This window comes from Cavia porcellus, unplaced genomic scaffold (genome assembly GCF_034190915.1).
Source record: "Cavia porcellus strain 051 isolate PalLab524CR breed Dunkin Hartley unplaced genomic scaffold, mCavPor4.1 scaffold_27, whole genome shotgun sequence".
Taxonomy (NCBI): domain Eukaryota; kingdom Metazoa; phylum Chordata; class Mammalia; order Rodentia; family Caviidae; genus Cavia; species Cavia porcellus.
In genome coordinates, this window is record NW_026947510.1 from 6,789,216 (window position 1) to 6,861,304 (window position 72,089).

Below are 72,089 nucleotides of genomic sequence, written 5' to 3' on the forward strand. Positions count from 1 at the left end.
CCATGAATTCAGAGGGAAAATTCTACCCAAACTGCAGATCATTGTTGTTTGTTTTTAAATTTCAACTCTGATTTTCCTTTTCACTTGAGTTGTTAATAAATGTTTTCTCAAATTTCCAATTGTATAAATTTGGGAGGATCAGGAAGATGGGAAACTTTCCACCTCTTTCTTAGAAAACTAGGCAAGGAAAAAAGAAAGAAAGAAAGAAAGAAAGAAAGAAAGAAAGAGAAAGAAAGAAGAAACCAATATCTCACATTAAGAATTTTCCAAATGCTTAACTATTAATCACATCCACATATAATGCAAAGATTAATAGGTCTTGACAGAATACATTGTAATCCGGGAGTTGAAGGATAGTTCAACATTATAAATGCAACTTTATCCACTGAATTAACATATTAATAAAGAAAACTCACCCCATCATTTACATGGATGCCCCAAAGAAGCAGGTGATAAAATTGGACGTTGATTTCTGACTTATAAAACTAATAATAAGCCCGATGTTGAAGCAGACTTCCTGAAGTCCATAAAGAACAGCTGTTAGAAACTTGTGGCAAACCTGATGCTTAACAGTGGCACTTCAGAAGTGCTCTGACCAGGAACAAAACAAGAATGTCCACTACACCCCTCGTGCCCCGCTACCTGGGCTCCCAGTTACGCACCACTGTCAGCTGTGGTCTGAAAATATTAAATAAAAAAAAACAGAAACAACACATAAACTCATAGCGCATTCCTTAGGAGTATTAGGATGCCCCACACTCCCTGGCTCCAGCAAACATTTCTCTCTGCCCAGGGCACCCCTGCCAGATATGCTGCCCATCCTCCCTGGTCATTTGTGACTGTTTCAGGACTGCCTCACCTGTGATCCAGTCACCTTCGTCTTACTCAACAGTGGCCCAGTGTATAAGAGCAGTGATGCTGGCAGTTTTATTACAATATATTTTTTAATTGTTCTACTTTATTAGAAGTTGTTAAACACTTAATGTGCCTAATTTCTGGGTTAAACTGTATCGTAGATGTGTGTGTCTGGAGAAAACAGCAGATACAGAGCTCAGTCCTGTCCAGGCTGCCGCTACCCACCCACCAGGACTCTCAGAATGTGTCCCCTGCAGATAAGGGGCAACTACTGAGCCAACAGGGAAGGTCTGGTCCCTCCCTGTGGCTCCAGCAGCCTCGGTCCCCTGGCTCCCTGGTCCCTGATCCTCTGTTTTGCAGCCCCAGGTGATACTCACTGTGGGCTTGGCCTGGTCTGGCAGAACCCTGAGAGGCCCCACACCAAGAACAAGAAGGAAGCCTTGGGGTAAACTGTGATGAGCTGTCAATGCCCGTGAATGGTAGAGTCCAAGTGGGAGCCCATCTATGACCAGCCACAGCCCAACACATAGCAAGCCCACAGCAGTCACCATGAGTGGTTAGAAAATATTTTGGAGGAAACATATCCTATTCCTCAGTGACAAACTCCAGAAAATAATTAGCAATTCAGAGAATGAGACCTATATGAGAAGACAGAACTTTGCATAAACCAAATGCTAAAGTGGAGAGGAGCCTGGTCCTCCCTGAAGGTGTCTGTGTCCAGGCAGACTCCAGGCACCCAGAGACTGAGTTCCTGCCCAAAGCCCCCACTGGGGACCAAGAAGAGAGTTGAGAGCCTGAACCCCTGCTCCAAACTCTGCAATAGTGGAGGTAGGGTTCTGGTGAATGCAAGCATGAGTGTGCACATGTACGAGTGTTTGTCCATGACTGTGTGTCTCTGTGTGTGTCTGTGCACATGGGACTCTATATGACTGCTCCTGTGTATATCTCCGCATGTGCTGCTCTGTGTGTGTCTCTATGGGGGTATCTCTGTATGTCTGTGTATGTAAGTGTGGCCATGAATGTGTGATTGTATCTGTGGCTATGCCTATGCATGTGTGACTGTGCGTGCCTGTGTGTGCAAGGGAGGAAGGTAGTGACTTGGTGGCAGTGCCCATGGCACACACCATGCTGGGGCACTGATCCTATGAGGCACTGTCCCCTTCCTTCTGAGGGGCTCCCATCAGTCTGCCACCTGAAAGGTAGGAATGAGGCTGTAGAGCCACCCCCAGCACAGCCTGGTGCAAATCCTCCCCCTGGTAGAGTGGGCAAAATCATGGAGGGCTGGGCCCTGAGGGTCCCCTGCCTCTCACCCTCCAAGTCTAAACAACTGACTCTGTACATTGTCCAGAGCTGTGTTGTAAACCATCCTAAAACACAGTGCCTTAGAAATAATGAGTTCGGAGCCAGGTGTCGTGGCTCATGCCTGTAATCCCAGCACTCGGAAGGCTGAGGAAGGAGAATTGTTGTGAGTTCGAGACCAGCCTGGGCTCCAAAGTGAGCTCAAGTCTACACTGAACTGCATAGTGAGATGCTGTCTCAGAAAAACAGAGAGAGAGAGAGTTCCTGAGGCTGGGCATGTGGCTCTTATGTCATACCCACAAGGCCCTGGGTTCCATCTCTATCACTGAAAAACCCAAAATTAAATAACTAATTAAGTTCAATTTTAAAATAATGTACTGCAGAGGCTGGGGATTTAGCTCAGCGGCATAAGCGCCTGCCTTGCAAGCAGGCAGTCGTGAGTTCGATCCCCGGTACCAATAAAAAAGGAAAAAGGCAAAAAAAAAAAAAAAAAAAAGTACTGTGAGCTCTCACTGCTGTGTGGGCATCCTAGGCTCAGTGGGGTTCTTCTCACCTAGTCCTTCACACTTGATTGATGGCTGGAACCATAGGTGCCCAGCCTGACACACAAAGTGACAGTGACCCCTTCTGCACCGGCTATGTACTGGTCACAGTGCATATGCATGGCCTTGCATCACGACTGCCTTCTCCCTACAGGACAGGCCAGCCTAGCATCCCAAAAGTCCTGGGATGTGTGGTCTGGCCCATGATGTCACCTCTCCTGATTGAGACAAACAGCTGAAGCCAGCCCCATGCAATCAGCTATTGTCATGGCCTCTAGCTGTCACCCTCAGAGCTCACAGTCCTTGATCCTGTGCACTGGACAGAGTTCTGATGAGCAAACATCTGACCATGTGAGGTACAGTGAACAGCTCCATTTCCCACAGACAAGTGACTTCTCTGCTCTGGCTTGGCCCTTAGCTGAGCCTTGCAACAGTATGAGATGAGACCTAGAAAAAGTGGCACCCAGACTCTGGCTCCCTGTCTCAAGAGGTGACCTTGTACCCCCACATTCTCCTACCATGCCAGCATCCACAAGAGGGCTCTACGCAGAGAGGCCAAACCATGGCAGCGTCTTATTTTATACTTCATGAAGTTGACCTGCCCCAAATGTTTCCAAGATAGTGATGAAAAATAAGCCTACCACGCCATTGAAACAGGAAAAAATAAAATACAAAATGAAAGGTGAGGGATATGGGTCAGTGGTAGAGCAAACACAAGGACCTGGGCTCAATCCCCAGTGAGGAAGGGAGAGAGAGAAGAAGGAGGAAACAAGGAAGGCAGGAAGAAAGAGAAAAGAAAGAAAAAGGTTTGCAGAAAATAGACTCTACAATAACATGGGTTAAATTAAGGATAAATGGGGAAATGACATCAAGGTGTCATTTTTTAAAAAAGAATCCAGTAATATGGATTTGATGAGAAATAAAGATGAAAATTTAAATGTGAAAAAACAGGCAAAGAAGGAACAAAAGAAAGCCTGGAAAATAATATTGAAGAGAAAAATAAGATCCAAGACAAGAACATCATAAGTAACATTTTAGTTGTTAAAAGAACAGCGGGCTGGAGCCAGCCTGTGACTCTGAGTTGGAGCACCTACCCCAGCACACACGAGACCCAGGGTTCAAACCTCAGCACCACAGCACAAAATAAAAAGAACAACGGGTTGAGGACGTATATTGGCAATAATGTGCATGTGTTTATCTAAAACACAGCTTCAAAATATAAAAACTAACGACTGAAAGAACTATGGGGAGAAACAGATAGATCATCAAACACCATGGTTGAAGATTTTAGTGCATCTCTTATGAGAAATAATAGATCAGCCAGGCAACAAACTTAAGCAAACACATGGGAAATATATAATATGTACAAAACTTGCCACTCAACCAAGAGACAGCGTGTGAGTTCTGTCACACATGTAATATCCACAAAATCAACCATGGCTCGCATGAGGCCTCTGAGTTATAACAGAAATCAATATTACACAAGCCCTGTCTCTAACCATAATGTAATCACATCAAGACAGTAACAAGAGGATAGCTGCTGTAAGAATTCCCACATATCTGAAAAAGGTAGAAAATTGCACATAAGCAAAATACAGAACAACAGAAAAGGAGAATAAGTATGGATGGAAAAATAAATGGAATGAATGAATTAATGAGTGAACAAATTCAACGTAAATGAATATTATGAGCAACTCTAAGTCTTCAAATGTGAAAACCTGGAGAAAATAAATACATTTCTGGCAAAGCAAATGAATATTATGAACAACTCTGTCTTCAAATGTGAAAACCTGGAGAAAATAAATACATTTCTGGCAAAGCATAAAATGCCAAAATTGGAGCAAGAAATAGAAGCTTGGTAGATCAATAAGCATTAAAGAAGTTAAAATAGTAATCAAATACCCATTTCTCCAGACACCACAGCCAAAGCCATTTAACAAGTGAGCTCAACCAGACTTCCAGGGCAAAGAGGATCCCAGCACAGGGAAGGTGTTCAAAGAAACTAAGAAAAGGGAGAACGTGGCCTTAGTTATTTCAAGAAAGCAGAATAATATTGATCCCCAAATTAGAGAAAGACAGAGCAAGGAAAGAAAATTATCGAGCCACATCACTTGTGAATAAAGACTCCAGATCTAACCTTGATAATTCAGCAGCGTGTTAGAAAAGAAAGTGCACCTCATGCTCCATCTGCACAAAAGCTCCCAGCAAGCCCAGGCTCCTCAGTGGTGCTGAATTCTGGAAGAGGCTCCCCTTGGGGTTTCCAGGCCAGTGGACATGACTGCTGCTGGACCAGTATGCCCCTCTCGGGCACATTCGCATCCCATTTCATCTCCGCCGTATGCAAGTTCCACTCCAGTGAACAATAATTCCCCCTAAGAAAAAAAAAGGAGCATACCTAATAGGATTTATGAGAAATGAAAGCAAGATTTAATATTAGAAAATCTATCAATAAAATCTTCCAATGAATAACCTAAGGGGAAAGCTGCATGATTATCTCAATTGACAGAGAAATGGCATTCCTTAATGTCCAATACGTGCTATGCAGGAGGCAAACTCCAAGGAAAGTGGTGATGTGCAAAAGAACTTCCTTAAACTTACAAAGCTGTATTCCAGGCCCACAGTCCATCATCCTTTACCTACACACATGTTCCATGCATTCTTTTTTTACATCAATTAATCTTGATTGACAACTGGATTGGCTTGAGAGCTGCCTAGGAAATTAGTAAAGTACACTTCTAGGTGTGTCTGGGTGCGTTCTGGGGCGTGGCCTTGGGACTGTATCTGGTCCCCAGTCCTTTGCTCTCTACATTCTACCATTCACAATCCTCCTTGTATCATGCCCTTCAACCATGGTGTTCCTGCCTTGGAGCCAGCCAGTCATGGACTGAAACCTCGGAAACCAAGAGCCACATTAACTGCTCTTCCTTTAGGTTTCCAGTGTCAAGTATTTTGTCTTTGCAAAAGGAAAGTGACTAATATGTCTAAGTGCTTTGTTCAATGTAATTCTAGCAACAGGAGGAGGAAATGTGTTTATTATATATGGCACGAATAAACTGAATCCTTACCTTTGACCCTACACTAAGAAGAACTTCATATCTGACATCTACGTTGATCATTTACTGCAATAATCCAAATGTGAAAACTAAAGCTCATTGGAAAAACAATGTAAGAAAACTTGCTTGTGACCCAAGAGTAGAGAAAGGCTCTTTAAACAAACTACAAAAGCACACAATGTAGAACATAGAAGGTTTTGATCGTATCAGAATGAAGCAATTTCGCTCAATAAACAGTGTGATAGCTAAGTGAAAAAACTGGAAAAGATGGCTGCAGTATCTACCGAAACACCCAAGAACATTTAAGGAACTTCCTCAAAATAGCAACCAAATAATCACCTGCAGCCAAAGGATAGGAGGAAGATGAGGCTATGATAGAGAGCCAAGTTATGGGAGAAATGTGACAGGCAGTCAGGCAGGGTAGGGTGAGGCCCTCAAGGGGCTCAGTGCAGAAGTTGACGATACATCATAACTGTGGCTGGAGGCACATCTGAAGAAAATTAAAGTCACAACGGTACAATAGTACTTCCCTAAGGGATAGAGGGAAGCTTGGGATTATTATTACCACCTTTTAGGATTTCCTGTATAACTAAGCCATTATCCTGTTAGAGGTGGGCCATCCTTTCCTACCAAGACTAAGACTAAAACTAAGACTAAATTGACTAAGATTAAGACTAAGACTAAAACTAAAGACAAGACTAAGACTATAGATTATCAGCCACGGTTAATGATGTTATCCACAAGCCTTTGCTACTATTGTAGCTATACTTGTAATCTTATTGGCTAATGAATGTTTTGACCCCCATTGTACCCACCTCATGATCTTGTGCTATAAAACCTTCTCAGAGCAGTGGGCTCATGAGCAACCAACCCATTCTGGACCCCTCCCATCTCTCCAGACTTCTCACTATTCCCCAATAAGTTTGCCTACTTTTAATTTCCACCTTACCTTAGAATTCATTCCTCCACTTTGGTTACTTGGCACACCTGACACCTCCCAGGTTTGTTGTTGGGCAGCTTTTTCTAAAAAGTGTCTTCCCAACTAAACATTACCAGGTTTGGGTTGCTCACCTCTCCTTCTGGAGCTGGATTCCAGGTTCTCCTTTGTTTCAAAACAAAGAATCGGACAAAACAAGCAAAAAAAAAAAAAAAAACAGTGGCAAAGTTTATTCAAGAAAGCACAAGTGAAGAGGGGAGTAACTGGGTCTGCGGAGAGAGCTTGAGCGGAATAAAGAGAGAAAGAGGGAGAGACCAAAGATACAAGTAGACGCTGCGTCTGGGAAACGCAGTGTGGGGAATGGTGAAAAGTTAAGCCAGCAACATTCCACGTGGCTGCCTTTCTATTAAGCTGTCTAAATTTCTTTTTTTTTTTTTTTTAATTTTATTTAAGGAGAAAAGAAAAAAAAAGCAGGGAAAGGGTACAAGTTATACAGATTTACAGAAAAAAAAATGAACAGTAGGAAATCACTAGTTAATGGATTACATATTGTCATCTTAGAAATAATTGTTCAAGTCACAAAATTAAAGCTTGTAAAGTGGACATTCCATCAATGATACTGCAAACAGTTCTGTTCATTGATCCAATAAAACTCTGTGATATCATTTTCTATCTTATACACTTAAATATACATGCAGTTATATAGTTTGGAGCACTTTCTTTTCCTCTCTTTTGTACCATGACTATTACACATTTTGGGTTTCATTGCTCCCACTGTTCTTATTACTTTTTTGGAAGAGAGTAAAACCAAATGTGACATAACAGAACAGAATTGGTCAAGTCAAAAGGGTGGACATAATAGATAATGTAAAAACATAATACAAGGTGATCAACAATGGTTACTATAATGCCTCCCGCTATCTCTAATAGAATTGCCTATATCGTTAGTTATAATACAATTGAACAAAACAGTAAAGAATAAAACCGACAAAACCAAAACATTGGAGACATTGTAGGTCTTCAAAAGTAGATAAAAGTCAACAAGAATGGGCGTCATAATGAATCTCATTATCTTCACAGCTGATGCCTAAACTTTCGAACCTGATACTATCCAGCAAAACAGAATAGGGGAACATCAGTTAAAAACCAGATGGTGAGAGTAATACAGGGCTTTAAATCAAGGTAATGAAAAGTCAAAGTGGGTTACTATAATATATCCTGCTATTTTTTTCCTTTAATTAAAAGGATAAAGATAAAAAAGTAAATAATGGAGTGGAGATTGAGATAAAAGAGGGCATAACAACGAAACAGTGCAGATCAAAACATAACCATTTAAGCAGAATAGTGTTTCACCATCAGATAATCTTAACCTAAAAGTAGTTACCATATTTTCTCTTTCTTTGAAATCCTTGAGTACAACTTCATATACTGTAGCATTAAGTATATCAAAACAATGTAAAACCATTCAAGAGAATGACAGCATTACAGAGTATTTAGAATCGACTAACAGAAAATGAATAATGGTTTCTGTATAATCTCCTTGTCTTTACAAGGTTTTTGCTTATACTATCGTACATAATAAAATCCAGTAAGATACAACCTATTTAGACCATTAGAGACAGAAGGACAAAAGCTAGATGAGACTTCAAAACAAGATGATACTAAATCAGTATTACCTATTAAGATGTCATTTTCTCCAAAATAGCTGTTCCTATCATCCAATCTTCTCTGCCTCATTTCTGTTGAGCTCTTTTTCTGTCAGTAGCTGTCAGTTTGTCTTCTTCATTTTGTTCTCTGCTCCATTCGTTGTGGCCTCTCTGCCATTATTTCTGGATTCTTTGTATTTTTCTTTTTTTAGAATATCCTGCAATACTCTCTGTAGAGTTGAATTGGTGGTTGCAAATTCCCCCAGTTCCTCTTTATCCTGGAAGCACCTTGTTTTTCCATCAATTTCCAGGGACAGTTGTGCAGGATATCTCAATCTTGGCTGGAGATTATTATCTTTCAAAGCTTGAATTATTTCCCCCCACGCTCTTCGTGATTTGATGGTTTGTGCCGAGAAATCTGCTGTAATTCTGATGGGTGTTCCCTTGTAAGTGGTCTGTTTCTTGTCTCTTACAGCTTTTAATATTCTGTTCTTGTATTGAATTTCTGGAATTTTTATTATTATATGCCTGGGTGTTGCTCTGTTTGGGTTGTAGGTAGCTGGGGTCCTGTATGCCTCATACATCTGAGTATCTTTACCTTTTGCTAAATTAGGAAAATTCTCCTGGATTATTTCTGTGAGTAGCTTTTGTAGTTCACTCGTTTGTGTCCCTACTTCTTCTTTTATGTTCTTAATCCTTAAGTTATGGATCCTCTTATCATCTTCTTGTCTTTGTATTATTGCTGTTTGTTTTTTTGTTATTTTTAAGAAGTTTTTCATTTCATTCTCCCATATTACAAGTCTGCCCTCCAGTTCAGATAGTCTGTCCTTAGTTTCTTTCAAGCTGTTATGCCAGTTTTCGATAGACTTCTTAGTTTCTTGATAGTCCCTTTGAACCTGCTTCACGTATTCTATGCTTTCTCTGTTTTCTCCATCAAACAATTCTCCCCTTTTTTTCTGTTCTTCCATTCCACCGCCTGTTTTTTCTTGGGTGGTGCTTAGCATTTCTCTAACTATTCTGCATACTTCTAGCTTCAGGTCGTTGATAACTTCATTCCTGAATTGGTCTATGAGGCTCTCTATATGGTGCCTTATGTATATTGGTGCGGTGTCTGCTATTGCCTGTTTCTCAGAATTGGGGGCCGAGGAGCCTTTCTTGTTGCTGCCTCTTCCCATGCTGCCTCTTCTTCTCTGTTCCTTATATATGCAAGCTTATATAAGAGGCCCAGCTTCTCTCCCAGTCAGCCACAGCCTGATCGAATTGCGCCAGTTAGGTGTTCCCGCTCACCGCTGTGCACCAGGGAGTTACGGACCAGGCAGCCTACGCGTCTCCCCTCCCGGCCACCGTCAGGCTCTGGGATCTGGGTTGGGACAGCCTACCAGGTCCGCCGGCAGCGTCACGCAGGCCAGGCACTTTTCACCAATCCCGCCCGAGAGGGGGATGTGTGGCTGGAGTCGCCACCGCGCCCCGCTCCCGCAGGACTGCTCGGACCCAGAAAGTCCTCCGCTGGAGTCAAACTGTGGTAGAGTGTCAGCTTCTCTCACTCACCTCACCACAAGTCAGTGCACGCCTCCCTGCCATTCGCAGATTTCTGTTCTCAGAGCTTCTGCACGTCTCTCTCCTTGCCGAGCCACTGTAGAGGCAGCCAGCCGCCGTGCGGTGGGAAACCCAAATCGCGGCTTACAATGGCGCGGGGTCCAGCCTCCACACCGAGGCTTTTCTGTTCCTGTTTTAGCACCAGGACTGCATTCCAAGTTGGTTTCTCTCAGCCCAGTTCGTTCCTGAGTCAGCGGAGCATATCTCCACCTGCTTATGTCTCCTTAGTCCGCACCATTCCTGGCTTCTGAGCCGAGTCTTTCAGAGAGCCTCCGGTAGTTGCTGTTATCTGTCCGCCATGTTTTCCCGGAAGTCCCTAAGCTGTCTAAATTTCAAGAAAATGCATAAGAACTTCTACACCCAGGTCCTGCAAGGCGGTGCTGAGACCCACCTAGGCTGACGTCAGATCTTGGCCATCCTTTCAAACACCTGCTCTTGAGAAGACCACATTCAGGTTTTCTGGAACCATTGTGTGTGTGCGTCAGGGACCTTGTAATTAACAGGTTATACCCACTTCCCCGGCCAGTTTTTGCCAGGCACTGATCTATCTCAGGTTGGGAGCTACATTTTTCCCCCCATATCAAGACAACTCAGAGGAAAGGAAACCCAAATGATCTTCAGTACACAGAAAGACGCTTCACTTCATGCAGAATCAAGAGACACACATAAAAATAAATACTCATCACAGCGGCAGAATCAAGAAGCCAGAAAAAAATCACAGCTCAGCCTCAGCAAAGCTGCAGGAATCAGGAAGCCCTGTGCGTTGAGGGGGAGGAGAAATGGGCACAGCCTTCTTGAAGAGCGATCAGTCAGCATTTTGTGGAAATCAGGCACTGGGTGAGGCCGGTTCTGCTTGTGGGCTCTCAAGAAATGTGAGCTGAAGCCTGCAGAGATGCAGCTCAGAGACGCTCTTCCATCTGAGGAGCACTGTTTAAAGAGTCCAGGGGGGCTGAAGGCAAACTTGGTGCCCACTGCCAGGGGACTGGTTAAGAAAACAGATGTGTGCTGCCTAGGAATACTCTGCGGTTGCCAGAGGCAACCGAGTTCTATCCATGCAGCTCTCGGAATGGAGTCTAGAACAGGGCGATGATTGGGGCTAAAAAATCTATAGCACTTGACAAAACAATACTAAATATTTTATAAAGATGAATACCTGCTCAGAGACACTTTGCTGTGTGGAAATGAGGGTTGAGAGAAAAGGAAAATAATATAAAATAAGAAAAAGACATTGGATGAATGATAATAGGCCACACAATGAGGAATAATTATTATTTCCTTCAGTCAGAGTTCGCTTCTCTTGTCCAATAAATAAATAACTCTGTGTGGGCCCCCGGTACCAATAAATAAACACAATCATGAATAAGTTCATTCAGGATGCAACAGCAATCCACAACCCAAAGGAGTTTTTTTTTTTTTTTTAAAGAACTTTGCAAGATGATCCCTTAAATTCATGTGGAAGCTGTAAGAATTCTCCAGATTTCAAAATAACAATAAAACGACAACAAAGTGGCACAAAAAATTTAGAAGCAGTCTGCTGAATCAATGCAAATTGTGGACACAATGAAATTGTCATGCACAACTGTACTTTTCATATAAAGGAGTTCATGCCCACTCAGGGACCCCTTCCCCACAAAAAAGTCAGATTAAAAGTCTGAGCAAAGGGGTTGGGGATTTAGCTCAGCGGCATAAGTGCCTGCCTTGCAAGCAGGCAGTCGTGAGTTCGATCTCCGGTACCCATAAAAAGGAAAATGACCAAAAAAAAAAAGTCTGAGCAAAAAGATTTCATTAGTGCACAAGTGTAACATGGTGTGTAAACTATTAGACTCTGGAATGGGGAAGGCCTCTCTAAACAAAACTCAAGACTGAGATGCCATAAAGAAAATACTTCTGACTGCATAAAATTGAAGTTCTATATAGGAAAAATCCCAATCAACAATTTTCAAGCCAGGCCTGATGGCACGCACCTGAAATCCCAACACTTCCAGTAGGCCAAGGCAGGAGGCAGGAGGAGTCCCACAAGTTGGAGGTTACCCTGGGTACACAGTGAGTTCAAAGCCAACCTGGACTACTTAGCAAGACCCTGTCTCAAAAAACAAAGAAATCAAACAGCTTTCAAACATCAGTGACAGACTGCGAGAAAATGCTGTACAATATCTATTACAGGAAAAAGATTAATATCCCAAAGAGATAAAGAGTGCCTAGCAGTAATAAGCAAAAGACAAACAACCCAGCAGAAACAAAGGCGAGGCATATAAACAAGAATCCAGGAAAACAAGCAGCCCATAAACATATGAAAGGAAGCTCAGTCTTCCTAATTATGAAACCACAAATTAAAACAGAAACAGAAAATCTAATTCCAGGTTCTGCTGTCAGAGTGGCAAAAATTCTCAGATGGGGATCCCACCCTGGAACGGAGAGGCTTTGGGATGAGCCCCCTGCCACCCTCCCTGAGTGAGAACACTGATTGCACTTGCTGTGAAATTTTCTATATGTCTTTGTGACTTCTCTGATTATGACTGCCCCATCCCGAAGGCTACCAGAGTGTGTAAGAGTGATAAATACAGTCTCTGCTGGATGTGATGACTCACTCCTGTAATCCCAGTACTTTGGGAAACTGAGACAGAAAGACCTCAAATTCAAGACCAGCCTGGGCAATTTAGGAAGTTGATAAGACCCACAAAATAACTTCTTTAAAGGGGTAGGGATGAAGGCCCCAGGTTTGGTCTTTTATTCTCGCCCTGAGAATCTCAGGAACACTGGCCCCTCATCATCACTGGAAGCTGCCTGTACTTGGCCCTAGGTTCGTCTTCTATCAGCTGCAAGGTGAGGTCACCTTCATGTCATGGGAGAGAGGACCAGGCCTGCATTCGCTGAAGGAACCCAGATTCCAGGGCACAGCCAGCACCACAGCACTGCCACGAGTGAGAACCCAGCAGTGCGAAGGAGGGCCGGGTTACCTTCAGGGGACAGGAAGTTGGGGTCAGCTGACCGGAAGCTTCCTCCATCACTGTGTCCTTCCTCAGGAGCTCCAGCTAGTGGCACTTAGGGCTGGAAAACGATTCCACCAAAAACGTTTTAAGCAACTCAAGGAAAAGGAGAAGGAAGAAGAAAGAAGGACAAACAAAGGGGAAGAGAGGAGGAGGAGGAAGAAAATAAAAGAGCAGAAGAGTAAAAAGACCAAGAGGAAGAAGCTACCTACAGGAGAATATGGTTATTTTACTGATTTACATACTGCGGAAGGCCCAAGAGCAGACTTCCTGGGGGCGATGGAGCCCAGGCTTCCTGAAGGCACCCTATAGGTTTCATTCGCTCCCTCCCTCCCTGGCCTGCCTCTTCCTCTGCTCACTGATTCTGTCTTCCTTACCATCCAACTGTTTCTTTTCTGTACTGGGGACTCAGGGCCTTTGCACTGAACTACAGTCCCAGGTTTGTGTGTTTGTGTGGGTTTTTTTTTTTTTTTTTTGCTTTCTTTTTAGTTTAAGAAAGGATCCCACTAAGTCGATAAATTGCCCAGGATGAGCTTACATTTGCAGTTCTCCCGCCTCAGCCTTCCAAGGTGCTAGGATTATACATGAGTACTACTAACAATTCTAGCCAAACTCCTGAAGTTAAATCTAGGCACCAGGCCTGAGGAACTTGTTGTTCTCTAATCACCAGTATCAAAGTGTCAATGGATGGGGACCCCAACTCACCACAACCTAGGTCAGGTTGTAGGACACAAGAACAAATTGTAGGATGTCCCAAGGAGAGATTTAAAAAGCTTTATGAGGCAGAATTTTTAAAGTCCACACTCAAAGAAAGCAGAATGCCCTGGAGAGAGAGATGTTTTATACTTTGGTCTTGGGGAACTCTCAAAATGGTGCCAGAAGTGCTAGCTGTGGTGGCACACATCTGTGATCCCAGCACGAGCAGACTGAAGAGGAGGAGTGCCATGAGTTCAAGGCCAGCCTGAACTATACAGTGAGACTCCATCTAGCTGCTGTTCTGGGTTTTGAAGTTAAACAAGGAGTGGGAAGTCCCAGGTACAGGCTGGGCACACAGTAGGCCTTGGTGGCCGTGACACATCTGGCTCCCCTCCCCATATTCTGGCCCCCATTGCCATGGAAGCAGGGGCTGAGTCCTGGGGGGGAGTGGCTCTTCCCGGAGGCCTTGTCTCAGGGGAATGTAGGCTGTGTGATCGAGAGATGTGTTCAGAAAATGGAAATATTTGGCCAAGCCTTCGGAGATTTAATGAAAATTAATATTACGCCTTATCGAAGCCGAAAGCTCAAGGCTGCACGTGTAGAAGAATCTACTTAACCAATTAGCCATGTCTGTACGACTGTTCAGGCTTCAGCGAGGCCTCCTCTCTGCTCATGGCCAGTGCCGCTGCTGATGCTGTGTGTGTTAGACAAGAGGCCCGACTCGATGCCAATCGGTAATGATAAAAGAGGAGTTTCTGGTGAGACTTGCAGGGAGGGTAGGGATGCCGCCTACCGTGAACCACATCTGGGCTCGGTGTAGAGACTGAGCAAACATGCACAGAAGGACAGAGACCTGGGAAGCAAGTCAAGGAGGGCTCCAGGGTCCTTCTGCTGTGTGACCTCCGCCAGGAGACTTGGCCTCTCTGAGATGGAAGGTATACTTCACACAGCCACACTAGAGACCGGAACAACAGGGGTACGGAGGCTGCGCGGAGCTGGCTTGCAATGGGCTGCTTACTTGCATTTTCCACTGGAAGTTTTCTACTCATATTTTCCATCAAAATAGGAAAAGTTCCAAAGTCTGCTGCAGGGACACAGTCATCCTCATACTCTTACTGGTGGGAGCACAAATTCATTTGGCCTCAGTGAGGAGAAGTCTGGTAGGGTCACCACATCACAATTGTGACCTTTGTTCTAATAATTCCACATTGAGGCGCTGATCCTATAGAAAACTTTGCCTATAAACAGATGGATGCAATGACGTTTACTCCTTGTTACACTATTATAATAGTGAAAGACTGGAAGCCATCAGATCTCTATCCACAGGGGATGGGTTTCAGGTTCCCCGATAAATGTAAGATGCTCATCTGAACTGCAGATGAACCATGAATATATTTTTAGCATGATGCCAACAGTCTCTCTCAGCATATCCTGTATCCTCACAGCTAAATACGACAACCCTCATGGGGTTTAGTATGAATTCTGCATCTTCACTGCTGTTGATATTTTGGAAGGGATGATTTTTTTTTCTTTTTTTGCTGTGAATGGCAGTCCTGTTCATGGTAGGAGGTTTAACAGCCCTCAGCCTCTACGAAGTAACAGAAGCACACACACATCCAGTTGTCCACTGGTGGGAGAAAATAGCTAACATGCACAGTGTACAGAAGAAACAGTGCATTTGGGCTCACAATTTCACAGGGTTCAGTCCATGGATATCATTTCCAAGGTGGAAATATCATAGTTGAAGGGTAGGGTAGAGCCAAAAAGGAGTGAGGGGAAGGGAGTAGCCGGGGACAAGACACATTCTTTCAGAGCACAGCTCCTGGAACTTTCCTTCAGCCAGGCCCTACCTCCTAGCAGTGCACTCGGCTATGAACAATAGGTCTATTCACGGATAACGATGTTCGTGTCCCACGGTCTGGCTTCTTTCCCAAAGCCTCACCTCTAAACACATGAAGAATTTCAGGAACATTTTTTTGATCAAAGCTATAACAGGGACAATCACAAGTGTCTCTTGACAATGCTACTGAAAAATCGCTGCTAGATGAGAGCCGGCAGGTTAAGTCAGTGGAGGCCTCTCGTGCAGAGAAGGCGTGTGTGGAGGATGGAGAGAGGTTCTGCATGTAATGAGGACAGAGGTCCAGCAAAGCAAGTAAACAAGGAACAGTGGCAGGCACAGCTCTTCTGTAATCAAGAACACAAGGGTGGTGAAAGGGGCACATGGGACAACGGACAATCTAGCCCGCAAGTGAGAAGCAGACTTGGTTGTGGCTATGGCAGGAAGGTGCTGGAAGTTTAACCCCCAAATTCATGTGGAAAAGGTGTTCAGAGATTGGGCCTCTGGAAGTGATTAGGACAGAGGAAGTCACGAGGTGGGGCCCGGGAAGGCATTAGCAGCTTTATAAGAAGGAGGAGGGATCTGAGCCCACTCCTGTGCCCCTCCTCCATGTGATGTCCTCCACTATGTTAGGACACAACCCAAACAGTTCTTTATAAACTACCTGGTCTGTGATATTTGGTGACAGCAGTACAAGAGGACTAGGACCATTTTCAGCCTTGGAAAAATGGGGAATATCACATTAAAAGCTCAGACTCCCAAGTTGTTCTGGAAAGCCCCAGGGCACATTCTTGCACCTGGATCCCAAGAGTATGGGTTTCTTGGTCCTGCTCTGGTCCCCAAGGTGGCAGGCCCACTCCACAGGGACCTCTGTGCACTAGGACACCTGGACAAAAAACCAGAGATTCAAGCAGAAGGATGTCAGGATCCAAGGCTAGATCCTGGTCCCCACAGTCTATTCCTAAGGGGACATCTGTCCCACTGTGGGCCTCAAGCCTGAGGGGTCCCTTGCATGAAGCTTCACCTCAGAGTCAGTGTTCTGGACTGAGTGCCCCACCTCCTGGAGATCTCTGCTCTGACCCCAACTGCTCCTGCTACAGTACCATGATGGCAGGGGCTTTTAGGTGGCATCTTCTCTTTCTTGAGTGCAGAGAAGGGGACAGTTGGGGGTCCATAGTCAAAAAGATATATTAGCCTTAAAAATGTCCCAGAGATAGACATTCATCAGGTTGTTGTTTATAAGAACAGAGGGAGAGAAAGAGAGAGCACAAAATAAATGATGGAGTAAATTTAGAAGATGAATTACTATGCAACCATAAAAATCATGCTCTTGTGAAATATTAAGATAGGAAAATGTTCATGGAAAGCTACTCTGAAGATCAGCGTGATACTACTTTGGTCAAATACACCTATTGTAAGCCCAGTCACACATCCACTTGTGTTACAATTTCCTCTTTATCACGTACCAGCTTTATGGCCCTGGGAGAGTTTCTTAAACCCTCTATGTCTCTGTTCCTTTATCTGTAAAATGAGGAATATCCCAAAAGCAACTCCTTAATGAAGACTTATAAGACAAAGAAGTTAAACCCTGAGACTCCACGACAGCCAGCCCCTGTTTGCTAGAAGTTGTGGTTTGAGCTGGATGCCTGCCAAAGGCCCATACATAAAAGCCCAGATCCCCAGCTGATGGCAAGTTGGGAGCTGGTAGACGCTTCAAGAGGTGTAGCCTAGAAGGGAATACAGGGACCAGGTCTCTTTCTTTTTGCTTCTTACCACCATGAGATTAGCAGCTTTGCTCTATCCCACCCACCCATCATGAGACACTGGACCAGCACATGCCCCAAAGCAACTAACTATGATATGAAACATCTCAAACCATAAGTTAAAATAATCACAGAGTCACTCACCTGCCTTGTGTGCCCTCTCCATCCCTGTCCTCCAGCTCCACTACCCAATGTGTCTGGAGCAAGACCCCCAATCCCTGAATGCTGAGAGTGTGCCATTTAGCACAGCAAAGGGGGATCTGCAGATGTGAGCAAGTTTAGATCCCTGAGACAGGGAGATGCTCATGGACTGTCCAGTGTCCCACTGTAACAGAAGGCTCCTTCTGACAGGGAGGCAGGAGGGGAGAGGCAGAGAGGAGATTCAATGTCAGAGGCCAAGCTGCAGCGATGAGCTTTGAAGATGAGAGAGGGCACCACGAGCAAAGAAATGCCCGTGACCCCTGAACCCTGCGAAAGGTAAGGAAGTGGGGTCCAGTTTTCACAAAGGAAGGGCACTTGGTAGACACTGCGATTTTTATCTAGTGAGACTCATGTCAGCCTTCTGACCTCTAGAAATATATTAAGTTCATGTTGCTTTAAATCACTGAGTTTGTGGCAACCTGTTATAGCCATGGAAACTAAGAGACCTTGCCTGAAGTCCCAGCTCACCAGACAATTCCCTCATGCTGCCACTGCAGCAGGACAGTCACTTGGGGGCCACTGCATCGGAGGTCTCACAAAAACCCAGGCTGATCTTATGAGCACTGTGTGAGAGCAGGGATTCCTATTCCTGTCCAGCCCTCACTGTGGCATCTAGAGCTTGTCACTTGGTGCCTTCCATCCATTTCACCCACTGTTTGTCACTTCTCTTGCATTAAGGATAATTCTGACTGTTGGGCACATGCCTGTAATTCTAGCACTTGGGAGGCTGGAGCAGAAGGATTGCTGTGAGTTCAAGGCTGGTCTGAGCTACATGGTGGGACTCTATCTCCCAAAAAAAAGGTCAATTCCTGCAGTTGTAAAAGATGTGATCCTGGCTCTCATCAGTGTAAATAAAATGAAGACAAATCTATTGGCTCATGTGCAAAGAAAGCTTGGGACTTCAGGCACAACTGGATCCAGCGACATTTACAGGAATCCCTCTTTTGCTACTTTTGGCTACACTTCCCTCTGTGTTGGCTTCTTCAGACAGGCACTGTCCTTGTGTTGCAAACAGCCCCATCTCACAGCAGTCAGGTTTCCCTGTTCCAGCTTCATTACTTTCTGTGAGGGAAAAGTCTCAGGCATTACAAGCAATGATTGGCTCTGCTGGAGTCATGTGCCCAACTCCCAACCAATCACTACAGCTCTGAGAGGTACAAGTCTCTCATTGGCTAAAACTGAGTTATGTGCCCATCCATAGTTCCCAAGGGCAGGCTGACAGCCTCCAGGGCCTGGGGCTTATCAGACCCCCTAGGCACCTGTGGAAGAGGAATGGTAAGGAATAAAGAAGACCAAAAGACAGTACTCTAGGGTCAAGGGGAAGAAAGGACATGCCTCTAGTGGACAGGGACATCAGTCTCTGTGGTTAGCCCACTTTTTTTTTTTTTCTTTTTCCTTTTTATCGGTACCAGGGATTGAACTCACGACTGCCTGCAAGGCAGGCACTTATGCCGCTGAGCTAAATCCCCAGCCCTGGTTAGCCCACTTTTATCAGCAAGTGAAGAGCACAGGAGAAGGGGTGGTGCACTTTTCCTGGAAGGTGCCCGCACTCTTTCCACTGCCCTCAGCAGATGTTATCTTGCCGTAGAAGTGCTGGGTGAGGAGTTTGCTCTGCACAGCCATGAAGTACCGTAGCCTTCCACATACTTCTCTGTTCCTAAGGCAAGGTCTCACTGACCTCGAGACCACAGGACTCCAGTACTCCCTAGCATAGTGATATATATTTCATATCCCTGACCCCCAACACTCCAGAACCACAAAAAGAAAGGGAGAAGGGCTGGTTCCCGAAGGAAACCTCAAAAGGAATAGATGCTATATGGTCAGGCGTGACAAATGTCTCCACACATTGAGTCTCAGAGCCACACCCCGCACTCCTCCCTTCCTCCCTGTTGATCTCTCCTCCTCAGATTTCCTTGTCCTTGTCTGTCCCTGTCTGGGCTCAGCACAGAGCACCAGGCCTGGGGATCGCTACCTTCTTTGGACTCCTGCAGCTCAGCTCTTCTCATCACTCAGTAGGTGCTGTTTAAGTGGCAGCCACAAATATTGAGGCCTGGCCACGTACCCAAGTTACCCCCTCCACCATCTCCTCGCATTCCATCCACTTGTCACCCTGGAGAGGCACATGCTCCGTTCAGAGCTGGGGAAATCAAGGAACAGACAAGATGAGTGAGAGTCCAGGCCACCCAGATGCAGATCTGTGCTCTCCACCTGGATCCAGTAGATCTTTCAGGAAATGCTGGAGAAGCAGGAAGGCCTTGTGTGAGCTCAGAATGCCACTGTCTTGTTGCAGAACTCTTAAAGCCATGGCTTCAGGGCTCAAGCCAACCTAGCTTATTTCTGGCAGCTCAGATTCATGTTATGCTCCCTGGGTTCAATTTCTCCATCTGTAAAATGGGATAATAGCAGTGCCCACCTCTTAGAATTGCAGCAAAGATGAAAGAAGATAGCACGCAGTGCCCAGCACAGGGCCTGGCATGGAGTTGGAGCCTGTGGCATTAGCGATGAGGATCTGAAGACAGCAGGATCAATGGTGTCTCCCTCCCACATTCAAGGAAATGAGGATTCCTCACCCCTCTCCCCATGAGCCACACAGCCAGAGATCTTGGTGGTCCTGAAGACTTGACCTGTCCAGTTCTCTTGAAAACCCTCACCACATCCTCAGGGAGCTAAGCTTTGGCTACCTGGTTCCTCTCAAAACACTGTGCCCCCAAGAGCAGGAGAAACTGGTCCAGCTCTGGGGTTGCCATGGAAACCATTGAATGTAAATTTCATTATCTGCCTTGCCCAGCTAGGCTATCGATTCAGCAAAGCAGGAGGGAGAGAAGTTGGGGGCCGTTTCCTTCCCAAAATGAAGCAGAAAGTGCAGACCCAAAGCTAAAACAGAAGGGAGGGTGATCAGAGGATCAAAACCTAGATGGAGAAAGATGGAAGAGGGGTGGGCTGTGGGCAGGGTGGGGGCCTAGGGATCTGCTCTCCACCCATGACATGCTGGGACAGGTGAGCAGCACTTGAGCCTGCACAACCCAGCTCCCCTGGGAGCTCTCCTTCACCCTTGGACCCACCCACACTATCCGCTGTGACCTGGGGTAAGTGGCCACAGCCCTCTAGCCTACTTTCTCAAGTGTGGAAAGGGAATATGAGAGCAGGGGTTTAGTAAGCACCACAAGTGCCTGCTTGGTAAGTACGAGATTGTGTGTTTGATCCCTAGTACCAAAAAAAGTGAATTACACCCTCGTAAGTTTGACCATCACCCAGCAACTCACAGCCCCTCTGGCACATTCTTTTCTTCCTCTCCAGCCTGAAATTCCCTCCATCGCAGCCACCAATGACATCATCACCCAGAGAGGAAAAAGTTGTTCCAGGAAGCTGCAGTGAGAGAGTTTGAAATCACCTGTAAAAGAAGGTACCTGGAAAAACGACATGGTGGCACACACCTGTAATCCCAGAACTTTGGAGGCTGAGACGGGAAAATCATCATGAATTTGAGGCCAGTCTGGACTACTTAGTGAGACCCTATTTCAAAAAAGAAAAAAGACGAAAGAAAGAAAGAGAGAAAAAAAGAAAGAAAGAAAGAAAGAAAGAAAGAAAGAAAGAAAGAAAGAAAGAAAGAAAGGAAGGAAGGAAGGAAGGAAGGAAGGAAGAAAGAATAAGAGGAAGACTGTGAGCAGGAGAGGCACAGGACAGGTAAGTTATGGGGAGTCCCTGGAGTAGAATTCCAGGGATGCTGCAGGGATATGGATCACGCATGGGTCAGATGGAGGCACAGTCCAGGTCTGGATGCATTTCTGGGGTGCAGGGAGCAGCAGAGTCTTCTGCCCCCATGGGCACCAGTGCTCACAGGCTCTCTGTCTTTCGGGTTGCTGGCCACACCTCCGGGTCACTGCTGGGCTAGAAGGGGCAGAGCAAGCCTCCGCCTGATGCTGGGATGCCAGCTCCCCCAGAGATCCAGGCCTGACCAGATTCTACCACATGCCAAGGGTACCCTGTCACACACAGCCCTGGCAGCTGCACCCACAGAAACACTAATTGGGAAGTGCGATGAGCGAAGTGCCTTTAATGAGCTACCTTGTTGTAACTCTAACTCATAGCGTTATTTATAGAGATTCTGCTAATGAGGTACCTATCAGAAGGGGGAGCCCCGTGGGGGTGGGGAGGAGGCCAGGGAGCCACCCCCACAGAGGAAGCTCAGCCCACCAAGGCTCTGCACCCGCTACTCAGCCCATCAGTCTAGAGGCCCAGGAGGCCGCTGCTAAGCATGGAATTAAGGATCTGCCTGTTAGTGGGCAAACGGGGGCCCCAGATTGGCCAGGGACCTGCCTTGGATGTGTTAGTGGACAAAAAAGGTCTTGGGCAGCTGAGTCCAAGTTTTTGGGAACCCCAGCAAAGAGCTGAGCAGGACACTCAGAAAGAGTAGCAGGTAAGAAGCACCCAGCACCCACCCAGGGACACTGCAGGCTGAGTGGGTAGACGTGGTCAAACCTGCAGTGCAGAGGAGCTGGGCTTGGCCAGGGCCAGGTACTCTCAATTTCATACATGCCGGAGAGTCTTAGGGGCAGGGTGATCTTTCTCTGCTGATTTCCTGATATTTTCAGACCACCTTGCTCTCTGGTTTCTCCTTCTTGTCCCAAACTTCCTGCTGATTACTTGTCTTCTGTCTACCTCTCAGAGCCACAGCAGGCTGTCCACAGGAAGGAGCACCTGCAAGGACAGAAGTGCCCACCAACGGGCATCCCCCAGCTCTGTAAGCCATCTCTCAGCCAGCCGACTCCCTGGGCTGCAGGTCAAGGCACACCCCACCCCGAAGGACCCTCCCTACATGGCACCAACACACTCAGAGCCCATCCATCTCGTGTCCAGTGGGATAGGCATGATTATGGTTTAACCAGAGAGCTCAGCCTGGGCTGCAGCTGAAGCTCAGCCTGTTCCAGAAAAGGAGCTCAGGCTGGGTTTGTTATGAATTAAAAACTGGTGGTCAACTTAACACCAGCTGAATTAAATCAGCATGGTGCTGAATGGAGAGAGTCCACGTGAGGAAAGTGCCAGCATAAATAGAGACGTGTCGAGGAAGAGTGAGGTGTTGTGAGTTCTCCTAAGTGTTGCTGTTTAGCCATTGTTCTCCAGGAGGAGCTTGTCATGGCTGACTTCCCTGATATGAATTCGGCCATTATCATCGGAGGAGCTCAGGACCTTATTGGTGAGAGTGGCTGTGGTTCACTTTGGGGAAGCTCTGCTCCTTACATTGAGCATTGCTTCCTGGCTCCAGAGGGGAAGATGTGTGCTGTTTAATCTCCAAGACAAGCTTGTCATGCTGGCTTTCTGGCTCGACTGTTCTTATTGTCAGAGGGACTCGGGTCCTCCATGTTGCTAAAGATGGCTGTGCTACTTTTTAAGGCAGTCCTGGTCCTTATTTTGAGCATGACTTCTCAGCTCCAGTGTAGAACCCTCAACCTACTGGCCCAGATCCTTCCTCCCACTGAAATAGACTTTCTGGCTTCCACCACTGACCTTTGGGCCTTCCCAGCAGATCTGTAAAACAGAATGGCATGAGTCCTTGTCATGGACTCTAGACCCCCAACTGGACTCATGAGAGGGATTATGGGCTCTAGGTCTTCATCTGGACTCATGCAGTGGGATCCAGGCCCTTAGCTGAATATTCTGGGTCTTTTATGCTGTGGACAGATTTCCTGCACTTTTTTGTGTTTAACTCTGGGTGACCATCATAAAGTAATAAATTCTGTGTTCTAACTGTAATTATTCTTCTCACAGTCCCTGACTACAACAGGGTTGGAGGAGAGTAACAGTTTATCATACTCAGTATCACTTTATAGCACTCAGAATCACTTTGTAGCACTCAGTATCACTTGTAGTACTCAGTATCACTTTGTAGCACTCAGGATCAATAAGGGCACTGATTGGTCTTGTTTTGCTTTGTTCCACTTGTGAAACAGGATAAATAACACCTGCCCTTCCTAGAATGCTGCATGACCCTGAGAAACATCGTGGGGTGCCTAGCACACAAATTCATACCTGCCTTAGTGCCACTGTGAGCAGCATTTGCTGGGTGAGGTGGCTGAAGCCAGCTCCTCCACGATGATGGGACACTCCATGGCTAATTCCGTCCTACTGGGCTAGCCACCCCTACTCTCCCTTCTATCCTCATCGCCACATTTCCTCACCTCTCTTCCTACCTGCCAGGACTGGCATCTCTTTAATTATAACGTCTGTGTTGCTTTAGGAGCTGTGTAATTCCTCCTGACAGCCCCCTATTTAAAATGAAAGTCAAACACTCAGAACTTGGTTTAAGAGTTGAGTCTTGGGGAAAATGCATTAATTGCCAAATGTTGCTAATTTCACTCTGATCTGGTAGCAAAATGAACATATATAGCTGTTTTTCCTCCAAGACTCTTATGAAACCAGCCTGAGTGCAAGGCTGGCATGGGCTGTCCAAGCCCAAAGCTGGTCTCAAAGGTCGTCAGCCAGACCCTGCCTCTTTTCCCAAGAGAAGAAACTGGGACCCGGAGAGGTGTGCATCTGCATTGCAGCTCACGGAAGCTGTGTGGATGCCCGTGGGCTCCAGGTGGCCTTCATGAAGCATCTGGCCCATTGGGAACAACAGAGGCACATTCCTTCTGCAGAGCACCTCTGGGGCCATCTGGGCGGCTGCCCGCCCAGCAGGGCTACTGTGTTTGCAAGTGCTGCCTGCTGGAGCGGCCTTGTCTGGGACAAGGGGTCTGGGGATTCCCTCCTCAGAGGCAAGGATCTGTCCCTTAGGAACCAGCACGTGGGTACAGCCTCACTGAACAGCCATCTGCTGCCGCTCATCTGTAAGGTATAGGACAAGGGCCTTGCCGGCAGCTAGGGCTATTGTCCTAGATCCCGTGGTGACAAATGTGCCCCTGCTGACCTTTAGTACCAAAGAAGGTTGACTTGGAGGACAGGTGACTTGTTTGGGTGCCATTGTGTAGTGGGAAGTTCTCTGTTTCTGAATTCAGCTGAATTCAGTTCCGGCCCTACCTGGCCCCCTTTCTTGCTGGGCAGCCCTAGGGAGCTGGGATTCTGCTTCCAATCAAGGAATTCAGTGGTATGGGCCACTCAGAGTTGGTGAATGTGAGCCACATGCCAGCCTGGGCCTGACCTCTTCATGCTGCTCTCACCTTCTGCCCCCAAAAGGAAGCAAGGGTTGGACCAGCAAAGGCAAAGTTGGGACCCAAAGGCCTCATCCAGAAGGTCTGTCTTTTTGTAGGTCTGCCTGTGTTGTTACAAAATCGAGCTTGAGGTTGGGACGGGGCTCAATGTTAGAAAGCTTGCTAAACATGTATGAGGCCCCAGGCTTGGTCCTCAGTACTGCCTCAAGCACAGTTCGAAGATCTCTGGACAGGACCTGGGCTCCCAGCACCCCTTGGGCATTTGCAGGTCCCTGTGGATTCCCAACAGGTCACTCCATAATGCAACCCTTAGAGAGACCCCTTCTGTGTAGCTCCAGAAGATAGATGTGGGTGCTCACCCCACCTTCCTCTCCCAGCCCAGCCCCACACCTTGCTGTGTCCCAGCTCTGACTGTACCATGCTCAGCAGCTGGCCTTGATCAGCTGTCCTGAACTAGACACACCCAATGGCAGGGCGAGCCCTCCATGAGGGAAGGCAGACTCTGCATAAATACATCCAGTTGGCCAACAAAGAGGGGCTGCCATCGGGCTCTGGGAACGCAGCTGTGAACAGTTCTGACCAGGCCTGAGGCTTTGTGGAGCTGAAGGGCAATTAACATTTCCACCAATAGGCACCACAAGATGGACAAGGGCGATGATCTGGACCAGAGAATGAATGAATGAATAAATGAATGAATGTTAAATCAGCATACAGTTTTCACCTCGACCACAACATAAGTTTTATAACTGCTAACACAAAGAAAGGTAAACAAGGCCCAGTGGTGGGAACCATTATTGGCCCCATGTTGCAATTAGGGAAAGAGCAGTGCCAGGCCAAACCTGGGTCCCACCAGTCCTAGGGAATAAAGAAAGTCATCTGAAAACAGCCACCTTTGTTAAGCATTTACTGTTGGCTGCAGCCAGACACTGCCATGAGACTGCAGTCCTCAGGGCAGCTGCCAGTCATCGGCATCGCCAGGGCCACCCCACCCCTACGGACTTGACCAACATGGCCTGAGTAGGTGTGGCAGGTCTGGCTAGCTCCAAAAGCTGTGTGTTTGCAGGAATAGCAGACGCCCTGGCCACAGAGTCAACCCACCCCCTCTCAGCCTTCCGGAGAGTGCCTACCTTGGGGACCATGGTGTCCTCCATCCTCCAGCACTGTGACTTCAGGCTCACACAGCTGTCATGGACAGTTGGCCAGGGATTCTGGCTGCACCATCAGGACTTCTGGGCAGTGTGCTGCAGGCTGGGGCTTTCCCCCTGTCAAAGTCTCAGCCTTGTGCTGGAGTCTGGAGGGCCCCCCTCCTCCCCCGCCAACCCCCCCTCTTCATTTGCACCACATGCCCGCAATGACTCTCTCGGACCCCTGACTGTCACACAGGCACCTGCCCTTTAGTGACCATGACAGATGCACTGGTGGACACCGAGACTGCAAAGAAGAGTTCTTGGGCATGGACTTCCGCAGGGCACGGCAGATAAAGGGGGCTCCTCACTCAGTGAGAGTTGCATTCAGCACCAGCTGCGTCCATTCAAGCCCTGTAGCCCAGTGTGTGCTCCGGGAGAGCTGGGAGCCAGCATGCAGGTCCCAGCCGGTTTCCCAGACCCAGGCAATTAATTTCTGGGGCTTGGCAGGGTATGAGGGAACCTAACAAGGATTCTGGGCAGTCAGAGGGTCGCCCGGCCTTTGACGAAAGTGACTTGTCCTGTTTCAGAGCAGCGCAGACGGGAGAATAGCGAGCCGGCCGCGGGCCATGAGACGCGCCAGTGCCCAGGGAGTCTGGGACAAGAGGTAGGCGATGACAGGGAGACAGAAGACAGAAGGGTGCCACACGGACGGGGAGGGCGCTGCCCAGGCCCGGCTGAAGGGGCGCGAGCGCTGAGCCCCGGGAAAAGGACCGGGAGTGGCAGGGGCGGTTGGGGGTCGCTGGGCTGGAGCTGCAGAGTCCCAGGCCCCTGGGTCTCCGCCGCACCCCGCCTTTGTCCTGCTCAGAGCCGCTCTCGTGGGCCGCGCGCGCCCCCTGCCGTCCACGGGAGCAGAAGTGGGGCGGGAGAAAGACGGGAGAGAGGACTCAGCCAACCCGGTCAGCGCCACCACCGAGAGCTAGCCGCCCCCAAAGGTAGAGCGGCCGCGTGAGTGCCGGGGGCCCCGCCTGGCCCCAACCCTTGGAAGACGCCCCTTCTCATCCTGACCCGGAGAAGCCTGGTCTGTGAAAAGATGGGGAGGGGTTGCTGGGGCCAGTGCACAGCAGGGGGTGCCGCTGCCGGGTACAAACCCCCTTGCTGAAGCCCCTCCCAACCCTGTTCAGCTTTGCTGAGTGTTTACATTTTTCTGAAGGAGGCAGGAAATACAGATTTTATGGGAATGTCCCAGAATGCCATACCCTTTCAAAGTAGTATGAGAAGAGGGAGGGAGGGAGGTCCTCACACTTCCAGCCAGGAGTGTGCAACACACATGCCCTAGGGTCCAGCTGTCTGCCCAACCCTCACCGGGCTCACGGGCCCTTCCTTCCTCTGGGTGTCTCCCCACGGGACACCTCCACCCACAGAGAAACCCCAGGTGCCCTAGTCCTTAGACATTGTGCCCTGAGTCCTGGGCCATTGAAGCCAGAATAAAGAGGACCACTGAGACAAGGGTTAGGGCTGGGTGTGGCTAGAGCATTTGCCCAGCATGCAGGAGGCCCTGGGTTCTGCCCCAACACTGCAATAATAATAACATATAATAATGAGAAGAAGCCCTCTTCTGCCTCATATGACCAGATTTGGGGGCACCCTCTTCCATGGCTGGGGGCTTCCATGGGCTGCTGATGACCCATTACCTTTGATCTCATGGCATAGAGCTGATGAGGCCAAAACAGGCCTTTCAAGTAGAGCCGTAGGAGTGACCTCGGGGAGTCTGGGAACCAGAAAGACCACCTTATCTGTGCCACTGTCCACCTTGCTGTGCTGCCTGGGAGTGGAAGTGTTGCATGCAAATGGGGAAAGAGATATCCCCAGCCCCACGGAAGAAATCAAAGCTCCAAGAGCACCAGAGATCCACTGAAGAAAAGCAGGCAAACTCAGAACTGTAACTTAGATCAAAGGTGACTGGAGCCTCCCCAGGGGGCCTTGAGCAGTAGCCAGTACTTTTGTTTCTCCCTAGTGCTTCTAGTAGGATCCTTTGGGACCTAAAGACTTGGGGAGCGGCAGGAAGAAGGAACCAGCAGAGGAGATGGAGCCATGCTGACCTGGATAGGTGAGATCAGCCTGAGCTCCAGCAATGAGTAGGAGCCATGAGGGGCAAGCAGATCAAGACTGGGGGGTGTTGTGAGGACAGGCTTTCCACCTCCCACACAGTCTCCATGAGGTCCAGGTCCCCAGCAGCTACAGTAGAGCTTAACACAAGACTTTCTGGGCTCCACACCTTCCAGGGCCCCTCCTCTAGAGTGAAGACCAAGACCCCTCTGCATGAGCTCTCTACCTGGCTCCACCAAAGCCTGAGAGTAGGAGTGGAAATCAGACCCTGCACAGGGATGCACCTACCCCACACACTGGCCAGGAGGGGCAAGGCAGTCTGCAGTGCTCCAGCTCCAGGGAGGCCAGAGAGACTAGTGTGATGGGAGGGTGAACCCAGCGGGGCAGGGTGGGAAAGTCAGATGGTGATGTAGTCATGCAGCAGAGCATTATGCTACCTGTAGAAGATGTAATTAACTTTCCACCAATGGACTTCTGGTATTCCTATACACTACTGTTGGATGAGAAAAGTAATTTGGAGATAAGTATGTAACACTCAATCCCATCTTTATGAAACAACAGACATAATACTCCACACATGTATATGTACATCTATCACTTATGCCTGTTGGTAGGGTTTTAATATCAGAGAAAGATGCAGAAGGAAATGTGTTGTTAGAGTAGGTTTTCTTTGGGGGATCCATAGCAAGGGAACCAAGAAGAAAGGATGTCTCCCCACCACCATTGCAACTCCTCTACCCCACACAGCTGTCTGAGAAGCAGTCCCTATTCACCCCAAGAGGCATGCACACCCCAGTCCCTCACACAGCGCTCTCTCCATACAGCCAGCCCTCTGAGGATTCTGAGTGGAATCTGGCACCCAACCAGGGCCCCCAAATCCTCTTCAGCAGCCTTCCATACTTAGCCACTGGCCCAGTTTCCCCAAACTGCCTCAGTCCCTGTGCCTGTCAGAGCAGCTTGAACTGTGTCCACTGTGCTCCTGTCACGGTTCAGAGCACATAACAACTCTACAAATGTGCGGTGCATTCTTAGATGTGGGACATTTTGTAGCTGGGACCCAGAAATATAGAAGGGGGTGTCATTTGCCTAACGGGCACAGTTGGTCAGGGCCTGAACCCTGGACCCACTTCTGCTTTTAGATACACTGTTCCTTTTCTCGGAAACTCACTTTAGTTTCTCTCTTCACTTGACCAAATCATTTTTTTATCTTTATATTAACCCATGTTTGCAGTACATAGTGATCACATTCATTGTGGGAAGTCGGTGCATGGACATAACACATCTTAATTATTCATGCCCCCTTTCCTCTCCTGCTTCCATCTCTACTTGGCTAAATCTTTTTTTGTTTTGTTTTTGTTTTTGTTTTTTTAAGACAGGGTCTCAGTATGCAGCATAGACTGGTTTTGAACTCACTATGTAGCCCAGGCTGGCCTTGAACTCACAGTGATCCTGCTGCCTCAGCCTCTCAAGTGCTGAGATTACAGGGATGCATCACCATGTGTGGCTCTACTCAACTAAATTTTAATCACACTAGACATTTACAGTGACATTGCCTACTCCAGGGAGGCTTCCCAGGTCCCCACAGAAAGCTTAGGTATTTGTGGGTCACAATGCCCCTACCAGGGTATGAGCTGCTTGAAGGCAGGGGCTTTCTTTTTTATTTTTGAAGATGGGTCCCAAGTAGCTTGCACACTGAAGGCCTGAGTTAGGAGTTCAGCCTGCAGCTCCTGGTTAAAAGAATGAATATCAGAACATCAAATGAATTAGATCTGCCTGCCGCAGGCGTGAGACAAAGGGAGCCTTTGTCTGGCTCCTTTCAGGACCGCGGAGAGCGCCCCGGCCGCCTGGCCTTTGGGGTAACCGCTCCAGGTTAGGGTCTTTGTTCCCTGGGTGGCCGAGCTGGTCCCGCACCGACGCCCACCGAAGACTTGAAGCATCCGCCAGTTTGCGGGAGTCGCAAGCCACGCAGGGCAGAGAAGGAAAAGCCGACCAGGCTTGCAAAGCAGCCCCACCCAGAGTCCCACCCGCGATCGCCCCTCACCCCGCTACACTGTTAACAAACGCAAGTTTTAAAAAGTAGTTAGAGAGCCTGTTGGAACGAGCGCAGAGTCTGTGTGTTTTCTCAAATTATTGAACTAGAAAGAAATGAAAACATCAAAATACTCTCTTTGTAGCAGGCTCGCATTGAGCGGCCGCCTCATTCAGCCCGTGTCTCGGCCTCGCCACGGTGACGGAGCGGTGGAAGGGAGAGCAAGGGAGAGTGGTTGAAAAGGAGCGGGGCCCAGCAGGGAGCCTCAGATTGCCATTCGCAGACCACACCGCGGGCGAGCTCGGAACGTCCCTGCTCGGGAGGAGAGGACGAGATTGACAGGTGAGCGTGGGGGAGGGGAGGGCGGCCAGGCCGCTGCTGAGGCTGAGGCAAAGCCACGCTGTCCTCTCCACCCTGGCTGCCCACGACCCCCAGAGTCCAGCCACAGCCCGGCTCTGAAGCCCCGCCCTGCACAGTGGGACAGGAGAGGGACTGGTGAGTCAGATCGGAGGGCGTGACTGGCATGCTTATGTTTTGCAGAGCTTCCGCTGAGTGTTTTCTCTGGGTCGCACATCTTAGCAGCCTAGAATCTCACAAAAACCTTCAGAGGCCAGTATGGCTCTTTACCCCAGAGCTCAGAGGGGCAAAGCCACCTGCCTGAGGCCACGAAGCAGCAAACATAGGGCCTCACCTGAGTGAGCCAGATTCCCCACTAAAATCCATCTCTCTTAGCAATGCCACCAGGCCTTGTGCTACCATGGTGACCTGAGCCTGCCTGTGTTCTCAGTGGGGCAGTGCGAAGCATTCAGGTCTCAGCCAGGGGCTCTGCCAGAAACCAGGCAGCCGGGGATGGGGCCCTCTTGGTCTTTGAGTGACGCAGGTACCCCTTGGAGAAAGTGATACACGCTACCTTCAGCATATTTTGAGCCTAATCACTCAACTCTCACTTTTCTGGGTGCTGCCATGCGCCCCCATTCCCTGACTGATGATGGTTCAAGGCACCATGCTGAGCACATGGTGGTGGGGGACCCAGCCTATGGGACAACACAACCCTCATCTTGGAAGCAAAACACTTCTCAGCACTTAATCTGTGCCAGATGTTGGAACAAGTTCATGTTTCATGGGGGGGGGGGAGGCTTTTTATTTTGTATTGTGTTTGAGACAAGATCTCACTGTGTAGTCCAGGCTGGCTTTGAACTCATTATGTAGCCCAAGCTGGCCTCAAACTCTCAGCAATCCTCTTGCCTCAGCCTCCCAAATGCTGGGATTATAGGTATGTGCCACCATGCCTGGCTCAAGTTCATTTAATTCTGGTTGCCACCCTAGTACAGATAGGTAAACTGAGGCAGAAAACAGGGACACAGCTTTGAAGAGCTGAATCCAGGTGCTGACCCCAAAGCCCACACTCTCAACATGCTGCTGCATTTGGGCAGCATGTCAGCATGTAATCTGAGCATGCTCGGAATGAGTAGTTGTCAATAATTATATCACTCATCAGGCACTTGCAAGTTCATTGATGCATACTTGTTCTTGATTAAACAAGCATTTGCTGGCACTTGTTCTGTGCCAGGCTCTCTGCCAGGCACCAGGGGTTCAGGGATGGATCAGATGTAGCCCCTGCCCTCAAACTCTTGGAGGACATGGAGTTCAGCAAGGAAGTAGACACCTGCTGTCCCCCCACCAAGGGGCAGCCCCAGGAAGGCCCTGGGAGCCCAGAGGGGGACAGCCATCCCACTGGGGGCCAGGATGGCTCCGGGGTGTGACCCGGACACCCTCTCTTTCTTTGAGTCCACTCTTGGACAGCTGGGAAGGGAGGTTGGAGGCTTCGTCCCATGCTGGAGGATGGAGCGCTGGGCACCAGCCCTCCACTGCGACACGGCAGGCTCACACAATGAAAGCTAATTCCTTGGTTGTAATGACTGGAAGAATTGCTGGCTTTTGACTCCTCACATAATTACCATGAGACCTCCGTAGAGTAATTCACCAGATAATTACACGGTAGCGGGTGGGGGGTGGGATTCTTCTCTGGAAGGTAAAGAGGTAGCATTTAATTTCAAGGGGGATGCCTAATCCTATAATTACTCAGTAAAGTCCTGGATTCTGCCAACCTGATTCCCTGGGGTCGGCTTGACCTACAGAACCAAATCAGGCAGGGGCTTTTTCCCAAGATGGAAATGAGGGGTGGGGACGGGGTGGGGGTGGATGGGGCCACCCCAGAATGTTTTCACAGGTGAATTATCCCTGGCACCTTGAAATGCAGCCAGAGAAACAGGCAGGACAAGATGTAGAACCTTATTCCTGTGTTGGAAGTGAAACCAACACAGGAAACAGCGTACCCCAGGCAGGTGCACGGTTTTGAATGTGGCCACCAGAGTCCAGCCCAGCTGGGCCACCACAGACCACTCAGCCTGTCTGAGATTCAGCTTCCTTACCAGTCTATTAGTGCAAATCAAGCTGCCTAGCAAACTACCCCCAAGACATGGAAGATTTTAAAGGAAAAAAAAAAAAAAAACAGTTCACTATATTGTTTGTGTTTCTGCGGTCAGCCAACAGCTTGCTGGTGCTGTGACTCAGTCTATGACTATGGTGTCCAGGCCGGGGTCTCTGTCCCCCAGAGCCATTCCCCGAATCAGCCAGAAAGGCACAAGAGCAAAACTGGAAGTGGACAGGGTCTTTGGAGGTTGAGGCTCGGGACCAGCATGATGTTGCTTGGGCACGCTCCACTGGCCAAAGCAGGTGACCAGCCAGCTCAGAGCCAGGGGGTGGAGGCGTGCGAGGCTTTGGCCCAAAGGGTGAAGGTGCGAGGGTGTGGGGAAGGAAGAAGAATTGATTGGATCTATTTCTGCAATCAATCTACCATGACCCGGCTCGGGGGTTATTGCAAGATTAATGAGATGCAGCTCATGAAGTATTTCGCACACTGTAAGTGTTCAGCAAAGTGGAGCTCTGCTTGTTACGAAGAATAAAAATGATCAAAGGAAGTTCTCGGCAGGGAAGGTGTGGAGTCCTGGTGCCTGGCTGCGGCAGGGCCCGGGCAGGTGGGGATGGGGCCTGGTGCTCACGGCTGTGAGGCCCGGCCAGCTCAGCCCTCTCCACGGTCCCACCACGTCTTCCGATGGAGCCTGCGTGCTGAGTGCAGCGCTCAGCCCCGTAGGCTGAGGTTTCTGTGGTTTCACATCCAAGCCTTGCCTGTCTAGAGGATTTTCTTCAGCTGTACTTCCTGTTGCTTCTATTACAAGAAATGTATCTAATTTCCTTCTGCTTTTCCAAATATTAAATTACCCTGTAGTAATTCTGTAATACAGAAGTGCTTTTTCCCACTCGATAATTCCTTCTGGTACATTCTCTGTCGTCCCCCCCCCCAGGTCCTCCTGGGCAGGACTGACCCCTTGTGGGTTCAGATCCCCTTCATGCACACCTGGAGCATACAGCAATCATAACTGTGTCTGGTGTGTACCAGCTGCAGTCGGGGTAGGATTTGCCCCCTCCAAACGCCATGCTGAAACTTGCTTCCCAGTGTGAAGTGCCGGGAGCTGGCAGACGATTAAGAGTGACTGGGGCATTAGGAGGGATGGCACTGGTCTGGAGAGACGGGTGATCCCCTGGGCTATGAGGCTGTTCTCACGCTCCTGGGATGGGATGAGGTTACTGCAAAGTGGACTGCTGTAAACTGAGACTGTCATTGTGCCTTGTCTCTCCCACTCCACTGTGCTATGATGCAGTCCAAGACCCTCACCTGATGCCACCAACTATGCTCCTGAAACTTCTATCCTCCAGAACCATGAGCCAAATAAACCTCTGTTCTTTATAAATCATATGGTCTCCAGTGTTCTGTTACAGTAAGCAAAAATAGACAATATTAATTTGAAACATTCTTTTACACTCAAACTGAATGCTGCCCCCATTGACATGTACAGGCCTGCTTTACTCTTTTTAAAGGTACAGTATCCTGTGGTATGAGTGGGCCAGTTGCTTTATCCTTTCTCCAGATGATAGTAATGCTAATTATTACAGCACTGCTCTAAACATTGGGTCACAACACATGTCATTAAACCCTTCACTCCCGCTGTAATGGCCGTTATTTTAATTTTAATCCTCTCTGTCTCTGTCTCTGTCTCTGTCTCTGTCTCTGTCTCTGTCTCCGTGTGTGTGTGTGTGTGTGTGTGTGTGTGTGTGTGTGTCTCTCTCTCTCTCTCTCTCTCTCTCTCTCTCTCTCTCTCTCGCTCTTACTCTCGCTGTTGCTCTGAGTGTGTGTGTGTGTCTGTCTGTCTGACAGTGCCCTGGGGCCCTAACCCACGGCTTCATGATACCACTGAGCAGCTCCTGCATCTCTGCAGCTCTGAAGAAAGCAAGGCACAATGAGGTTAGGGACCTTACCCATGGCCACACAGTAAATCTGTGCAAAGCTTGGATTTGAGGCTCATTGACTGACTCCAGAGTCCCTGAACACATACTTACTATGCTGCCTCTCACGCTCATGCGGGGCTTGGTGTTGGTTGGTTGGTTTTGCTGCTGCAGAAGTGCCTGTTTTGAGTCATTTAGTGCATCTCCAAGAGGCCTTCGCCTGCCCATATGTCTGAACTTGAGGCCAGCGCCCCCCAGACCCGCTCCCTGCATCTGGCCCCATGGCACCCTTTGCCACACACCTGTAAGCCCTGGGCCAGTGCCATGGAGATGCTGTGGACAGTTGGAAAGCTCGTCCCATGGCCAGGCTCTGCACCAGGCTCACTGCCTTCCCCTGAGTCATCCCAGGTGCCCATGGGGTGCAGAGCCGAGTCTGGCATAGGAGGTGCTGTGTGGTCTCTGGGGATTGACCTGGGAAATGCTGAGTGGCCCCAAGTCCACAAGCTCCTTCCCTGGGGAGCCAAAAGCACGTGCCAAGGCAGGATGGGAGAGGCTGGGGGAGGGCAGGGGAAGGGCCTTCTAGAAATTACAAGGGACGTGGGCAGGGGGAGATGGTGATTGGTGCGGCCTAGGCCAGGGAACCCTCAGAGAGGATAGCCAGCGCAGAGCAGGAAGGGTATGTGCGGCCGATGGCATGAGCCAAGGGCCAGCAGAGACACCAGGAAGGCCGCAGGAGTCTGCAAGACCCAAAAAGCAGGAAGATAGCCAAGCCCTACAGGCAGTCTGGGCATCGTGAGGAGGTAAGAGCTTCCAGGTCCCTGTGGCCCGAGCCCCGTCCCAAGGGTTCCCCCAACTCTTCAGTGACTGCATCCACCAGAAAGGAAAATACTCCTCCGACAATTACAGCCGGTGCCTAATAACTGCTAAAGTGGTCCGGGACCACAGTGCCCTCCCACCAGGCCACACTGCTCTGAGGAGCTGCTGGGTCTACCCTAGCCACACTGGGGGAGGCAGGCATCCTGGGTAAATCAGTGCCAGCTCCACAAGGACACTGCCAGGGTCCTAGCATCTCTTAGAGACAGATCTTGAGCCAAGTCTTAAAGCCCAAAGTGCTTATTTGGGAAGCGACACAGCAAATGGGGACCAGGGCAAAAGGGAAAGGAAACCAGTGCTGTGCAACCTTAATAAGTCACCCAGCCTCTCTGATATTTGCTTCCTTTGTAAAATGGCACTACACAGGAAAGGTTTGAGTGAGGCTAAAGGTAATGCCTGACACAAGCCGTAGGTCAGAGGAGCAGGGTGCAGGCCTTGCACCCCGTACTTGCCCGGCCCTCATCCTGCCCCCAGTCCATGTCCAGCCACTCAGCCCACCCCCATCTCTGCCTCCTGCATGCATGACCTCCATGCATGTGGCCTTCCTTGGGATCCCAGGACCCCTCAAAACCATCCCTGTGCATGGGGAGGACAGGGCTTCCCTGTGGTCTCTGCTGGCTCTCACCCCCAGGTAAAGGTCAGTTCAGCCACACCCCAATGTCAGAAGCACCCCAAAGCTGATGGTGGTTCCCACCCTACTCCTGAGGGACTGAGGACACCAGCAGGGACAGTGTGAGACCACCTAGGCCCTTAGTCAACCTGACCGTGAGGCTGGTTCAGCAATTGACCTGCACCTGCAATCTTGGGTGACTCTGCAGCTCCTCTGGCCAAACCAGCCCCTGTGAGATGGGTCTGCTCCGGCCTTCCTGGGGGCCCCGTGGAGTAACCACCGGCCACAGAACAGAGTAGAAAACAATGGCTGGGGGTCCTGCGTGCAGGGCAGGGTGAGATGGGGTCACAGTGGCCAACGGCACAGTGAGAATGTCCCTAGGGTGCTATCTGAGCCCTCCTTGTGGTAGCGGGAGATTTCTCCACACCCACGACATCCAAGAAGCTGACACAAAGTCACACAGGGCACAGCCTCCAAGCAGGTGACAGGTTGGAGAAGAGGGACAGGGTCGTTCTTCATCAATATCTGTCTACGTCTGGACCCCTCCCATTCTAGTCCCTGAACGTGGATTCCCATGCTCCCTTAGTCCTCACGGCACCCTCTGAGACAGAGCTGAGGGTCCACTAATCCAATCCCTCAGATGGGGAAACTGAGGCCTGGGGAAGCCTAAGAGGCTCATCCAGGAGATGATAGAGCAGGTCTGAGCTGTGTCCCTGCTGTCACCCTGTGTGACAGTGCTTGTCCTCACACAAAGAGGTCAAAGGTCAGATGGAGCCAGAGCCACCCAGACCCATGCCACTGGGACATGTGGCCACACTGGGAACACAGGGCCACTCTCAGAAGTGGTCACCTCCCTTATCTCTGTCCAAACCACAGCAGATACCCTGTCCTCCCTGTCTCCTAAGCAGGCTCCTTCTCCTCTTGTCTTCCCCTAACTGGCAGCCACCTCAGGGTCCCTGGATTTGGGTGCCTGGGCATGGGGGGGTCCCAGAACAGGGAGAGAGGGGGATCAGAGCTCCACCACCTCTGCTGCAGCTCAGAACCCCAGCTCCAGCTTCCTACCTGGGCGCCCGCCCCGCTTGCCTGGCTGGCCCATGCTGAAGAGAGGAGGGAGCTCGGCTTCCCTCCGGGCCACGGCTCGCACATCAAACCCGTGCTCATTAAGAAGCACTGCGTGTGCCAGGGTGACATCTTTATTCGTGCGCCCGGAGACTTCAAAGCCTTCAGGAGATCTCCTCGGTGGATTAGACATGAAAAATGTCGGAGATGAGTTGGAGGGAAGGAGCCGGTGGCTGTTCTGGGCGTTAATTAGGCAGGGGATGGGGGCCGAGCAGGATAGGACAGGAAGTCAGGTCCCCTAGCCACCAGTCCTGGGGAGGGAGTTCCGGGGGGTTCTGGGCAGAGAGGTTGTGCTGGCTGCCAGCTCACTGTGCCTGTCACCCCAGGGCACTGGAGGCCAAAATCTCCCTCTTGGAGGCCCCGGGGTCAGTTCTGCCACAGAGGAAGGCCCAAGAGGGAGCCTTCAGAAAAGCCACATACTTGGGGTCCCAAGGCACGGGAGACGGATCACCAGAACTAGGGAAGAAGCTCCCCACAGAGGGAAAAACACAAGCAGAGGCGGAGGACTGGAGGAGGAAAGTAAGACCACCCTTGGTCAGTCACACTACAGGGGCTGGGTCAGGGGATGGGTCAGGGGACAATGTGGACTTTGGACAAGGAAGTCTGGGAGGCCTCCAAGGGGAGGTGACATGATGACAGTTACGTGTGTTCAGCCCAGGGGGAGTTGGATTTGGAGGCAGAGGAGGGGCAGGTGTGGGAGGGATCCAAGTCCCAGCTACCACACCAGGAACCATGGCTGCAGGCCAGATGGAAGACAAGGGTGTGCCACTCAGAGCGGGTATGAAGGGTGACAAATGCCAGGTGACCTCTGGAGAGTCACAAGTGGTGTCCAGGTCCCTGGCCTCTGTAAGTAGGCAGAAGCCAGGGCTGTCCTCGAGGCAAAGGTGTGCAGTGGAGCTGGTGGGAGGAGGGTGCTGGGCAGACCAGAGCCTGCCAGGGCCTGAGGTACCCCAGGCCACCTGGGGAGTGGTCAGAGCTTAGGGGAAGGGAGCAGCTGAGATGCCACATGGGTGCCAGGCAGGCACTGGGAAAGATGCCTCAGCCCTGGGGTGAGCAGGTGCAGAGCGAGGCCTGAGCACAGAGAAACCCAGCAGGGGGCCTGAGGGGATCACAGGCCCTAGGCTATACCGGGGCCTCCACCAGCGCCTGGGATGCCAGCTCCCCAGAAATTCCAGGGCAGAGCTGGGAAAAGGAAACCTGCCCCTTCAGAGGGCAATTGAGAAACAAGTGTGTGTGGCTGTCCTGTTCCTCTGAGATGCAGGGGAAATGGGTTCATAAGTCAATTTCCTCCCCTGGTGGGAGGGAAACACACCATGAGTCCATCCATTTAGGTGGACTTGGATTTGCTGTGTGTCGTCCAGAAGATTCACTGGAAATGCATCGGGTAGCGTGGGGTCCCCTGGCTGGTGGGGTGGAATCTGAGCTGCCACTGGGATGTGGCCCACCTGGGGACAGGCCATGGTGATAGAATCATTGGCTGTGCTCATGCCCTGCATAAAATATCCTCTCAGCTAGAGTAACATGGCAGGAGTGGGGGAGGAGAGAGAGAGAGAGAGAGAGAGAGAGAGAGAGACCCAGAAGCAATGACCCACTTTTCTTTCAGCAACCAGGAAAGACACATTTCCCTCCCACCCTGGGGGACCCAGTACTACCTGCACCTGGTCCACTCTGGCATCCACCTCCATCATCAGCACCTCAGTTCCCCCTTGGAGAGTCACCCCTTCTCTCTTCTCAGTCCCCATCCCAGAGAGGCTCCAGGACCTGAGCATTGCATCCTCCTCCCTACAGTGACCGGCTCCGTGGGTGGCTCTGTGGGACCCAGCAGAGTCCATCAGAAGGAAGGAGAATCACCCCTGAGATTTTTGTAGCACCTTTGAGAAAGGGCTTTCTTTTCTCCAGAGGATCTAAGTTAACATTGACAGTGGACTCCTCGGCGTTTATAGCAGCTGGTCCCTTGAGAAGGAGACTCTGAGACAGACATTACAAGAAAAGTGTTCATTAAAGGGGGGCCTCGTGTTCAGCCCTGGTGGAAGACAGGAGAGGAAGAGGAATGGGCAGCCAGATAAAGGACAGCCTCAGCCACCCAGCGGAGAACACTGGAGCAGGGCTTGTCCCCAAATCGGCTGAGGTAACCAAGCCTTTTACCTCACAGTCATCATCACCAAGGGGTAGGTGTGTCCTAGGACAGGGCAGTCCCCTCCAGCAGTGGTGACCCTCTGCTGGCAGACAGCCTTTCCAGATCCTGCATTGAAGAGGAGCCCTGGGTCCCCACAGCAGACATGTTTGTGCTCACTGGGGGACAGATGAGTGCAAGGAAGGACAGATGAGTGGATGGATGCATGGATGAAAAGCCCAGAGGAGGCAGAGCTAAGAAACAGAGCCATGCTAAGACTCTAAAATCGTCTTTAAGCCCCTAGGTCCCGCAGTGCCTGATCCATCTCCATAATCTTTTGCTTAAACCAGCTTGAGTTGGGCTTTTGTCCCTGACAACCCAGAGGGTGACTGATAGAGCTTCTCCTAGTGCGGACATTCATTGAAGGCTTGGCCATGTTGGTCATTTCAGGGCACAGGACAGTGGCAACAGGATTCCAGGAGCCACACAGAGCTTAGACTCAAGGGCAGCAGAGGACAGAGTTAGAGCATCAGAAATGAGGCAGAGGGTGGAGGAAGGCAGAGCACAGGGGGAACAGGTGTGCAGAGCAAGAGGAGTCTGCAGGTGCCCACCCTGCCTCCAGCCCAGGCTCCAAGTGCCCAGCAAGAGCCTGTGGCGTTGGTGTGGGCCTGTGCCAGCCCAAGACACCTCAGGCCATGGTGCTTGGTTCAGGGCTGGGCAGGTGACTCACACAGGATTTACCAGAGTCAGGGCAGGCAGACTGGAGTGTCCCATCAGAAGTGACATCTCTGGCAAGCCCCACAGCCACCTTCTGCACCCTGGCCCTGCCATGGGCCTGGCCCCCCAGCACCTCCCAGCATGCCCCGCTCCAGCTCACTGGGAAGCAGCCTCCTGCTGTTCATGATCTCAACCTTCCTGCTGGAAAAATCCCCCCTGGGACAGGCAGGCTCAGCCATCTGTGAGGCCCCAGCAGGACCACGTGGACACTGAGGTCCTGGGCGCCATTTGGCTCTGGGCGCCATTTCTCTTTTTTTTTTTTTTTTTTTCAAAATAAAAAGTTTTTCTTAAAAAATCCACCCAGGCGGTGGACAGCGACCATGGGTGTGTCCTCTGGTGGTGGCAGCTGCTCACTCTCGAATGCTGGCCGAGTAGGAGAACTGGGGAAGTGTGTCCACTGGTCCAGCTCCAGTGAGCCCAGGCTGCCATGGCAGTCCGGGGGTGTGACTGTGATGGACTGGGCGGTGATTCGTCATCCAAGTACCTCGTGTCAACCTCAGAAGTGACCTGAGGCTTCAAGGGTGGCTGCAGCTTCTTTCGCACCATATCCTGCCGACGGATGCTGAGGAAGAACCCGTGCTCCATGACCTCCTTGGCCCCCACCAAGCCTCTGTTTGGGGTCCTTCTTCAGCAGCCTGGCCAGCAGGGACTTGGCCTCAGGCCCAGCGTGCACGGGAAGCAGATCTCCATGAGGATGAGCTCAAAGAGGCGCTCGTGGTCTTGGTTTTAGAAGGGCAGGCAGCCGCACGTCATCTCGTACATGACCACACCCAGCCCCCACCAGTCCACTGCACGGCCGTAGTCGTCCTCCAGCACCTCAGGCGCCAGGTACTCCGGGGTCCCACAGAAGTTTTCATGGTGGCCCCATCACTGATGCCCTCTTTGCACAGACCGAAGTCAGTGATCTTGATGTGGCCATCTTTGTCCAGCATGAGGTTCTCCAGCTTGATGTCTCGGTACACCACGTCCCGTGAGTGCAGGTACTTGAGAGCCGAGACGATCTCTGTACCATAAAACCGCATCTGGGCGCCATTTCTGCCACACTGAGGAACAAGAGTGGTTGGGGGTGCAGGCACAGGAGAAGGAAGAGAACGGAGTCGGCGTGGATAGGTAAGTGACTTCATGTGCCAGAATTAGGTCGTCCCAGACGGAGAGATGGGGCCACAGACTCAGGACTCCCTCCCATGTGTCAGCGCCCTCCTGAGCAGGTCCCACCCCCAAACAGGCCCAGGAGTGGAGCCAGGTCTCCTGCTCCTCCCTCCAGGTTCCCAGCCCCTCTGGGCTGCAGCCAGCCTTTCCTGGGCTGGAACTGCTGCCCTTGCTTCAAGCCCATTGTCTTTTGTAATTAGAAAATAAATTACTTTTTCTCATAGACGCAGGCCTGGTTCCTAAAACACAAGCATGCAGTGTGACAGGTGGGAGCGGAGTCCTATCAAAATAGCCAGGTTCATGGAGAGAGAGGGAGACAGAGAGAGAGACAGAGACAGAGAGAGACAGACAGAGAAACAGACAGAGACAGAGAGACAGAGATAGACAGAGAGACAGAGACAGACAGAGAGACAGAGAAGCAGAAGGGGCTGGGGAGGGAAACTTATGTGTCTGTATCACCTGTCCAGTGGCAAAGAAAATAGAACCCAAAGGTCCAGGATAGAAACCCCTCAGAGTCTCACTCCAAAGAGAGAATGCATCTCAAAGCCACCCTTGTGGTCACCTATCTTATCTACACAGCCCCAGCCTCTCCCACGCTACCTCCTTGTTCATCCTGGATGCCTCTGCTCCAGCCTTTGCCTCTACCATTCTCTCCACCTGGAGACATCTGCAGCTTAGCCTCAACCCCCTCCTGAAAATCTCTACTTACACTCACAGGCCACCCACCCCACTCCAAGTTTTGTTTTAGACTTGCCTGATTTGTTTAGGTTTGGATTTTAAGAAAGTTGGGCTCCCCCCCCACACACACACACCTTCCTCACACCTTCCTCCCCTAACCAGACCACACCTGTGACCTCATGTGGAGCATTCTTGCTGATGGGTGCCACCTGGTGGAGACACCTAGTGGTTGCACCCACCACCCCCATCCCAGCACCAGGGAACAGCAGGTCTGGGACTGAGGGGACTACAAGACCCCACCTGGCCTCAAAGAAGGGCGGTGCTCCTGAGAGCTGTGCTCTGATCCAGAGGATAAAACGAGGCACCCTGGCCTGTGGTTGACAGTTCTCTCAGCCCAGGACAGATGGGATGGGGCATAGGGCTGAGTGTCCCCATGCAGGACAGGGTTGAGCTGGGAACCAGACCCACAGGGCTGGAAAATCAATCAGAGGCCTTGGGAATTTCCAGCCAGCTAGGACTTTGATGGAGTCTGAAACCTGGGTCCCAGCAAGTGAGTGGGATTCAGCACAAACGTTGCTCACTGCCGAAAGCTGCAGCTGAGGTCAAGAATTCGAGTTGCCAATGAGATGTTCCCAAGAGGTGACTGGAGGTTCAGACCCCATGGCATTGGCCCCTACATTGTCCCGAGCCCCTGATACCAGAAAGGGACCCTATCATCTGTTCTTGGGGTTATATGAGACAATGATAGCTGTACGGAGCCACCAGCTTCCCTGAATAGGCAATCATAAAAGATGGAAGGTGATAGTCTAAGAAACACCATCTTTCATATGTAAAGAGTGCCTAAAAATCACTAAGAAACAATGGAAATAGGAAGATGCAATAGGAAAACGTGGACAAAGAGGAGCGGATAGTGCATTGGAGGGGAAATAAGAAGCTCTTGACTACATTAAAAGTTCATTGTCACTTACAATACCCAATATCACCACGGCACCAAATGCCATTTCACCTGTGAGGTAGGAACTATCAGAAGGGAAGATCACTGTTTAGGGAGGTGACGTTAGTCCAGATTTCAGGGGGACGTGCCTCTGGCTGTCCACCTGCAACTGTGATCTGAGAAGTTCACCGGCAGATGCGCTGGACCTGAACACAGGGCTCAGGACAGGCTGGCAGTGCAGCTGAGGACGGAGAAACAGAGTCAGTGTCTCCCACGGCGACTGTGCCCAGCAGGCAGTGTCTGTGCAGTGCAGGCCTCCTGAGTATTATCCTTCAGTGCTGGTGCCTTAGTCACTTTCCTGGGCACCAGGATCAAAAGCCAGCTCCTGCAGGTTAAAGGAGGACAGGTTTATCTGGGCCCTCGGTTCAGAATGTCAGTCTATGTCCTGCGGGCTTAAATACAGAACCAGCATGCTGGAGGGGCCTGGCGGAGGATAGCTGTTCACAGCATGGCAGACAAGGAAGCAGAGAGAACAGAGCAGCCAGGGAGGGAGATGAGCCCCTCCAGGCCATGCACCCTCTTCCGACCAGACCCCACCTCCTGACATAAACTCTTCAGTCAATTTACCGACCTAGGAGTATAGAAACAATTTCAATCACCTCCCAGCTCCAAGGCTCTGGGGGCCTCGAGTCCCAGGCACCCTAGGCAGGCGTGTTAGGCAAGAACTCAGCACTAAGCTGGCCCCAACCCCAGTACACATTGTCCAAAGAAGTGAGAAGGTTCCATGTATAAAATAGCCCAGCACACAGACTGTTAGGACACAAAAGTGAAAGGCACAACACTCAGCAGGACAGGATACTACTTGTGGAGGAAGCGTGCAAGCATGTGTGTGCACGTGTGTGTGTGTGTGTGTGTGTGTGTGTGTGTGTGTGTGTGTGTGTGAAATATTCTGCAAAGAGTTGTTACCTCTGGAAAAGAACACTGGGCTTTTGGGACAGAATATGTGCTGGGCTTCTCTGTTTGAGTTGTCACTCTGGTTTCTAAGACCTTTCCTAGAAGTTTCAAAGTGTAAAATAGTGACAGGTGTTTGCTGAGACCTCAGGGAGGAGACAGAACTGACTCCCACTGAACAAGACAGGGCAGCCCAACACCCGACTTGGTGAAGCCACTTGCTGTGGGGACACGGACCGAGGCGTGCTGGACTGGCAGTGTGTGCCCCTGGGTGTGTTCCCCCTGAAGGGAGCCAGGCCCACAGGGAGGGGCTGCTAGGAGATCCCAGGGCTCGAACCTGCACCCCAAGGACCCAAGGCTGCATATGCACAGACTCATACACCTGCTTAAAGCACCTCCAGGGCTTCCCTCACTCTTACAAAAAAGATAAGAGTCCTTTCCTGTCCGTAGGCCCCTGGTGACCACTGCTGTGTCCCCCACAGCCCCCAACCCCCAGGGCACTTGTACAGATGGTCCGATTCCCTGGATGCTCTCCCCATGCAGCCTCTCTACCCACCACCCACTTCATCAGTTCTGGCCCATCTTTCCAGAGACACTCAGCCCTCCCTTCCCCCAGTCATGACCTCCCCACCTTGCAAGGGCCACCATGAGTGCCCTCACTGATGTGATCCATCCCCACCAGTCATCCAACCTAGATACAGGAAAACATGCCCTTTGCCTCTCGGTTATGGAAGTCTTCAAAACAGGCATAGCCACACCTAATTCCACCTCTCCTGGCCAGTGCCCAGGGATGGGCTGTGTGTGCTCGGGTTAACATAAGGAACTCTGCCGTGAAGGTAGAGGAATCGTGGAGACCACTCGAGTGTGACTTTGCTGGGCCAGGAGATGAAGGTCAGGTGAGCTCTCATGGGCAGAAGACAGCCGGCCTTTCCTGACATGGACCTTACTTGTGTCATCAGGGCCATTCCTGTGTGGCCTCAAGGGTCTCTCCGAAGGACAGCAGGTTCCACCTGTGTGCATGTCCTTGCTTCCTACGGCCCCTGCTCCATGGTAGACATGGGTAGAAAGGAAGACAAGAGGGGAGGAGCAGGAAGGGAGCGCGAGTGGGGGAAAGGGCCAGGCAATAGGAAGCCGGAGGGGATCAGGGCCTCTCACAGCCACCTGCTCCTGCCTCTGCACCCCAGCCGCTGGCAGCAAGGCAAACAGGAGGCCAACAGGCTCGGGATCTGACCCAACAGGAGTGCCGTCGCCCCGGGACAGCTCAGCAGCAGAGATCAGACGTCCAGAACAACACAGGCGCTTTGATCAGACTCTGCTAAGACGGGCAAACTTCCTGGAGCTGGCAGGAGGCAGACACCTGGGGGTCTGCACAGTGCCTGCCCACCCGGGAGAGGAGAGGAAAGAGGTAGAGATGAGAGAGGCCTGGTGGGCTCCTTCAGGAGGGGACGGGGCAGCAGGGATCAAAGGCGCTGGCTCGATCGGGAGGCCACACGGGAGACCTGCAGGAGGAGGCAGCTGCTAGAACCTGCTTCTTTGTCTACAGATCAAGTGCGTGCACAGCCACAGGGCAAGGGAGCGCACAGGACTAGGACAGGGAGGAGAGATCTGCACCGGGAAGAGAGGAAAAGGCGGGAATGAACACTGTGGGGTGTGTCTGGGTGTGCCAGCCTGGGTGTGCACAGCTGTGTGCTTTCAATTTCAGCGGGAGAGCAGAGGGTGAAGACAAGGCCGCTTTTGCAGTGCTGCCCCCAGACCTGCTCAGTCACAGTCACAGCCCAGGTAATTTCTGAGCGTTCTGTGCACATGTGTGCATCTCTTGTTCCCACACAACCCCAAGCAGAGGCTCCAAAAAGCTCCACACATAAGCAGGGCTCAGCCCTGGACCAAATGTTGACTTGAATCCAGGCCCTTGGATAATCACAGAAAAGGTCCATTGGTCTGGATGTTCCTATACTGTAGGTGCTCATCCAGCTACCCAGGAGGCTGAGGCAGGAGAATCAGTTGAGCCCAGATGTTCAAGACCAACCTGGACAACACAGTGAGGTCTCATCTCAAAAACAAGTAGCTAGCCACGGTGGTGAATGCCGGTAATCCCAGCACTCAGAGGCTGAGACAGGATTGCTATGAGTTTGAGGCCAACCTGGGCTACACAGTGAGTTCAAGGCCTGCCTAAACTATAGAGTGAGACCCTGTCTCAAAAAAAACAGTAAAGCCAGGCATAGTGGTGCATGTAACCAGCACTCTGGGAGGCTGAGGCAGTGGATGCCAAGTTCAAGATATAACATAAAGGAACAGGGGATGTAGCCCAGGACAAAGGCCTTGGGTTCAATCACCAGTGCAGGAAAGTAGATAAAATAAAATTTTAAATCCTAATGTTTCATTCCCTCACATTTCTATATGCCCAACTATATTGGAACAAGACACATTTTTAAATGTCAGAAATAAAAGGAGATGGAGATTTGATCATGGTGGAGCCTTTTAATTGATGGATACTCCTGTGGGAAATATTAAGCAAGTGTAAGCACAGAGGACAGGGCAACATAAAGGACTTACCACAGGCATTCATCATTCCACCAGTGGGAAAAAGTGCCATTTGGACGAAGGTCTGTGAGACATCTCTGAGAGCGGGTCATGTGGTCACTTGCGGTGAAAATGTCAAAAAATAAAAATTTGTTTGAAAGGATTTTTCAGAGACCACAGTCTTGACCACAATATAATAAAGTTGGAAATAAATACTTTCTAAAAATAGAAAGAATGGGAGATGTAAAAAATGACTCTCTTAAATAACATCTAGGTCAAGGAGGAAATCAAACACACAATAACAGACTACCTAGAAAACAATGAACTAAACCTGCATATCAAAACCTGCAGGAGGGTTTGCAGCCAGCCCTGGGGGCCTCTGCCATTGCTGTGCAGGCTTTTATCGCCCACCCCGCTCACTCACACAAAAAGGACAGGGACAGATGAAGCTTTCAACCTCAGAGGAGATCATAACGATAAAAGCAAATAAATAAATTAGACAAGTTGAAAGCCAGGAAAATAATAAATAAATACCAGACCTGGCTCTTTGAAAAGAAACTAATAAAATAGGGGGGGAAATCTTCCACAAATCTAATCAAGAAATGCTATAGATGTGAAGGTCTCTCCTCTTCAAATTCAGGGCCCTTGATTTTTTTTAAAAATGTAGACAGACTAGTTTAATAAGCACAAAAAGCTCTGCTGAGGTGCGGGAGGGGACGTGGAGTGACATACCAAAGCAGTGTCCCTTCTGTGGTGCCTGTGAGACTGGGGACAGCAGATCCTCCAGGCCTGCTCAAGCACCCACCTCTGTCAGTGGCATCTCTGTTATTGGGGGACAGTGGGGATGGAGGGTCCTTCCCGAGCTGCTGAGCCCCAGAATGGCCCGTCCTGTGGCCTCCTGACCCATTTCACAGATGTAATCCTGGGGTCAGACAGGCTAAGTGATGGAGAAAGGTCCCTGGTGCTGTCACCTGCGCCTCCATGCCCACTCTCTTCCCTCTCTGTGCTTCATTTTCTTTTCTGATGAATCTTATACACATGGAGGCCTGTGTGAATGTAACTGTGGTCCCCGACAAGCCATAACAAGCTCCTCAGAAGAGCTGGGGTCCGCAGAAATAAACAAGGGACCCCACCATCTAACCCCCTTGGCTAGATCTATATCTCCTGGCCACTCACAACCCTGATACCAACTCGGGGCACCTTCCTCCTTGGGCTCCTCATGAACACAGGTCGCCTCAATCATTTACTTGATCACCACCTGGCTACAGAGATAAGAGAGCTCATGACCCTTTGTTACCACAAGAATAGGGCTACTGTGGCTTGGTTAGGAAATGTCCCCCAAAGGTTCCTGTGTTGAAGGAACAGGCCACAGAAGCTGTGCCATGGAATGGTATATCTGGTCCCCAGCTGTGTTTGCCCCCACCCTGCTTCCTGGCTGACATGAGGCCAGCAGCCTTCCTCTGCCTCACCCCTCCACCACGATGCCTCTGAGGTGAGCAATGGAGTCAATCAACCATGGACTGCACCCTGAGAAACCACAAGCTAAAATAAACCTCTCCTCCTTAGGATTGCTTTACCCACGATTTTTGTCACTGTAATGACAAGCTAACACAAATGCCTAGAAACTAGGTGGAGAGTTGACTTCCTAGGACAAATTTATTTTAAGATGCTCTCAGAGATTGCTTTAGTCTCAGACTGAGAGCCTCATCCATTTAACACATTTACATGGCTGAGCACATTATACAGGTGAGCCAGATGCCAAGATAATGTCACAACTTGCAAGAAACTGAGTACACAGGACTAACGAAAACAACAACACATAAAAAAAAAAAAAAAAAAAAAAAAAAAAACAGTGACTGTCTTTCAAATCTATCTGCACATGTCACACAGACTAATTTTGTCCCCCAGGGGAAATTTAAGGAGATCTTGCCAGAGGTAGAGGTACATCTACTCCAGGACAAAATGCTTGTAATCTGCAGATCTATAAGGTTCCCTAGAAAATCAAACCCACTCTTCAAAGATGCAAGAGTTTGGGGTGTCCCCTCGAGATGTTGGATATTTATTTTCAAAGAAATCAGCAACACCGACAGAGTGGTTCACATCTGTAACCCCAGCTACATAGGAGGCTGAAGCAGAAAGATCACAAGTTCAAGGCCAGCCCAGACAACTTAGTGATACAGTGAGACACTGTCTCAAAAGGGCTGAGAATGTGACTCAGTGGCTAAGTCACTGGATTCAATCCCCAGACCAAAAAGAAAAAATAAGAAAAGTTCTGCATAAAGTGCATTAAGCAAGAAAGAGACAAAAAATACCATCCAAAAAAAACCTTCTTGAATCCACAAGAAAACCACAAGCTACTGATATCCTACAAGTACCCTTTCTAGGATAGTCGCTGGCTAAAATCGCATTCAGATCATCAGAGAATGGTGCAGCTTGTGTGCATCCATCTGAGCCCACAGGAAAAGGTTCTCCTGAAAGACCATCCTTCCCTGCCAAAGACGTCAAAGCCAAGACTCGGGACTCTCCAGGGCTGTGATTCTTCTGCCCCCAAAACTGGATGGCACAGACCCAGACCAGAGAGGACCCAGCTCCTGTGCCGCCTGGAGCTGCCCCATTGGGGCCTTGTAGATTGCTGTCCTGGTTGAGCTGCTCTCTGGGTGCCAGTGTGAGGCAGGAGCAGTCCCCAGAGAACCCTAGAGTTCCCTCCAGGCCCCTTTGACAGCCTCCCTGTAGAGCACACCGGTATGTGCTGAGCTCCTCCAGGCTCCTGGGACGGGACACAGGCAGGAGACTGTGAATGCCAGCCCAGCATGGTGTTGAAGGGACACTGGGAGCTCCCTGCACTTCCCACCCCAAGGGAGGGAGTCGGCAGAACTTTCAGGCAGGTCAAATCACTAACTCAGGGACGAACAGCAATCAAGCCAAGAGACAGACTGAAACCCACACAGACTGACCCAGAGCCCAGGGGTACAACAGAGGAAGGGAGGTAATAGGACCAGAAATAGCCATTTGGTGGCTTGATTAGCATGCAGCTGCAGTTCTGGGTGGTCAGCAGGCAAAGAGGGCAAACAGTTAATGAAAGGGACCAGGGAGCATGGCGGGGCACCCTCTCACACATGCACACACACAGCAAGCTGGATGAAATGAGACCCAGATGAGGTGAGGTCAAAAACCACGGCAAATGTCTACATGTATTTTTTATTACAACAAAAAGCACATTGCTGTAAGTTCCTCTCACTCCGAACACACTTTTCCCACGTTCTTGCCACTTTCCGCAGCAGTTCTGGAAGTCCTCTTTCATGAGCGTCTACTTGCATTGCTGTGACTGCCTCAGTGTCCAGAATCATTTCAAAGTATTTATCTCATGGTGATTTTGACCTTGGGAAAATCCAGAGGTTGCACAGACCCGGTGACTAAAGCAGATGAGGACGCAGTATCATGCTTTTAGGGGCTGGCTCGTCTTCCCATTGAATGACTCTCGGCAGGACCATTCATTGCATTTTTGTTCACACTGAAAAAACACTCAGGAAATAGGACTCCAGAACTGCTGTGCAAAGTGGAGGTGACAATGGGATACGTGTGTTTGAAGCAAAGTGTCTCAGGGGGGATCCATGCAGTTTTATTACCATAATAACTTTTAAAATTTAACCCTTTGCCATCTATTGTGATCACACTACACATGCATTTGCTCCGCCTGGTCCAGAGGCCCAGCCCACATTTAAAACCTCCCAAATAATGACTGACTTTCTTTGGGGGCCCCGTGGAAGTAAGATGTCTCCTCTTGGAGGGGGCATAATGTGGAGGCCCCGTGTTTGCTGCCCACTCCTGGCTGCTAACGGGGGAGCAGCTAGTTGTGATTCTCTCCTAAAATAAACTTTCATTTTAGTTTAGTTTAACCTTAAAACCAGCCCACAGACAAGTCCCACATACACAAGGCAGAGGGCCCATGAAGGCTGATAACAACTCAGGGCACAGCGTAGCCCAGCTCATGGGGACACAGAGCAAGCCTGGGGTCACCACAGGACTGAAGTCCAGGCAGGTCAGGGAGGCCCTAGCCAAGCTTCCCCATGATGGCAAAATATACACTAGCCTGGGTGCACGCGCATGCATGTGTACATACACACTTACACACACTCACACACTTACACAGAAAACAGCAGCAGTCAATGCAACTGCAGAGCAGTCCTGCTCACCTCCACCTGGCACCTGACATCTGCAAGCCCAGCCTAGAGATACCCCAGCCCATACACTGAGAAGTGGGCCCGGCACCAGCTCACCATGGTCACCAAAAGCTGCAGGTGCCTGTCATCTTTCAGTCACTCCAAATACGCATACCCCGCCCTCTTCTCCTGCAGTGTGTGACCTTACATCCTATAAAAGTTTCTTCTCTTTCTCTGTCTCTCTCTCTCTGTCTCTCTCTCTGTCTCTCTCTCTCTGTCTCTCTCTCTCTCTCTCTCTCTCTCTCTCTCTCTCTCTCTCTCTCTCTCTCTCTCTGTTTCCTCAGGATGGAACCCAGGGCCTCCCACATGCTAGGCAAATGGTCCAGGACTGAGCCATATCTCCAGCCTTTCTTAAATTTTTATTTTGAGAGAGGATCTAAATTGTCTCAGCTGGTTTCAAATTTACTATCCTTCTGTCTCAACCTCCAGGCTAGCTGGGATTGTGTCATCATATTCCAGACCCGTATTCCAGGCCTTGGGACATGCTGGTTTGAGCACAGTGCCCCCGGCACTGTCACATTACAGTAGGAGAGAGGAAGAAAGTACTCCTCGCTGCCCTCCTGAAAAGCTCCGTGGGCCTCGCTTCACCACTGTCCTCAGCTGGTCCCGAATCACCTGTCGGCAGAGGGCATTTCCCATCCCTTCTCCGTGTGGGGTCCAGCCGGGTGCAAACAGAAGTGAACACAAGCAGAGGGCTCGAGTGTGCACCTCAGGAAAGAACGCATCTGAGAGTGAAAGTATTGCAGCCTGCAGCCAACCTGGACAGCAAGAGAAAGCCACGAGCTGGCTGAGCCCTGTCACTGAGCTCAGGGTGATTCATTTTAAAGCATCTCAACAGGAAGGAAGAAGAAATGGAACCATCTACCAAGCATGGTAGTTTCCTAAAGGCCCCCCCCCCCCATTTTATCAAAACTTTCCCACTGCCTGGCATGCACTGGCCCCTAGACACCCACAGGGACACTGTTGGGACCCGCACTGAAAGGTCTCTGCAGAGGCCTCCCTTGATCTCTGCCTGCAGCCAGAGCTCCCCCAGGGCCCGCCCCCCCCCCACTGCTCCACCCCTCCCGGCCCTGCTCCCTCGCCCTCCCGGGACTCCTCCCAGTCACACCTGCATCATCCTCTCACCGATTTCTCTTCTTCCCTGAGGAAACTCAGTTGTACAGGAGCAGATGCATCTCGGGCTCTGACCACTGTCAACCCCAGCACCCTGACCCCATCCCTCAGAGTCCTATCCCAGCACCCTGAGCACACCCAGCCCTGTCTGCTCTGTGCACACCCACTCCCTCTAGCCTCTCTCCCTTCCTCTGCCTTCTCCACCTCCTTCTGCAACCCCGGGCTGCTCTCTACTCAAGCGAGTGGCACACTCTGCCTCGGTCTTCACTCTGGCTGCTCCTGCTGCCGGGGCTACCTGCCCCCACGACTGCCCAGGGGACACTCTGCAGGGCTCCTTGAGATCTCCCCAAACACCTTATTTGAAACTGTAGCTCTTCTCCCTGCACAACCCCTTCTTCTCAGCTCTTGTCCCCTCCTAACATACTGTACTTATTGATTCACCTATGTATTGGGGTGACAGGGTCTCACTATGTAGTTTGAAATAAGCTTGAATTTTTAGCTGGCCCCGAACTCCCAGAGATCCTCCTGCCTCAGCACTGGGATTACAGGTGTGCACCACCACAGCCACTGCTGTGTATTTATTCAGTGGTTGCCTCTCCCTAGATCCAGCCGATGAAAGCAGGGGTGTTTGCTTGTTTTACTTGAACAATGCCTTGCACAAAATAAGTGCTTAATAAAAATCCATTAAGCACTGGCCCTGAATCAAGGCCAGCAGCTTCCTGATGCTGTTGGTTTCAAGCAGGAGCCTAAAGAGATGTCTTTCTATGGTTTATTGGCCATTTCAGAACTTGGGCAGTGAAATATTCAATTCATTAGGAAAAAACAGCTTGAAGCAACCCCCACACCCACCCCCACCCCATGGCTGTGTGGCAGGCTGCTGCGGCCCAGGACATGAGCCTCTGGCGTTTACTGGGACCTGTGCCATGCTGGGACCTGGAGTGCCAGGAAAACAAGCAATCCCTCCCACCTTCCTGTTTTGTTTTGTTGAACTTCAATATACATGAAAGTATGGACAGCTATTTGGAAGAGAACGAGAGATTCTGCGACAGCCATTAGTGACTTCCCTGTTGTCTGGTTTTGAAAACTTAAAACGCCTTTCTAGTTCTGTTTGGATCACTTGTCTACTATGTTGTTTTGTATGAAATCTGTGTGTGAAGACATGGACAACTATTTGGAAGAAAACAAGAGACAATATGATAGTGAAGATCTCAGGTCATCTAGCTTTGAAATTTATATCTCTTACATTGCTTTCTTATGTCCTATTCTGTTTGTTTTGTTGTGTTTAATTTTATCCCCTTTAACATAAAAACAAAAAAATAAAAACCCATTAAACAGCATGTGTGTAGTAGCATATGTACTCAGGAGGCTGAGGCAGGAGGATTGTTGTGACTTTGAGACCAGCCTGGGTTACAAAGTGAACTCAAGACCAGCCTGAACTGCATCGTGAGACCCTGTCTCAAAAAAGCCCAATAAAACAAATTTTAAATGAAGAGGAAAGAGGAAGAAGAGAGGGAAGAATAAGGACCAAGAAATGCACAGAGGAAGAAGCCCCAGCCTTGGGAGCTGACACTGCCATTGTCCCCTGGGGACTTATTGCTCCTGTGGAAACATCCTGAGTCAATCAGGCTCCCAGGAGGGTTCAGTTCCACAGGAGCAGAAAGTGAGAAAGATCTGGGTTTTTTGCACATAGAGTAACAGAGTCATCACGACACCTGGGTGGTCAGGGGTGACTGTGCTTGTAGTTAGCAAGAAACCAAAAGAGATGGAGTTTGGTGCCATGGGTCCAGAGGCAGCTGCAGAGGAGAGTGGGTGTCAGGGACAGAGCTGTCCCACCTTATGTGGAGGTAAGCCCCATCTTCAGGTCCTTGCAGGAGGGACAGGCATCCCAAGCTGCCTTCGAAGCCTCCGTCTTCCCATCTCAGATGAGCTGGCAGGAGTGGGACTCTCGATGTCACCTGCTGCCTGATGTTGTGCTAAAGGCTCCTGTGTGCCCTTTACACAGCACTTCTGTGAGCAGCATAGCAACTGCACACTCGCAGATGAGGGAATTAAAGCACAGAGAGACTTAGTGACTCACTCAGCCCTGAACTTCCAGGCACCCGAAACCAAGCAGGTTGGTCCTCCCTGAGACTCTTGGTAAGTGAGCCAGTATCCAAGGCTTTGGCTAATTGTTTAGCAAACCCACATCCTTTCCTTCTGGGCCAGGAGTAAGGGCTTTGTCCTCCAGCCTCCTTTGCCCAGGGCTGTGGCTGTATGCCCAGATTCAGTCCAGCCAGGAGACGTCAGAGAATCCATGCCATTAACCCAGAGCAGGACCAGAGCCTCCACATGGTCCCGCACACATCTGACCACCAGATGTTCACACCCAGGGTGACTGAGAAGCTGCATGCTGAAAGGGAACTCCACCACCCTGGATCCCTAAAGGACAGCATAGCTCCCATCCCAGCCTCCATGAGCTGGCTGGCCCCTGTGGACTTTCTGATAGAGAGAAAGAAGCTTCCAGCATGTGACCCAGCAGAGGTTTGGCCTTAGCTGCTACAGCCACTAGAGCTGCCCTGGCCCACCTCAGGCCCATCTTCAGGACAGGATAATAGTTTGTAACTTCCAAGATCCTAGTAGTGTGAGTGAAACGCAATGGTATCACAGTCAAGGAGCCTCAGCAAGCCTTTGATTCTGTGTTAAGTGAGGGTGAGTGACAGTGTGGGTGTTTGGGCTGGTAGATGAGGCAGAGCCACCTAGGACTATAAATGACAGGGTGCTCAAATCACAAGGAGGTATACTGTCCACTTGGTCAGGCCCTGGAGGTCAGCAGCCCCAGGGCTCTTGCCTTAACTCAGCAGTCAGGCCACTTGCACTCTTCCACACAGCCATTCCCACTCTGATGGCTCTCCACCCTGGTGTTCCGCTCTACAGTCCCTGCAACCACAGGCACTGTGTGCCCACACTGGGCTCAAAGACAGGAAGGAGGGCCAGGGGCACAGCTCAGGAGCAGAGGCACCAGGTTCCATCCGCAGCACTGAGAAACAGAAAGAGAAAACAGAAAGCAAGAAGCAAGAGCAAACACTTTCCCTAGTTAAACTCTTTTCATCTAGCTGTCATGGTTTAGGTCTACAACATCCTCTGAAATGTCTAGGTAGTGGCTCAGGGACAGTGATGGGGCCATGGGCCACAATATTCATTGGTGGATTAATATATTGATGAGCTCTATGCTATTAGGAGTGGGCCACTAGAATGTGACCCGAAAGAGTGCTCTCATCCTCAGCTCCTCCTTTCTCTCCCTGATTCCTGATCACCATGGTATGAGCACCCACACTAGGGCCCTTCCACCATGCCCTTTCTGCCTTGGAAATGACCCACTGTGGACTGAATACTCTGAAACCTTAAGCCAAATTAAACCCCTCCTCCTTTGAATTGTTCATGTCAAGTATTTTGTCCCAGCAATGGAAAAGTGACCAAGACAGCAACTTCCCCCCAAAAGGATATATCTTTTCCTTTCCTGGTCCAGCAGGGGAACACCAGCACCTTTCCTAGAAGAGAGGGAACAGGAGACATGACAAGGTTCTTGGGGGCCTTGGAGTATCTGAAAAGGAGGATGTGAAAGAGAGGCCAGGCTCCAAAACAGAACCACAACTATGACACCTGTAAAGGACAGCAGCCAGCAAAATGCTTACTTTGGAAATGAGCCCCACAGTGAGGAAGGGGAAACCCTGAAACCAAGCCTCATCCTCAGGGAGCTGGGCTCCTCTCAGAGACCCGCTTTGGGGAAACTTCACTGCCCTCCATCAGTGACTCCCATGGTTGATCTCAGGGCCAGAAGCCATCTTATCCCTCAGCCCTCCCTCTCTTGACTTCCTGGGTCCCTGCTCTTTCTTGGCTTTCCCCCCAAGTGGTCATTGCATGGCACTACAAGAAGTCTGGGACCCAGATTGCAAGCCTCCGAGGGGCCTCCTGTAGAAGGGAGCCCAGCCCTTCCTGTGGCCAGACCCAGAGCAGGCAGCCAGGGCACTGGGGCCTCAAAGTCAGGCTCCTCCCAGGATGACACTATGGAAGGTCTTGTATCTGCTCCTGCGGAACACAGCCAGGACAGGAGTGTTTGGGGAAGGGGCACAGCTGGGTGGACAGGGTCAAGGATGTCACCCTGGACCACAGGACTAGGAAGAGAGGAAAAGCCCAGGGTTCTGAAGCCAGATGTGAGGTCACATCCAGCCCAGTCACATTCCAGCTTTCAAATGAGGAAACTAAGGCATGGAAGTTCGGTCACCACCTGCCCAACACTGTGTCTCAGTCTTACCAGAGCTGGAGCCACAGCTGTGACATGGATGGGGTGGGGCCCCTGCCAAACACCAGCACAGCAGGGAGGAGCCAGAGGACAGAAGCCCAGCTGAGCCCCTCCAGCCCTGCAGCTCTGCCCACTACCTCCCCCCTGGGGCCACTGACAATCAGAAGGAGCCTGCGGACCTGGTCCCAGAGGCAGCTGAGGGCAAAGCAGGGTGGGTGCACCCAGAAAGGCAAATGGAGAGCACCCCATTGGTTCACATCCTTCCCTCCGCTAGCCAGTTGCATGAGTTTAGCAGATTTCTTAGCCTCTCTATACCTTGATTTCTCACCCATAACATAGGAGAAGTGAAGGTCCACATCCCATTGCTCTGGGTATGAAGGGGTTGATGCACAGGACTCTTAGGAAGACACAGAACAGTCAATACCATGTTGGGGCAGCAACTGTGATTCTGGGAGGGGCAGAGCCAGCATGAGAGGCTAGGACAGCCTGGAGCCCTGGGGTCCATGACCCACCTGCTCCACAGCAGGCCAGGGTGGCCCAGCCTCTTGCACCCAAGGACATTTGCACTCACCAATCTGTGCCTGCAAAAGACAAAGCTCCAGGTTTGTCCTGTTCCTGAGCAGCCTAGAAGATTCTGTCTAGGCCTGGAGCCAGTCACTTTCAGTCCTGGAGTCCTCAGTTTCCTAGTCTGTGCCATGGAAGGAAAAAAGGAATTCTGGCAGCATGCATGCTGATGAGTGGCATTGAGATGCCACTTAGTCCTCCCCGCACCCTGGAAACGTTGCCTCCATTCTCAGTCCTAAGATGCCTGTGAACGGTCTCCATGGTGATGGGGCATGGGAACCACACCAAGAGCATGTGGGGGACCCACAGCATCTCAGGAGTAGGGGAGACCACTGATCCATGCCACTTCCCAGCCAGGCCCAGAGGCAACTAGCTGCCCCCCACCCAGACCACACTCTCCTCCCCACCTCCCATCACCAGGGTCACATCACACACCCATTTCTCCTGTGATCAGTGCCCAAACACTTGGAGCTTCAGACACAAGTCCCAGGAGAGAAACCAGGTTGCTTTGTGCAACTGAGGCACAAGCAAAGGGCTAACCAAGGTCCCTCAGCTTCCTATCGTCCTCCTGGGCCTGCTGTTCCCCAGGTCTCACAGGAACCAGGAGGATACAGAGGAGGGACAGTGGGCTGAGGCGCAAAGGATTCAGACCTGCAGTCACCTGAGGCAGGGAGGGCTGAGTGAGGGAGCTAAGCCTGAGAGGACATTGCTAATCAGCAGCTTCATTCCTGCAGAGCCCAGCTCAGCCCCACAGCCTGCCCTGGATGCACAGCATCCAGACAGACTTGGAAGGGGTCTTGGGAGAACAGGTTGGGTTCTGAGCAGGTGACACCTGGGAAGAGAGCTCAGGTGAGAGCCATGAGTGGCAGCCATGACAGCAGCATCCTAGGCTCTGGGACCCCACAGGATTTAACTCTTTAGTCTTCCACTGAAGAAAACTGTGTCTCCCTTAAAATGTCACATACTGATCCCCAGCCTCTTATGTGACTGTGTTCGGAGACAGGGCCTAAGAGGAAACAATAGGACTCAATAAGGTCATGAGGGTGGGGCCCCGATCCAACAAGGTTAGTGTCTTGGTGCACAGAGCAAAGAGCACCTGTATCTCTCCAAACTTGGGCAAATGGGAGGTGAGCATCCAGAGAGAGGTGGCTGTCTCAGGCTAGGATACAGTCCCCTCCTGCACCTGGCATGCTGCCACATGACCAGCCAGCCCCCAGAATCAAGAAGGAAGTCCGTCTAATAAATAAGTGAGGGAGTCCAAAGTTCCTCCCTTGAATGTCCCCTCCCTGAGATGCTTAGAAGCCCCTCACAAGCACCTGCCCATACCCAGCCACTCCCCTCTTCCTCCCCCAGCTGCTGCATCTCTGAGAACACCAGCCATGGTGCTCCCTGGCTCAGTGTCCATCTCTGAGGGGATAGACATCTAGGTGAGTCTCAAAGGAGCCTCCATCTCTGAGACTCCAGCCCTCCCTTAGCAAAAGAGCATTACCACGAGCAATGTATAGATGAGTAAAACATGATCTACATAAGCAATGAAATACTACTCAGTCTTCAGAAGGAAGGGACTTCTGACACATGGATGAGCCTTGAGGACATTAAACTCAGTTAAATAAGCCAGTCACGAAAAGATAAATATTATAGGATTACACTAAGGAGAGATCCCTGAGGTAGTCAGAATCACAGAAACTGGAAGGACAGGTTCCAACAGCTGGCTGGGGGAGAGAGAGTTGGTGTCTAGTGGGGACAGAATTAACGTGTAGAAAGATGAATAAGCTCTGGAGGTGAACAGAGAAGATGGCTGCACAACAATGTGAATGCAGTCAATGCCACTGAACTTGACACTTAAAAATGCTTAAGGAGGCTGGGGTATATAGCTCAGTGGTAGAACGCAGTGCAAAGTCCTAGATCTAGTCCCCAGCAACTGCCCCACACATACCCATAAAAGGTAAGACAATAAACCCAGATCTGACCTACAAAGGAAACGAGAAAGAAATTTCACTTGTGACTTTTTCTCTACATTGTGTTGCCATTAATTGACTGCTTGTTTTCAAGATGTTGTGTCTGAGGTCCTGGCAGTAACCTTGTGGCGTTCAACCTCATCTCGCAAGGTCTGAATGGAGCCCAAGTATCCCATAGGATCAGGCAGGAAGATCTGCAATGCTGATAGAGGGGGTGCTTCTACGGCAGTGCCTCTAGGCTATGGCTGGATCTACAGCCCTGTGGAGCCAGGGCCAGGTCTGTACTCAGACCAATGAAATCAGTACATCTAAGCATGGAGAGCAGGCTGCAGGATCATTTGAAAGTTCCATGTCTGAGAAGGCAGGAGGTATCCCAAAGCACCCAGAGGCATCAAGGGAGGGTGTTGGTCCTCTCCCAGTGCCCTCGCACTCAGTTCCTTCAGCATCACCTCAGGCCACTTGCCACTGTCCAGCTCCTGCCCCTTCTTACATGGTGGCAGAACCCGGCTTTATGCCATAGACACTGTGGAAGCAGATGTGATGGTTTGGATCCTGAATCTCCCCCAAGGCCATGAACTGAAAACTTGATTCCCAGCCAATGGTGCTAACGTGATGGAACACATAGGAGGTGGGGCCTGGAGGGAGGAGGTGAGGTCACTGGGGTGTGGCGTGGAAGGGGATACTGGGACTTTGGTGCCTCCACACACACACACACCCGCCCCGTTTCCAGGCCACCATGAGGAGAGCAACCTCCTCCATGCCCTCTCCCTGACATCATGATGTTCTGACTCAAACAGCCCACAGTGAGAGAGAGAACCACGGAGAGAAGTCTTTGAAATTGAGAGCCACAATAACTGTTTTCTCTTTTAAGTTTATTTTCTCATGTATTTTGTTATGGTAAAGAGAAGATGGATAATATGAAGGGTGCTGGGTGAAACAGGCTTACTAGAAGTAGGGAAAGATGAATAACAAAGGTAATTAGAGACCATGACGGGAAACCCCCTTAGAACTGATGAGCCATTAGTGTTTCTACCATGAAATGGCCCCCCTCAACCGTAGAGGGATTCTCATCAAATATTTCTTGTTTTCACCCTGCCCTGTCACTAAGGGAGAAATGTTTTCACATCCTTTTCTATAGCATCCTTGTCTCCTCGTTCAATGTCTGACACTTCTAGGGTGAAATAATACCCAGAAAACTTCCACCCTAATATTAAAAGTTTTTACTTCTCCTTTCTCACCCCATCCTTTCATTTCAACAATACCCCCCATCCAATCATACTGAGAACTATCCTTCTCTAAATCAAATTACCAATTCCTAAATTAATAACTAATGTATCTTCCTACACAAAAGAGCTTTTCGGGTCATACCATACCCACCGCCAGCAGCACCAGCACCAGCAACAACACCAGCATCCCCACAGAGCACACACAGTTCTGTGGATTGCAAGGAGATCGCCCTGGACTTTTTCCTCTGGTGGTGCTGGACAAAATCAAATGGCCTCTTCTGGTAAGGACAATCAGAAAAACTGAACAAGGTTTTTATTTAAATATTGTTAAAGGTATAAAAGATCCTAGCAAGACAGTGAAGATTGCCAGCCAGGATGGAGGAAAAGAAGGAAGCAGAGAAGAGCATCACTCCTTTGGGCTCTTCTCCCTGGTGGCATAAGCAGTCCCTTCAGAAGAGGCTGAAGGAGTGAGGTGCCAGAAGGACTTTCGACAGCTGTATGGGATCCCAGGTACACTAAGATTGAGGAGTCCTAGTAAACAGCTCTCCCTGCAGGCATAGGGTGGGTCCTGAAGAAAGCATCGTGCAATCAAGGGGAGCTGACACTGACCAGCTATCACAGGGACTGAAGCCACTTCCAAGTGATTCCGTCCTGGAGCAAAGTCTCAGAGAGTTTGGGGGCACCCAGCACCTGTTCAAACCAGCATAGCTCTTCTCTAGAGGAAGAAAATAGCGTCAAATTGTTCTACGTACTTCTTTCCTAGTGCAATGTCCCAATGTCTTCATCAGTATCATCATCATTATCATCGTCGTCATCATCATCTTCTTATTCTTCTTTACCAGATGCGTAAGGAGGCAGGGTAATGACTGCAGGAAATATTGACAGAAACAGATCTCCAGATACACAGATACTGGAGTGAGCATGCACAGACTTTGAAATACTATAGTTATTATGCTTGAGGATGACATTAAGAATGTTGGCAGGAAGCTGAAAATTGTCTCTCAACCATCGCAGATTTAAAAAAGAATCACGTAGATATCTTACAACTAAAGCACATATACAATAATTGAATGGATGGGTTTAACAAAGAAGTAGACCTGCTGTTCTCAAACCACATGCCAAGGGACTCCAAGGGACCTCACTGAGTGCTTGGAACATTTTAATTTTGAAACAAAGTGGCACCTGTTGGATGCAACACAAATTGTTATCTGGATGTAGTTAATAGTTTCAGCATTAGATAGCTACAACCTCTTGATGACATCTTGTCTTTTCAAAGTTGAGTTTTCAGAGATTGCTGAAATACAAAGCAATTACCACCTGAAAATCAATAAGAAACAGAAGTAAAGTTAGCAACATCCAAGCTGATTGTATGGATTGAGAAGCTACGCAGTGCAAAAAGGTGGTTAAATTGTTGTGATAGAAATTCCAATTAGGCTGTTGGATCAAATTGCTTAATAGGCACTTGATGCACAAAATGAGGGGAAATGATACATTCAGGATATGATACAAGCACATTTTGGGATCTTTGGTGTAGGCACACTGAAAAGATTTAGTAAATTAGAAGAAACAGTGAGGACACTAGCATGAATCCCATGATGAGAAAAGAATGGGAAGAGAGGAGATGAAATGAGAAGAGAAGACAGAGAACAGAAAGAGGAACAGGAGAAAAAAGACAAAAGAATTTGAGAGAGGAGATAAATGATGAGAATATTCCTTGTGAACCATGCATGCACAGATTCAAAGGGACTCACAGACCTTAAATACAATGGACAGAACAAATGTACACTTGGAAACATTAACATAATTGCTGGAAACAAAACCCAGAAAAAGTTTAGCCAAGTTTGGTGGCATACACCTGTAATCCCAACACTCTGGGAGGCTGAGGCAGGAAGATCACAATTCTGTGCCCAACTTGGGTAATTCAGTGCCTAAGAACTTATCTCAAAATAAAAAAGGTCTGGGGGTATAATTCAGTGAGATAATCTAGGATTCAGTCCCTAGTAACAAGTTAGGAGAAATAGAATCTTTAAAAAAATTTTTTTAATTCTTTTGAGATAGGGTGTCACTATGTAGTTCAGGCTGACATGGAGCTCATTATGTAGCCCAGGCTGGGCTCTCAGCCCTTGACAATCCCCCTGCCTCAGCCCAGCAAGCACTGGGATTATAGGCATGCACCATCACACCCTACAAGAAACAAATTATATTGCCTTTAATGTACAACAATTAGACTGATAATTAACTTTCAAGAAAAGCATATAAATACAGGCAACTGCAATGAAGATCTCAACTACTGAAAAAATTTTAGAGTAACATCCGACTTTGAAGTCTATCATTAGAGAAAAATTGTTCAGAAAAAAAAACAGAGATTAAAATATTTTTAACCAGCACTGTGCCTGCCTGGCCAGAACACAGTCCTGAGTTTGATTCCCAGTTCAACAAAAAAGAAGAAAAATCATCCTAAATACAATAAACATTAGAGAATATTCAAACTAAAGAATGTCCAGACAGAAGATAAATTTCAAATGATAGACATGTAAAAAAGTGTAGATCAATGAAACTAGTAAATGCGTGGGTAAATCTAAATGAATATTGACCATTACTGCAATAATAATAATGTCATTGTGAGGGTTTCAATAGACACAGATTTTGAACAAAGAGAACACTTCCAAATGAATTGGAAGACAAATGATCTGAAATGCCCTGAGTCCTTAAAAGGTTCAACAAGTTGGCAGTAAAGTCCTGTAAGCACTGGTCAAGAGTGCACACCCAAGAGGTGGGTAGGGCACATTGGGGGCTCTGCCAGGCCCTCTACAATAAACTAAACACAGTCTTTAAAAAATAGTCATAAGGAAGATGACGGATAGATAACGACTGGCTTCGGAGGCTCTCTGAGATAATCAACTTAGAATTCAACATAATACAGACTGGGGAGCCTCAAACAGGGAGATGAATTCTTTCATCCAAGAAGAAATTAAGGCGACTTGCCAACCATCCGAGTCCCTCCCGATGCAGTCCCACCGCAGCTTGCCAAGGTCCTGCTGCGGTTTGACAAGGTCCCACCGTGACTTGCTGAGCTGTCCAAGGTCCCGCTGCTTCGACATTGAATTCAGGGATGGCAAACCAAACAAAGGGAGAGCTCAGTTGGCAGAGTGCCTACATCGACCTGTGGTAAGTGATGGGAATGGAGCTATTCTATAAATAGGGGGGCTCTGGTGAACAACATTCTGGGATCAGCAGGACTGGTAAGTACAAGGGGCAGCAGCGACTTCAGTCAATTGCTCCCTTCCTGAACAGGATAGATGGAGAGAGCTAGGCCTGGGTCACCAGACCTGGCTGAGACCCAATAAGTTATCCAAAATCAAGTCCCTACAGTGATGGTGTACACTAACCACATTAAGCCAGTGAAATCTCAGAAGTTTGATTGACAGTACAGGCCACAGCAGCTTGACTGACCCAGAGGGGAGGTGGTGCAAAGAAATGCAGTCCATGTCACAGCAATTTGACTTATCCCTGCATTGCCGCACTCCAGCCACTGCCTGCAGTGCCTCCGGGCTGCCAGCAAGACCTGTCGTTGCAGCCAAAGTGACTGGGCACCCACCGGCTGCCCCCACCACTGACCCTGCCACAGCTGCCCACCCAGAGGGGAGGCAGTGCAACGTTCACTGCCACTGCCGCCATGCTCCAGCGGCTGCCTCCCAGAGGGTAAGTAACGCAAAGTAATACAGTGCAGGCTACAGTGCTTGACTGATCTGGAGGGGAGGGGCCAGCATACACTGTCCCTGTCTACAACTCACTAGCACACTGCAGTGGGAAAGGTCATCTACACAGTATGCTTCGGAAGAGTTGTAACCAACAAAGAAAGAAACTGGGGCCTCCTGGAAGAAGCAAAAAAGACGGGAAGAGGAAGCAACAACAAAAAGTCCCCAGGTCCCAAACCTGAGAACATTGACCCAGGACAGGTAAATACAAAGGAAAACAAGAACAGCAAACATGCAATATCAGACACAGCACCAGTGGACATAAAGAGATATCTTTGAGACCTCATAGATGAGTTCAAAAGTGAAATACTTAGCCAAATAAAGCAAGATATAAGAAAATTAATTAAAGAGATGCTAAGCACCCCTCAAGCAGACACAGATGGAAGAAGGGAGGAACCCAAAGGAGAGAACCACTTGATGAAGAATATTAAAAAAATAGAATACCTGAAGCAGATTCAAAGAGATCACCAGGAAATTAATAACTCTATGGAAACATGGCAAATCTGCTTGAAAGAAACTAAGGATAGATTATCCAAACTGGAGGACAATTTTGCAATGTGGGAGTATGAAAGAGAAAACTTTTAAAAAATAACAAGGAAACAAGCAGTAACAATACAAAGGCTAGAAGATGACTAAAGGATCTATAACTTGAGAATAAAGAATGTTAATGAAGAAGCAGGGGTACAAACAAAGGAACTACAAAGGTTATTTACAGAAATAATTAAGGAAAACTTCCCAAACATAGGAAAAGGAAATGATATTCTGATATATGAGGCATACAGAACTCCAGCCACTTACAACCAAAACAGAGCTACACCCAGGCATATAATAATCAAGATCCCAGAAATTCAATATAAGAACAAAATACTAAAAGCTGTTAAAGACAAGAAACAGATAACCTCTAGAGGAATGCCCATCAGAATTAATAGCAGACTTCTTGACGCAAACCATCAAGTCAAGAAGAGCCTGGAGTGAAATATTCCAAGCCCTGAAAAAAAGTAACTTCCATCCCACATTGATATACCCTGATAAACTGTCTCTAGAAATTAATGGAGAAACAAGATGCTTCCAAGACAAAGAGGAACTTGGGAAATTCACAACCACCAATCCAAGTCTATAGAGAATACTGCAGGGCATTCTAAAGAGAGAGAAAAGTACTAGGATTCCAGGAACAATGGCAGAGAGGCCTCAATGAATGGAGCAGAAAACAGAATGAAGAAGATAAGCAGACAACTGATGGCAAACAAGAGCATAACAGAAATGAGGCAGAGAAGATTTTATTCAAAACTGATATGATTGATAGTATCAACTCTGAGAGTATAGGCAACTACACTGAAGATGACAAGACTCTACGATACACATCCTGGTTTGATAACTGCCGGTTTTTGAAGTTCTATACTATATACAAAGTTGTGTTTTTATTAATACTGTTATATACTGACATATTCAGTTATGTCTGATGAGATAGCCAATTCTATTGGAGATAACAAGAGACAGCACAGGAACCACGGTAGAACTCTTTGTACAACGGTCTTATATGTTTATTTCGTTTCATGTGTTTATAGGAATATGTTTTGTTTTGCCATGCTTTGTTTTGTTTCTTCCTCTAATATAGAAAGGATAGAAATACATGTTAAGACTCATGCATGTGTAGAATCTGTAAACAGTTTATGAGAACAGATCTTATGACACATGATGAAATAAACAGATACTTTGAAGAAAAAGAGACACTAAAATACTCAGTGCTGATCCTGGAGTGTCATAATGTGAAACTCAGCAATAGTATTATTTTTAGTTCAGAGTGATATTAGCCTGCTTAAGTTTATTCAGTGTCAACATAATTAAAGAGATGGATAACTGCATGTATGTTTAAGTGTATAGGATTGGTAACCATATTTCTAAGTTTTTGTTGGATAGTTAAACAGAACTGGTTGCCATCTCACTATTTGAATCCCCACTGTAAATACTCCACTTTAGTATCTTGAATAACTATTTGTGAGAAGACAATCTGTAATCATCAACTAGTGATTTCTGTTTATTTTTTCTTAAAATTATGTATTATTTCTACCCGTTTTCTGTTTTGTTTAGTCTTTCTTTAAATTAAATTTTTAAAAAAGGCACTACAGTACCCAGTGCTGATCACAGAGTGTCATGATGTGAAATCTAGCAATACTATTATTCTTTGTTCAGAATGATTTTAACCTGCTTTAGTTTGTTTAATCTAAACATAAATGGAGATATGGATAACTGCATGTATGTTTAAGTGTATAGGATTGACAACCATGTTACTAAGTTTTTGTTGGACAGTTGAACAGAACTGCTTGTAGTCTCACTGTTTGAATTCCCACTTTACGTATTCCACTCTTGTACCTTGAACAACTATGTGTAAAACGTCAATATGTAAACATCAACTAGTGATTTCTTACTGTTTATTTTTTCTCTGAATGTATGTATTATTTCTACCTATTTTCTGTTTTGCTTAATCTTTACTTAAATAAAATTTTTAAAAATAATTTTAAAAATAGTCATAGGGCCAGGGATTTAGCTCAGTGGCATAAGCACCTGCCTGGCAAGCGCGGGGTCATGAGTTTCATCCCTGGTACAAACAAACAAACAAAAACAGTCATAAAGCCTCTGGAAATGGTCACAAGATCAAATAGCAAATAAAGAAATATATGTTTAAGAAAAGCATGAAAAGTTAGTGAGAAAGGTGGGAGTCTGTGAGATTTGATGCCTTCTTCCTCCATCCCAGGGAGCGATTCAGAGGCTCCAACCCAGCAGGCGGCAGCCAAGAACCAGGAGTTTATTCCACCCCAGATCACAATTGCAAGGTTTCTGCCCAGGAGATGAACTTCAGCATTGCTCCAACGAGCCAGTCCCAAATTGAAATTAAGGAGGGAAGTTACAAAGATGAGAGCAGAAATCAATGAAAAAAATAAAAGAAGAAGAAAGACAGTTAAAAAAAAAAAGAATCCACAAATCAAAAAAACAGTCCTTCAAAAGAATAAATAATCAGACGTAGTGGTGCACAGCTATAATCCCAGAACTCAGGGGGCTGAGGTAGAAAGATTGTTGCGAAGTCAAAGCCAGTGTGGGCTACAAAGTGAGCTCAAGGCCAGCCTGAACTAAATAATGAGATCCTATCTCAGAAAGACAAAAAAATTAAATTAAATAGATAAGCCTGTAGTCAGACTTACCAAGAGAAAGTGAGAAAAGATTCACATCAATGCAATTAGAAATGAAAAAGATGAAATTGCAGCAGACACTGTGGAAATCAGGAAGATAAAAACTACTTTGAAAATATACATATATTCCAACAAATTAGCAAATTTTCAAGAAATGGACAGATTCCTAGACACATACAAAGTACCCAAACTAACTCAAGAAGACACGAATATGCTTAACAACTCATTAACAAGCAATAAAATTGACACAGTATTACAGAACCTAGCAACTAAACAAAGTCCAGGATCTGAGGCAGAATTCACTACTGAATTCTACAAAACCTTCAAAGTTGTTATATCACCAATTCCTAAAGCTCTTCAAAGAAACTGAAAGGAATAGAGTGCTCCCAAACTCATTTATGGAAGCGATTATCACCCTGATCCCTAAGCCAGATAAAGACCCAATTAAAAAAGAAAACCATAGGACCATCTCCTTAATGAACAGAGTTGCTAAAATCCTAACTAGACATTAGCAAATAGAATACAGATGATACATTCAAGATGATACATCACTGTTAAGTAGGTTTTCGTCCCAGAGACGCAAGAGTGTTTCAGCATATGTAAGTCAAAGGTACTGTACTATATCACTTAAACAAGAGCAAGATCAAAACTATATGATCATTTCAATAGAAGAAGAAAAGATTTGCAACAAATCCAACATTCTTCATGATAAAAAAAATGAAGAAGATATAGAAGGACCATTTCTGAATATGATAAAAGCTATACACAATAAAACAAAAGCCAGCATCATACTAGATGGGAAAAAACTAAAAGCCTTCCCCCTAAAACCAGAAACGAGGATATCCACTTGTATTCTTGAACCATTAGCCAGAACAATTAGGCAAGAGAAAGAAGTAAAATAAATACATATAGGAAAGGAAAAACCCAAATTACCATAATTTGCAGATAATATGACACACTACATAGAAGATAAAAATAACTTCACCAAAAACTCTTAGAATCAAAAACAAACTTCAATAATGTATCAGGATACAAGATCAAGACACAAAAACCATTAGCATTTGTGGCTGATTGGAGAGGGAGCAGTGACTCAGCCCTGGGAGTGACAGAGAAACGTATTGCCAGGCTGCAGTGTCCTCTGTGTGTGAATTGAGGTTGTCACACGTTTGCACTCTCTCCGTTTTGGGGAAACTTCCTGGATGTGGTGGTTCCTACTCTGATCCCACCATTGGGAAACCCACAGGCAGTGCTGGGCTGGACTGTAGTTTGATATAGTCCTATGCCTATGTTTTGTTCGATCTATAAGTCTCTTATTTAAGATTAGTTTTGGTGACAGCCAGACTCAAACCTCTCTCCATAAGTCAGTGCCATCCACGACTGTAGCCGGGAGAACCAGGCCTCACCGGGAGGCAGTCCCTGCCTAGAAACCAGTGCCACACTTGGGCCTCTGCCGGACTGGGGACAGCCAGATACAAGCTTTCCTCCTAGAGTCAGCGCCATTCACAGCCTCACTAGGAAGCAATCCCCACCTGGAAACTGTATCATTTTCATTGTTTTGTTGGATTGGGTTTATTCTCTTTTGTTTTGTTTCTGTTAAATCTGATGGCATGAGCAGCTATTTAAAAGATAACAAGACGTATTATGGGAGTCATTTTGGATTTACTATTGGATTTACTTGTTTTGAATTCCTTTTATTGTATTCACTGTTTTGTTTTTATTAGTTCTGCTCTGTTCTGTTCGGTTTGATTTTTACTATGTCCAAAGGTGTCCGCAGCTATTTTGAAGATATCAAAAGGCATTATGGTAACTATTGTTCATTTTGTATAATGTTTTGAAGTCCTATATCTCTTATACTAGTTTATTGTGATTGGTTTTATTTTCCTTGGTTTTATCCTCTTTAAAATAAAAATTTAAAAAACAAGATTCATTTTGGTATCAGGATACATGTTCCTTCCTTTCTTCTAGTTAATTGTGCTTTGAGTTGATTTTCTCTCAGAAACTTCAGTGTGACTCCTTTATTCAGCCTTGTTGAATCCTAGCATTTGTGTACACTAGCAATGAATGGGATAGAAGGAAATTATAAAAATAAAACCATCCACAAGAGCTTCAGGAAAAATGAAATACTTAAGAATTAACCTAACCAATGAAGTGAAAGACCTGGGCAGGGAAAACTATAGTACTCTGAAAAAGAAGATCAAAGAGGACATCAGAAAATGGAAAAATGTTCCCTGTTCCTGCACAGGCAGAATCAATACTGTCAAAATGGTCATACTCCCAAATCTGTTATAAAGATTCAGTGCAGTCCCAATCAAAATACCAACAGAATACTTTGTAGATCCAAAGAAAAAACCCTAAATCCAGGCTTGGTGGCATATGCCTATCATCCCTGCACTCAGAAGGCTGAGGCAGGAGGGTTACTTTGATTTTGAAGCCAGCCTGAGCTATATAGTGATTTTAAAGCCAGCCAAGACTTTATAGTGAAGCCCTGCCTCAAAAAAACAAAAAACCCTAAAATTCACATGGAACCAGAAGAGACCCAGAATAGCAATTCTGGGCAACAAGAACAAAGCAGGAAAGAAAGAAATACCTGACCTGGAACTATACTACGAAGCACTGATGATAAAAAGGCATAGTACCACAACAAAAACAGATGTGGATCAGAGGAACAGAACTGAGGATACAGAAACTTCCCCAGACACATTCAACTGTTTGATCTTTGAAAAGGGGCCAAAAGCGTATCTTGGAGGATACCGAGCCTATTCAATACGTGGTGCTGGAAAACTTGTTATCTATGTGCAGATGATTGGAACTGGACCTTTATCACTCACCGTACGCTAATGAAATGAAAATGGATCAGAAGTCTAAATATTAAAATAGAAACATTAAACCTACTGGAAGATAAAATAGGTAAAATACTTGAAGACATAGATGTAGAAAGTGATTTCTAAACAGAACATCAACTGCACAAAGAATAACAAATGAATTGTATCAGTCTAAAAACCTTCAGGGCAGCAAAAAGAATCCATCAGTAGAGTGAAGAGATGACCTACAGAATGGGAAAAACATTTTGCTAGTTTTTCCTGCAAGGACTAATATCAAGAATATATGAAGAACTTTAAAAAAAAACCAATTGAACCACATAAAATTAAAGATTCAGTCAAGAAATTGGCAAGAGAAATGAAGAGATACTTCAAAGAAGAAGAAATATCCATGGTCAACAAATATAAGAAAAATGTTCACTGTCTCTGATCATTAGGGAAATTGAAATTAAAACAATGCTAAGATTCTATTTTATTCCAGAAAAAATGGCAATCATTGAGAAATTAAACAACAACAAGTGTTGGCAGGCTTTGGTGAACAAGGAAACTTCTTCATTGTTAATGAAAATATAAACTAATAAAACCACTAGGGAAATCAGTATGGATATTTCTCAAAAAACTGAAATTATAAATTCCATGTGACCCAGTTCTCCTCCGGCTATGTATCTTCCCCAAATATTTTAAATCATCACACTACCGGGATACATGCATACCAATATTTATAGCAACACAATTTGTAATAGCTAAATCCTGGAAGCGGCCTGTGTACCCATCAGCAGATGACTGGATAAAAAATGGGGTATCTATATATAATGGAACCACTACTCAGCTATAGAGAATGACAGATTTGAGACATTTGTAGAGAAATTAAGTATCTGGAAAACCTAATATTGAGTGAAATCACTCATTGGAGTGAGGCTAAGTAATAACAAAGAGAACAATAAAGAATGGATAGAAGGGGACAAGGCGACGGATAGGGAAGTGGGCCAAGGGGGAAAATACGAGGGGTGAGGAGCAAGGGACAGGGATACGCCGTGTTTGGGGACCTAATAACCTCAGTGTAAACATTATATGTCACTACATGAGCTAAGACTAGTTATATCAACAAGAATAAAAGTGGGGGAAAAAAGGGAAGGAGGAGGAGAGAGAGAGTTGGGAGGGGAGGGGAGAGAGGAGAGGGCAAAGACACAAGATGAGGTATACACATGTAACCCTCCCCCACGGTGACTGTAAACTGCACAAACTATAAAAATGCTCTAACAAAATAAAATATAAAATTTTTTGAAAGATTTTCTCCTCTTCTCATCCTATCCCCAGATACCTTTGTGACGTTAAACTCTAAAAAGTATGCTTAAGATATGGGAGTTCTCTGCTTCTAACCAGTAAAATAAATAAATAATATCAACAATAAGCCCCACAGCGGAGGACCATTTCCCAGAGTTTCTGCAATATGTATCTAAAATTTCCAGTTTCCAATAAAACAATGATAAGACTTGTAAATAAGCAGAATCATACAATATTTTAAACAAAATCCAGTGCAGCAAAAGACATGAAAGCAACCTCTGTAAATTGCTCATAGATGTAAAGGAAACCTGATGACAATACTGCACCTCATACAATTAACACGCCAAGCATGGTAGCACGTGCCTGTAGTCCAGGACTGAAGAAGCTGAAGCAGGAGGATCACCATGAATTTGAGTCCAGCCTGACCTGGACCATTTGAGTCCATACTTCAGCTGATTTTTGTATATTGACATTGAATTAAATCTAATATTTTTAATAGTGAATTTAAGGCCAGCATGAACTACAAAACAAGATCCTGTGTAAAAAAATAAATAAATAAAAGAATTTCCAAGTAAACAAAAATTAGAGAATTTGTTACTAATCAGTCCACTTTACAAATAATACTAAAAGAAGTTCCTTAGGGTTAAAGCAAGCAATCCTAGATGATAATTTAAATCCAAACCCAAATGAAGAGTGCCAGCAATGTGTGCATAATGTAACATTGGGCATATGATATGAAAAGATATACTATGTGTAATATAGCTATCGATAATATTACAGAAGCTGAGCGGTGCATACCTGTAATCCCAGCACTCGGGAGGCTGAGGCAAGAGGATTGTTACGAGTTTGAGATCAACCTGGGCTACAAAATGAGTATAAAGCCAGGCTGAACTGTGTAACAAGACCCTGTCTCAAAAAGACAAAATAATAACAACTATAATAATAATAGCACAGAAATTTGGGAGAAAGCAAAGCTGTAACAAACTAAAGAAAAGATAAAAGATGATGAAGTATATAGTTGTCACAATTTTATCAAGTTTATAACATTAATACATATGATATGTGTAATAGTTATAGCACAACAGCACTGGGGTGCAGAGCCACAGAGGTGTGATGCTTCTACACATCCGTAGAGTTAAGCTAGTATAAACCTAAAGCTGATTCTGATAAATCAAGATGTATGTGGTAAAACCAAGAAAAAGTACTAAAAGTCTCCAAAAATGCTTTTAAAATGCTTTTAAAATTAATATTTATTTCCTACAAAAAAGGAATACAGAAACAAAAAGGCAGGACAATACACAAAATATAAAAATGGCAGCTTTAAGTTTGACTACATTAAAGTCAAATGTAGATTAAGCAGCCCAATCAAAAGGCAGAGATTGGACTGGATACAAATATGGGCTGTGATGTGGCTCAGTATAAGAGCACTTGCCTATCATGCATGAAGTCTTGTGTTTGAATCCCAGCACTACAAAAAAACAAAAGTACCACTATATTCTGCATATTTCAGGACAAGATTACATTCAAAAATACATATAAATAAAAAGTAAAACTATGGGAAAAGAAGATCATATAAACAGCAACCATAAGAAAACTAGCATAGCTATACTAATATCACAAAAAAAATAGACTTTAAAACAACAGCAAAAAAAGTTGTTCCTGGAGAAAAGGAGCTATTTCATAAGACAAATGGGCCAACCAATCAGGAAGATACAAGAACAATAAGCATACATGCATTTCACAACAGGGCAGCAAAATTCATGAAGTGAAATGGAAAAAAATGACAAAAATAGAAA

General features: G+C 48.0%; 1 non-coding gene and 1 pseudogene across 1 annotated transcript; one reads left to right on the forward strand and one right to left on the reverse strand.

The window, feature by feature from the left end:
* Positions 1–39,899: 39,899 nt before the first annotated feature.
* LOC100722669 (RAC-beta serine/threonine-protein kinase-like) lies at positions 39,900–40,677 on the reverse strand (annotated as a pseudogene).
* An 11,234-nt stretch (positions 40,678–51,911) lies between these two features.
* On the forward strand, positions 51,912–52,048 carry LOC111756961 (small nucleolar RNA SNORA2/SNORA34 family). Its single transcript, XR_002791352.1, has one exon. It is a non-coding gene; the product is annotated as a small nucleolar RNA SNORA2/SNORA34 family (small nucleolar RNA).
* The last annotated feature ends 20,041 nt before the right edge of the window (positions 52,049–72,089 follow it).